Genomic DNA, 72,089 nt, shown 5'->3' on the forward strand with positions numbered 1-72,089 from the left:
TGCCCAGAAACACCTTGCCCATGGCAGCATTAAAAGCCTGTGTGCACATGGACAGGCACTGTATCCAACACTGCACTCCTAGCGTTCTCCCCCCTGAGTTGCCTGTGGTATGCAAATATGTCTGCATGCCCCGAGCTCACCTAAAAAATACCACTGGATCTCTGAGCAGAGGCTGTGCTGCTGTGGCAGCTGCCATCTTCATATCCAGTTCGTCAGCACTTTGTCTTGTATCCAGAATGCTGACTCTATTTTTCCTCTGTCTAAAGCAAATCAAAGACACACTTCTGTGAGGATGCCTTGCCACTAGGATGTGGAGAATGCAGATGCTGCTTTCTGCCCATTTCATGGATGCCATTTAAAGTGTGCAGAGCTCCAAAGAGTACAGAGAGCCTGCATATGTTAGTGCTTCATCTAGGATTTTGGAATGTACACTAGCAGAACTGTAGCTCAGTGTGCATTTGTGCTGGGAAGGTGCCTGATGATTTCACACTCTCTCTTTTCTCTGCTTGCTATTCAATTACTCCATGTGAAACACTTAACAGAAGGGACTGAGCCTATTTCTTAACAAGCTGAAGAATAATTTGGGGTGGGAAAACATCTTGATTATATTACGGCACAGGAAAGCTGAGGAGCTTCTTTAAAGTCTCACCAAGAGGTCCTGACAGCTGTAAATGGAACAGGCACCTTTTGGTGGTTCATCCTGCATTTCAACCATGAACTCTTTCCTGGGTCCTTGATAGTCCTGTAGGTATTTTGAACTGTGATATTTTTGCATAAGCTGAGCATTTTCTCTCTTCCTTTGCTCCTGGATGTGATACCTTTGCATGGCACTTGGTGTGTGATGGCAGTTGTGATCATTAATAAAGTCCCCTATTGTGCAAGATGGAAAGGCAAAAGGGATGGAGCATTTTTGCTTGGTACATATTGAGCACAGCTATTCATGTGATTTCTGGATCCTCAAGTGCCTCCGTTGCTTGTCAAGGTAATTAATTCTTGTAGTCCTGTACCCCCTTTCTCATCCTGGAAATTCTTGTTTCCCACTTCCCTTTTATGCTAAAGTGTTTTTTCCTTTAGGTAAGATGATGGACAGGTGCTTTTCCCTCTCGAGATGTTTAAGCCCTGTAGGTACCTTCTGGTCAGGCAGACATGATTCTCAGATGTTTTCCTAGACATATTCACCCAAACTCTGCCTGAAAAACACTGGGACCAAGTGGTAGACTATTTCTGAGGAGAGGCGAGGTTGTATTGAATTGATATCAGGAGATGTTAGAGCTGACTCTGACATGTTATTTTCCCCTCAGGGGAATATTAGGATTCAGGATACTGAATAGTGGCTGTGGTTTCACAGCTGTTGAGTTCTGGTGGGCTTCACACTATAGAGCTCTAGTGGCAAGAGACAAACATGACTTTGTTCTTAGCTCCCTACAAATTTAATTATTTTTAGGGAATTGGAAATTGATTGTGAACATACTTTGACATATATTCTTTGCTGATTTTTAAATTTCCATTCTATTAAATGGTTTGACAGTTAAAAAGTTAGCCATGGAAATCATAATCTACTGTAACTAAATACATAAAAATCCAATAATAAAATTACAGGGAAAACCCCTGAAGACATTTATAAAATAATATAGAAAAATGTAAATCATTCAAAGAAACACCAAAGCATGGTGTAATTCATAATTATGTTAGTCAAATAACCATGAATTGTTTTTAATAGAAAAAAAAGCCCAAATTATAACCTATGGACTAAGCAAGTATCAGAAAACACTATCTCCAGAGATCTCCATCACGTGCAGAAACACTGGAAGCAGTATCCTTCATGAACAAGGTTTCCTTCTCTAACTCTCTTCCAAGAGCAAGGAGCAAGTGTAAGTATAGCTTTTTCTCAGGGAATAAAATGTAGGTACAGAATTAATTGGAGAGAAGGGTTTAGACACAGGCATTTGGACTCAGTTGACCGAAATTGCTTGGTCTTAAGTAAAGCTTGTAAAAGACAACAAAAGACCTAAACAATGTATGATACTACCGGTGCACATAGTTTTAAATAGTTTCTGAAAATGGAATTTTTATTCAGATTTTTAGTAATCTCTTTTCTTGTTTTCTTGCTGTTATGAATAAGTGGGTTTTAAATTTATATTTTCTTTTTTCTCCCTGCAAAGCTGAATAGGTCATGTAGATTTTCCTTAATATTAAGTGGTATCGAATGAAGATGTAACTTAAGGAAAGAAGTTTGCTTACTATTATTTAAGCTTATCATTTACTAACTACAGGTTCAATTAGTTGGAAATTAAACTTGGAGTAATTTTTCTAACTGACCAATAACATATATTTCTTGAAAACACTGGCTGAGTTGCTTGAGTAGCATAATGAGCAAAGCATTTGAACAGAATAATAAAAAATTCAATCCGTTCAAATTTTGTTTTAAGCTGTCATGGTTTGAGATACCCCAAAATCCAGTTCTCTTGCTCCATCCCCCTCCCACATCTCAACCCAATGTGAGATGGGTTTTTCCAGACATAACACAACCAGACTCGGAGTGGGGGAAAGGAAATATATTACAATGACTGTACAAATAAATACTACAATACATTATATACAACCTTAGCTATCTCTACTATGACATAAGTATTTACAATGGATCAGATCTCTTCTCCCCTCCAAATAAAAGTCCAGGAGGGAAAGAAGGACAGATCCCTTCTTCAGAGCAGCAATATCTCTAAGGCAGCAGTCATCTGTCCTTTTCTCATGCAGCAGTTGATGGCTGGATCTCTGCCAGCACTCACAAGGGAGGCCTCCAAGCTCCGCTCAGCCCCTTGACGCAGGCAAAGGGGTCTTCCGTGGGCTGCGTTCACCCCAGACAAAGGTCGCTTCACCACGGTCATATCACGAAGCATAGGGGGTCTTCGTGACGGTCTGGTATCTCCAGGAGATTCAAGCTCCTTGCAGGGCCTCTGTGCCCTGTCTCAGGCTGCGAGCTTCTTTGTAGCTTGCAGCAAGGGAGGGCCCTCAAGGCCAACCTCCCACACTCCGTCCTGGCTGAGCTCTCAGGACGACCGAGCTTCTTAGCTCCTTTACCCATTTAGGACTTCTAATCAGTAAGAGTCCACCCCCTCCATTTTTGGAGGGATCTCCAAGGAAGTTTAGGGGAGTTTTGCAGTTCTTACCCCCAAGCTTTCTCTCTGTAGAAACTTAGTTCTGTTCTCTGCTGCCGGTTCTCTACCTCACCTTGAGCAGCTCTGAGTCTTCCTTAGCTGCATGCTGTTTCTGCTGCTTCTCTGGTTCAGGTCTTATCAGTTGGCTTTTAGCCATAACCTCTGGACGCTGCTGCCGCTTCTGCTCTGTCTCTGCTCACTCACGATGGAAAACATCCCCCAGCTCACAGCTACAGACACATAGTCCAGCTTAACACTGTTCCAAGTCTCTGTAGCCCCCAGCTGGGGCTGGGGGGGGGGCAGAGGCCCCCCCAGAGGGCTCCTGCCCTCTCCTCATGGCTTTCACAACATGGCCACTTCTTCTAACCTAAAACTACAACTCTTCTCTTCCGTTTGGTTGTGGTATGTTTACATTTTTGCAGGAGCGCTCATTGGACAGAATTTCAAAACTTCCAGGGGTTTCCACCCCTTGGGGTCTACCACTTTTCTTATCCTCTGGGGGAAAACAAAGTCCAAACCACCACATAAGCAGATAGGATTCTAATACTTTTCAGCAAAGTTTCAATGAAATGGTTAACTTTCTCAGAGGAGAAAAATATGTGCACCTTTACTGTATGATTATGATTAAACGTAAAAGTCCAGAATTATAAGAGAGTAATCTCATGGATATTTCTATTCATCAAAATCCTGGAGTGCTATAAATCTCAGGAGGAAACCTTTTCTCGCAAGAGTTATTAGAACAATTCTAAATCAGATGCTGGCCAAAATGAACCTCTAAACTTTTAGAAGTTCATAAAATAATAAGTACATATTTCTTAGGCTCTTTCTGGTTGTTTTGGAGGACAGCTTAATCTGTCCTCTCGTCAACATGGTTTTTTGCTCCCCAAGGGAATATTCTATGATATGTCTCCTTTGACATGTAATATAACTACAGTTCAGCATAACCTCTTGCAAGATAATAGTGTGAATTATACAGAAGAATTGTTTTGCAGTAAGAGTTTGATTATTTTAGGAAAAGTTAACTGTTAGGCCTAGAGACTACAACCTGTAAAATTCCTGAAGGTTGGCTGGAGAGAGTGTAGGATGCTTTTATGCAGTTTGAGTTTTGAGAAAGCAAAAGCAGAAACCTGAATGGAAAGCTGAAATGATTATTCGAGCATTATTGGGATGAAGAGCTGTTATAAGACCCATCTCAGTTTTACCTCTGTTTTGCTAAACTATATATAGATTAGGTACAGTCATGTCCATTAGTAATTTCTGTCTTCCTCTCATGTAAGAATAAAACTAGTTTAACAGAGTTTCCTGGGAAGAGCATGATGCATCCAAAACACACAAGACCTCATCCAGCTTCCTGTCTGTAGGTAATACTGCAGTCATTTTGGATTAGCGATAAACGGTCATGAAATTGGAAACAGGTTCTCCTAGCTTTACACAAGAATCTGCAAAAACATGAATACTTGTACCCAGAAAGTATGATTCCAATTCAAACATCATAAAATAATATACAGAGCATGCTTAACTGCATGCATGGCCATAAGAATGTATTAAATGACATTGCCAGATGCCAAAGACAAATATGGTTTCAGCATTCAAGTGTATTGGAACCTGAAGGAGACGATGGCTTTGCTTGCACTACTGTCAGGGCTGTATTTCTGTAAAATTATTTTCTTTCTATCACTTTTTGCCCTCAGTTTCTGTTATCATTCTGCTTCTTCCTGGCACATATGAGGCAATGTCTAAGAATGCTCTGGTACAGCCTGAGCACTGTTTAGCTGTGCTGGCTGGGTGACCTCTTCTCACTTGAAGCCCTTGAGTGTGCAAGGCCCCTCCTGAAGTGTAGAGTGGTAGAGGTGCTGGGGAAGTCCTTCTCAAATGTAGTGTCAAATGTATGAACATTTTTTCACAGGTTGTGTACCTGTGCCACCCACAGGCTTTTGGCTGAACAGGTTTCGTTTGTGCAGTTGTTATTTATCCAAGGTCAGAGATCTGAGAGAAGAGGAGGTGGATACAGCCATCTTCAGTCCCTAATACTGCTACTGTAGTTTCTTCAGAGTACTACTGGGATCACAACAACTGTGATTAGAAATGTTGATTTGAACACCAGCCCTGTGCAATTTGAGAGAAAAACACAGGTACAGTGAATAATTCATACTATTTATTATTCTAAGGACTTGGAGGGTGAAACAGTATTAAAATTTAGAATCCAAACTAAAGACATATGTCATGATTAAATGATGCAACTTGAGAGGGAATAATCTGAGAAAGTACTTACTCTGGGTATCTAATAAAAAAAATAATATTTGAATGTGGTAGGGCATTTGCCAGCATATAATTCTAAATCTGGAGCTCTTCTGAAGCTGTCCAGTGTGAAAAATCAACATCTTTTTGCTCATGCTTCCTGAAATGTTAAGGCTGCAAAAGCCGAAAAGGAAACCAAGCTTTTTTAACCATAAGATAAAATAATAATAAAAGAAGACCATGAGGAAGACTTGTAAAAATGAGAAAACTAACCAGCTTGCCATTTTCCGAAATACTTTCTCATATGTTTGTGATGAACTAGGGATTTCCCTAGGCTTTCAAAGTGGCCATGGAATTACAACATCGGTGCCAGATGATAACACTTGTCCCAGTAGGAACTGAATCAGAACAATATGAACCAATGACATTCAGTGACAACAAAAGATTCTCATACTTACCATTACAAATAAAGGTTAAAATCATATGGCTTTGAAATGCATTTTTTAATCACTATCAGTGATGTTGTTGCCTCTGTATGAGAATTGCAGACTTGCAATCACAATTGCTCCATATCCTGTACTTTGTCACACCAATGGAGTTTTTCACATTTTATGACAGTTTTGTGGTATTGGGGTGGTCACCAGTTGAAACTGTCAACTTACAGTGTCTTGCTCCCTTAAATGATCCACAATGACCCTTCATCATATTTCATATCATAGAATCACAGAATGGTTTCAGTTGGAAGGGACCTTAAAGATCATCTCATTCCAATTCCCCTTCCCCTAGACCAGGCTACTTAATGCCCCATCCATCCTGACCTTGAACACTTCTGGGGATGGGAAATCCACAATAATATGTTACTCCTAGAAGACAAGGGCAAATATCAGCTCTATCAGCAGCCAGAGCTGAATCTGAAAAGCCTTACAGTACAAGCTCTTGCCAGGGGTCTGCAACTCTGAGGTGCATGAGGCTTGAGCAGGCGTCCAGGTGCTGGTTATTCACATCCTCGGCAAGTGCTCCTGCGGGCTGGTAAATCATCAGCCGTTTGCTTTTCCTTCATAATCTGGAGTAAGAGATCTTTTACTTTGCAGCAAAATGTTGACATTTCTTGCTAAAAGCTTTCAATATGAAGGGAAATTTCAGTTGCCTGGAAATAGACTCATATTTTGTCAATGGACCCTCCTCCTTTATAGACGCAATTTGTCTTCGAAAGTTAGTTACTGCAAAAAACCCCAAAAGTTTGCATTGCAAAACATGCCCCTAGTGGTTTTCTTACAAAGCATGAGAAAAGAAATCATAACAAACCAAACCTGTTCCACCACACACTTGAACACTGTGAGATGGATTTTATATAATGTTTCAATAATCCATTTTCTTCTACAATATCTATTTTCACAGATGCAGGTGATATGGGAGGAATATGGATGACTTATGGATTTACTGGTAAAAGTCTAACTCTCAAATATACCTGTAATGGTACTTGCGAGAATTGTTCTACCGTTTTTATGTGTTTTCTTTTTTCACATGCAACAGCATTGCATAACGTTATTTCACAGTTACATTTTGGGTTTACTTTAATAATCTCAAAATACACGTGACCTTCTGGACAGTTTGCCCCAGATAATGCCTTTAGTTGTCTTCCTAATCTCAGATATTTATCTTTAAAATATTTTTTCTCCAACAGGCATGCTGAAGCTTTGTGAAGTTAATAAAAAAGTAATTTTATCCCGTGTTTCTGTTTTAGGTATCTTGGTGTTTCTACCTTGTCTCTTATCTACAAGCAAAGCAGTTCAGTTTTGCAAGAATAACAGAGACCTTTCTCTAGGATTTCATTACTCAGATTTTCAGATTCTACTCTCAGAGAAATTAGGTTGAATGAGTTATCATATAATCATAGTTTCTGGTTCCAATGACATCTGAATATCAACTGTACATTGAATTGCAGCGGTATGACTTGAGGGATTAATTTTACCTGAGACCTTTCTTTTTTTTTCAACCTAGAAAAGAAAAATATAAGTCCAACACAACCAGGAACAACAAAAATCCCAGTCTCTATTTGCAGGTAAGCTCTGAGGGGGCTAGTTTGCATTAGCAAAGTTAAATAAATAAACAGAGGAACTGCTGGCTCAGTTCAATAAGCCATACTTAGACTTGCACAAAACCACTGTTGAAGGGCTGTTTTTGCAGAACCGCCGTACTCTGCAGGTCAGAAGGACAAACCAGGTCCATAAGGGAAAGCATTTTAGGTTTAAAAAAAAAGAAGAAAAATTGTGCTGATTTGGGCATGCGTAATCTCTATGGCACCACAAACACAAAATGTAGTAGCTCAGGCAGCATGTTTTTTGTCAGACTGCTGGTCTGCTTTTCTTTAGGGGATCTGGAGACATAAGGAGCTGTGTAAAAGGAATTCCTCATATCTAAAGCTTTCCATTCTTCCTTGCAGCTCTGCTGCTGATGTGGTTTATACTGCACTGGTGTCAAGGGGAGTGTAAATGGATGGACTCTGAAATCCAAAGGGTGGAATTGGGATGGGTTGGGAGTTGCTCTGCAGTACCAGGTACTGTCCCTCAGTAGAAATTGCCCAAGTTGCTTATCCAGTGTGAATTCCAAATCCTTAATCAGTGACACCCAAATTAATGAGAAATGGGCTCAGCCTGAGTCTTGGTCTAACGGTGATTAGTGAGAGATCAAGAGAGCAAGGTCAGTGAGACTTTTGTGGGCTTCTCTCATTATTTCTACATATTGAGCCTTAGTAGCATTTTTCTCAAAGATCAGAGATGTGCCAGGAGGTAAGGATGACCAAAACTGAGGGTTGCTCATACGAGATTTTTTAGGGTTTGATGTGTCTACAGCATTCCTTCCTCACAGGAGCTATGAATAAAAGAAGTTAATAAAGTACTTCTGTCTTCCAGTTTAAAAAGGAGAGAGAAAGATATTTCTTCATTATGCAATTTTTCCCCACTTCCTGAGGGACTGGTGTGATTAACAGTGATTTCTTTTGCTTTCCATTTGTAATTGCTGGAGCAGCTCTGGGGGTGGAATTTTAACCCTTCCATTTCTCAATAGCCTTTACAGTGACCTTAACATTTCTCATGAGAAAAAAGGGAATTTGTTTAATCTCTTTGTATGGGGCTAGCCATGGTTTATTGAAAATGACCTGCAGTTTTTGTGCCAATGAATAAAATGTCACAAGTAATTTTGGCAGAACTAAAGAGTAAACTAATCGAAGGACTTGTCAGTGAAAATCAGAAAAATTTCATCTGTTTTTAATATCTACCAGGGTTCAAATTCAGCTTTTATTTCACATCTAATGATGTTAACTCTGAAGTATAAACACCTCTTTCTAGAACTACTTATGGTACAATTTTTTAGAAAATTGCATTAGACAATCTGATCAATAATCAAATTGATCAAGATTAAAATCTAAAGACAAATTTTCTTGCTAAGTACTGCTTTGAAAGGAATGTTAGGCTTTTGAAAGGAACTGGTTTTTCTTAAAAGAGTTTATTTTTAGGGGACATCTAGGTAAAAAAAGATTAGCAAAACGATTGTGCAACTGGAGATGATTAATTATGGATTTATGAATCCCCAGGCCACATGTGCCATGGAGTTGCAGCAGTTCCTTATTCTTAAAGATGGCTGCTCATAACTTAAGAATGTGTAAATACAGAAAACTCCACAACTAAATACTGTTGGTAGGAGCCAAGGGCTCTGCACATTAACAATGAGTTATTGTTGCTGGTTTTGTTTATGGATAATGCTCTCAAAGAAACAAGACACAGCAGCTCTACAAAGGAATGAACTTATTGCTATGAAGAAAATTTGCACAGAGGCTGCATCTGTTTACTGGTAAATGACATCATTCTGGTATCTACACACTCCCCAGTACCTTTTGCTTTATAAAATCCCAAGGGACTGTGGCCCTTTATTTCTCTTGCAACTTTCAAAAAGGGCCTGGTTAACGTAGAATTGCAGATTTTCATTTAACATGAGGTTCCTGGCAGTTTATACCCTTTATTCTTTTTATGTGTGTCATGAAAATAAAGCTGCTATCTCCATCAAGATTTCTGAAGAACAAAGTGTGAGGACAAATTCTTTTTGGCATTAGACCAAGGCAATGTGACTAACTTTTCAGGGACTGCATGATGTAAGTGAGAGCAGTTTGGCTTTTGCTGTTTAGTGTATATATACATATAATAGAGATGAATAGAAAAGTCAACAAGGGAATATTTTAGGTTGAGTGTCAGGGATTGTTTCTTTACTGTGAAATCTTTCATGATAGAAAATAGTCTCTGGAGGAAAATGGTGGGAGCTCCTTTACTCAAGTCATTAAAAACTGGACAAACCTCTCGGAACACAGCATGGAGCAGTCTTGTGTTGGCAGAGATATGAGTTAAGCACCTCCAAGCTCTTTTCCACCCCCAGTTTCCATGAAAGATAGATGGATAGTTTGATAACCCTCAAGGCAGTTTCAGCAGCATACTGCTAATGTAGCTCTTATACTTGCCAGACCAGGTTTTCAAAAGACATTTGGACAAACTGTGGCTGAAGTGGTTCATAAATGACTGCGTCATGCCAGCAAAACTCTCTTCGCTTCAAGGAGGTGGTTGCAGAAGCAAGAAGTCAGTATGTCGACTGCTGTCCTCACCAGGATTATTGTTTTTTCTCTTGGGCAGCTAAATCCATGCGAAAGACTTTCCTGTGCACTACTGGAAGAGAGGTGACCAGGTACATATTAAACATCACCCAGACTGAGTCTGCCTGTCACATTCCCTTACAGTTGCTCTAAAAAGTACCTGGCTCAGAGAATTCCTTTACAGAATGTTAGAATAGTCAGTGTGCCTTGGCCCCACCAACATCACCTCCATAGTGGAGAGGATTTATTTGCTCGTAGGGGGAATGAGGAAATAGTAGAATTAACAGAGAAAGAATTGGAAATGAATTTGTACCTGACCACAGAGGTAAGGAAGCTTAGAAATTACATAAGAGCATGCAGATGGAAACATTGGCTGTTACTGGCATGGGAACCTTTATAGAGAATTTAAACCATGTAATAATTGTTTTCATTTTTGGTTCGTCTTTCACAAATCCTTTAAAAGTAATTCATGAGTACTGATGAGAACCAGTGGTCTGTGTTCACAAACAGCCATGAAAGGAAACAGTTAGGGATGGACAGTTGTTCTGTGCAGTGATTTTTATTTATCAGAAGATGTCTAGGTTTTCTTTTATGTCTTCCTACTTCAGGTTTTGGAAAATGACAACTCTAAGTCATGTATAAGCAGTATATCTTACAGAAAAATTCTGGGAAGCTGATATTTGTTTTCAGTGTCTGCTTCTGTCGGAGGCATCATCCCAGCTGAGAAGCTCCAGCAGCAGGCAAGGAGAGAGTGTGACGTCTGCCTCCCTGCCCATAAAGGCTCTTCATTGCTACAGGACAATAATTAGTGGTTTATACTGTGTGATTTTTTGGCTGTTGTTCTTATTAAGTATTTAACGAGGTCTAACTTACTTTCAAAGATTTGTATGACACACTTTGTTTGAAGAATCCCTTTGGAATCTCTGAGCACACTGCAGAGCTGCTGTTAAACTCTGTCCTTGTCACTAATTCTGAGTCCAGGGGCATGTCTTTGTTTTATGTGTGTACAGCACATGGCAATATTATGTTTGTAAGCACAGAGGGAAATAACAGGCAGTCATTCCCAGGTGTTCTGTGGAATGTCATTATTTCTAAAGTAGATCTTGAGAGGTGTGTGACACACCCGTACAATAATTATCCATCAGAACCCCAACAGACGCTGCTTGAGCACAGATGTTTCTCATGGTGCTATTTGCTTTGTTATCTCTTTCAGGTGGAGAATCTGGTGATGTTATTATCTTTCTCTTTTTCTCCTGTTCCTAAGCCGATCTGGAGGTCAGGATACACATCCTTGCTAAGGGTGGCTAAAATACCAGGCAAAGACAAAATATGTTTTATTATTTAAACTGTGTTTGGCATTGGCAATTGAAAAACTGTAAATTAAGTTATTTAAGGAAACAGAATGCTGGAATTGTACTGGGGTGGAACTACATACAGCCAGAAAGGCTCAGGTGAAGAGTGTGAGGTGTGGGAGAAAACAAACTATTTTCTGCAAGATTAGTCTTAGAGTAAGATTTCTCAATTTTTTCTTTTGTTTTTAAATGAGAAGTATAGATAATGGTAACTAATTTAAAATTAAACCAAAAGGGGGAAGAAAAGTTGCAAGGGGCCCACCTTTATTAGAAATGTTCTCAAAGCCTTTAATTAATTGGATTCAAGAGTTAGAGTCATAATTCAGTTTCAGCAGGGTTTCCAAGAAGACCACTGCTGCTCAGTACTATCACTCAGATACTTTCAGAGGAGCTGACAGACATCTGCTCATCTTATTTCATTTAACTTGTAGGGCTACTTTTTAGGTAAAATAGAAAGAAATTTGAATGATGAAGCAAAGGTCTTAATGAATAAATATTATTACAGAAATGCTCCATAGCCATCATGCATAAGATCTGACAGAACATAAATTGTACTGAAAAATCTTGTTAGGTAACCTACCAAAAACTGACTATGTCCTAATATGTCATTTGTCTTATTGTAGTCATTTAAATCCCATGAACTAATATGGGGGGCGAGGGGGGAGAACCTTAGCTTAAACTATTTTTAGCTGCCAGTGACAAAGAACTTTTTCCAGTGTATTGGGGTAAAGAAATGGAAGAGGAGAAGGGAAGCTTGGTATAACTCCAAAAATTTATTTTTTTTTCTTATTTTTTAATGGTAGAAGCCATGGGCTGTGGAACTAGTTGGGAGTAAGAAAACAAATTTGCCGCCCTGACTGTCCTGGCAATTTTGTTTTCTGGCAGAGAAGCTGGGAAAGCTTTCCAGCTAAGGAATCACAGGGGAATTGCTCTGCCTGTAAACAGGCCTGGAAAGGACTAGCACATATGAGGAAGGGGGCATCCTTGGAGGGACTGGTACAGCCAAGTACCACTGCTCCGTGAGGTTATACTGGGAAAGTGAAAAAATATATAGGGTAAACCGAGTCCTCTTTGTAAGGAGTTCTTCAAGCCTCTTTCTTGGAGGAGAAATATGCTATATTAAAAGAATCATCTAAGGCAGCAAAATGAAGTACTTTGAGCCTGGTTTATGAGCCATGTCTCTTTCCCTCTGTCTCTCTCTCCATACATATCTATGTGTAACCTATTTTAAGTACGCAGTGTTTGAGCTCTAACGCCCTTTGCAAGTGTTACACTTGGCGTGTTAGAACTTCTAGTATGCCAGGTAAAGCCTGGGTCCTTTGGAAAGAGGAGATACCTGTCAATCTGGTTTACAGCAGGGGTTATGTATCAATTGTAAGTTTTTAATCATATCTCAGAATTATGGAATAGTGCCCTTGGGTGTTCAGTCTGTTGTTTTCATCATCTCACTGGTTCTGTTTGAGCACTGGGAAGCAGACAATTTGGGGCTTATTGCTCACTCCTTTGCAGAAAGTGTTGGGACTTAAGAGAAATGAACAGAGCTGGATGGGTTGCAAATGGCTACAGATTTTAGATGGGCTGTGAGGTTTGAATAAGATCACAATAAGCAGACAGCAGTCCTGGTGGGCCTGAATTCACTCACAGAAGGGCCCCAAGTGAGGCAGGTTTCTAGAGGTGAAAGAATGATCTTCAAAATCTTTCCTTAGCTAAAATTTCCTTGGTCATCCAAACTTTGCCCTTGCACGTGTCCTTGAATGCGTAGTTTTTTGTGAGCCACTCAGTGTTCAGCATCCGTGGAATCAGCTGAATGATCCACACTCTGCTGTCCTGCTGCCTCGGCTGTGGTGCTTGGAACTCAGCTGGTGTGTGGTGCTGCTGAGCCTTGGGCAACACACACCAGGGCACCAGCCCTTCAGGGAAGAGTGTGTGTAGAACTGCCCTCCTTATACTGTATTTGCCAGTACGTGTGACCTCTTAATGGAGAGGGGTCTTCTCCCGTGCTTTCTCCTTTTACAAGGACACACTGTTGGGCAAGAGGGATTTTCCCCCTTTCTATAGAAGCTTGAACATAATCATATGAGAGTTGTTGGACCAGAGGGACTTGCTCGCCTGGACTGGAGAAAGCTTAAGTTTTGATCTCTGCTTTAAGAGTGCCTTGTAAAAGTTCTCCAATGACTGCTTAATAGAGGGTGCATAGGCAGTAGATCTGGAATGCGGATCTTCCCAATGCCCGGTGACCAATAAAGGATTCAAATTCATTGAAATGGGAAGAAAAAGTGCTTTGAAAATTGTGAGGCTTTCATGCATTGTGGTAAGAGGTGCCAATTAATCAGCTAGTGAGACTGAGAATAATCTAAAAATAATCTAAAATAAAAAAAATTGAAAAGAAAAAAAGAGTCTTTAGGCTATTGAGCCGGGAATGAAAGCTTGTAAACAGGTCTTATTGCTGAGTTAAAGTTACTGATTGTAGGAATCACTGAGTCTAACATTTATTTTCTTTTACCTGACTATGTCCTCCTTCTTTTGGAGAGGATGTGCAGAGTGAAGAATTAGTCAAGTTTCATAATCTGGTATTTTAATAATAGCTGACCGAACAGTTGGGGGCTGTTGGCCCCTGCAAAAGGAGGAAAATGATACTGCTGCAAGGAGAAAAGAGATACTGCACTGAAGAGAAGTGTTCTCAGCTGGACAGCCAACTTGATACCAGCAGACCACAGCCTCTTCCAGACTGTGCAGCTGAGGATATCATTACAGTGCAAGGCTGTAATGCACCATCATGACACTGAAATTTCTGTTAAATTATTAAGAAAACATAAATGTCAAAGAGATAAAGAGATTTTTTTTTTTAAGCTAGAACAGCTACTTAAAAGTGGAAGTGCATATTTCAGAAGCACAGGAGTACCTTAAATATTTGCATTGGTATATTCTGACAGCGCTTCTCATTACTGCTGATCTAGTATTCCTTCCTCTTTATTGCTGTTGAAAAGATTATTCTTAGGAAATAAAGACATACTTTGGGATTTCTGCTGGCAAAAATAAATACACGATGTCCTCATGAAGTAATAAGTGAATAGGATCCTATTGTAAATATTTTGCAAGAGGGAGATGGGGTAGGGGCTGAGGCACAAGGAACAAAACAGTTTCCTGAGGTCAGCCAAGAGAGAGGTAGTAGGAGGTCTGACAAGGGCTCCCTGCCCTGTGAGACCAGACCCAGAAGGTATGAAACTTTACTCAGAATTTAGTTTGAATTTGTACTTGACGTAGCAACTATAAGTGAGGCTGATACATCATGAGCTAGCTTTAACAAACTTGCATTCTATGACAACATAAATAAATATGTAAATGTACAACCTGTAATTATAATGGCCTTATGTCCCCCCGACTCTAAAATAATTTAGTACAATAAAAAGTTACCAAATACCTAGTGATAGATTTCTTCCATACTACAGTGTGTTTATAAAGAGACTTCTGATAATAATGAGTTTAATGAAAATAAGAAACCTACTAATATTTTTTCTAGGTTTTTTTCCTGCTTTTAAAACTTGTATTTTTAAATCAGCATTAAACTACCTTTAATTCTTAGTTACATCACTTTACATTAATGATTTGCAACACAAAGAAAGCTTTTAGTGTTAATAGCTGCAAAAAAAAAAGCACTTTATGAAAACAAATACTTTATAAAGTGGTTCTTTTCTAAGACAAGCTATTTTTCAAAAAATAGCAGTTCAGTTTTCTGCAATGTAGCTATCTAAATTTTGGAGGGAATCAGGGACTTTGATTTTCATGGTAAATATTTTATAAAAAGTAGTTTTAGGGTAACCTTAAAGCACCCACTAAAATTCATCTGTTCAGACCTGTTTCTGAACAGGCAAAATGTGAGCAAACTTAGACTCTGGGTTTTGAAAAAACCCCACAGAGTTATGCTTAGAAAGACTGATGAGCTGCTGAGTTTTGCCAGAAAGGATCTTAGGTGGGCAAGGGGAAAGTGCTGCTTTGGAAAGTTTTCTTTAGAGCTATTAATGGATCTTTAGCTACATTGCACCAGAGAAGGGGGAAAACGAAAGCAGGACAAGATACTACATGGTAAGAATGTCAGGCAGGCACTCTTTAACTGAATAGTGTTTTCAGCACATCTGTAAGGGCAGATTTTTCAGTGTCCCAGCCTAAATTTATGATAATGGCAGATACTAAAATACTAAAGGTACTAAAAATAAGTGTCGTATCAGAGGGATGAATCTGTATGCCATGCTTATACTGAAAGATTGTTGGGAGCTCTTCTAATCCCTGTAAGAAAATCTTATTTTGTTAAATAGCATTGAGGAAATTCCTCTGTGGGGCTACCATACTGTATAAACTATATTTTAATTTTTTTTATATATGTATAAAAATATATATAACTCTGGTCCCACCTGTACTGGTGTTGCTGTAAAATCAAGGTGAATTCTTTGGGGAAAATTTATTCTTCAGATACTGCAAAATAGTGTCTAAAAGATATAAACTTGTCTGGCATGTTACACAAATATTCTAGATACACGTCTCTAAAACTCGTCGATCAAGAACCTCTGAATATAGAGCTGCAGGTGTGTTTTCTGCTTTTCAGCAAGTTTGTTCAACTAAGGTCCACCTCCTCATCCCAGGAGTTTGTAAGGTTACAGAATTAACAGCAAAATACATTTTCTTCACAGGCTGCCCAAGGTATGTGTGTGTGTTATACTTTGATTTAGCAAAAAGAGTATGGATGAGGAAGGCAGTTGAGAACAGAGTTAAGGGCAGAGAGTAGAAAGTGTAACTAAGATAAGAAGGAGTGTTTGGGGGTTTTTAGATACAGAGACCATAACAAAATGTCTAAGAGTTAAAGTTCAAGGATTGCAAGGTATATAATGTCGATTTTCTTTTTTGCAGGCCCCCTAGGAAATTTTTAGAACATTTATCATCTTGGTTATGACTTAAATACATGGACCACACCCATGCTAATTTTATTATTATTATTATTTTGTAAATATTTTCTGTCTCATTAAATACCCTGAAAAATTATGTTGTCACTGCAATATAATGGCAGTTTTTTTCCTCTGAAGCTTTTTCATAGACCAAAATGTACTAGCTTTTACTTAGGCCTGACAGGAAAAAGGAGATAATTCTAATTTAAATAATTAAAAAAATACAAACAAAAAACCAAACTAACCAAACAAAAAAAAACAACAAACAAATGAAAACCTTTTTTTAGATTTACCGCAAAATGACACTTGGTTCACTCAGCTGTTTCTCATGTGAAGTGTCAGCAGGGGGCCTGTTTTTTAATACTGTTTGGCAAGTACCCAAGTTTTCCTAAGGGATGGCATCCAGCTTTTGGAGATCAAGAGATCTCAGATCACAGGAGATAAATGGTATTCTCGTCCCTGCAGAGGCTGTCGAGAGGGGAAGTGACAAGGTTACTCAGTGGGTTACAAATTGAACTGGAGGTGCTGGATAGAGACAGTAAAGTTTAGTCAGACTAAATTATCATAATTGTACCTTCTGAAAGTAAAATCTTTTTGGCAATGAAACTAAAAAATATCCCTAGAAAATCCTTCTTAGACTGACTCTGTTCAGTTTCTCTCTGCTTTGGATTCTCTGTTTTTTGTTTTTTTTTCTTTTTCCTCTATGGAAATACAGCACTACTGAATTACTCTCAGCCAGTAAATACCAAATCATCTGTGGGAGTTGGGAGACCCAGCAGAGCCCCGAATGAGGTGCACTGATAATGACTTCAGCAGAGCAAGAAAGGACAAGAATGATACCATCTAATAAGGAACAAAGCAGCATCAAGGTTTCAAGCATGGTTATTGCAAACCTCTTTGGGATTCTAACTCATTTTTTTGTAAAATGAATCTGTGTCAGTGTTTGATGTTTTTAGTTGAGAGGTTTCAATTCTCCTCCTCAGTCAGTGGAAGCATTTATACCAGAAATGTCAAGAAATCTTATTCCACTACCTGGGGTGGAGGGGGGAACCTATAAAAGAGTAAAGTAGATAAAGAATTCCATGCATCCGCTTCCATTTTTCTCATTCCCCAAGGCCATCTCTTTTCCTTCTCTTGATGCTGGGAATAATTCTTTTTACTGTACTTTTGAGCAGCCTCATCTAATGTATTGTATCATGCTAATAAATTAGTTTTCTTGTAGTTCTAATTTCAAGTGTGTTTGAAACACTACCTGAAAACTGGTAATAAATGACCAGAGTTCATAATCGTAGAAAATGAGAAATCCAATTCTCATCTTGTTTAAGTGCTGAGATACCATGGTGAAGTAAGTGAAATAGATAATGATTATATATAATTTTGTAATGAGTAAAACAAAAAAGTTTCAGTTTGAATCTACTTTCACTTGGGAGAATCAGGTAAGACTCTTGGAAGAACTTGGAAGAGTGGAGGTACTTCAGTGCTAGTTGAAAATAGGACAGGTGCTTTTGAGGTATCTCCAGTGAGTGAAGCATAAATATCACCACTATTCACAGTGAAAAACTATATTAAAACTTTCACTTTTATTCTGGAAAGGTTTGTAAGAACAGCCAATATTTCTTTTCTGTTACTTTCTGAAACTGGACAAGTCTATACCCCTCTTTACCATGGGGTGCTTTTGCTTGGCATGAGAAAACGCAGGCAAATGAAAGCAATCTTGACATCCCTGTGAAAGCTTTCTATTCATTTCCCTTTTGAGGGGAGAGGAGCATCTAAGAGCAGTTTACCCAGATCAGATCACTTAGCCACTATCCTGTCTTTGAGGCCAGAGTAGATGTTTATAGGAAAAAATAAGAGTAGAGCCTGAACATTGCCAATTATATAAAGGATGACTAATATTCCCCTGTGGGTTAAAGTCAAGCTTCTGTGTAAGGAAAAGAAGCAACAGCTCTATCCTCACTAGTCAATCTAGAAAGATTTTCATGTTTTTTCCAAGCACGTCTCTGAAACAATTTTGATATGAAAGAGATTGCATTTTTTTTTTCTTAGAATATCAAGTACCACACTGGCTTGGTGATGCTGGTCATTGGAATTTTACTTGTTTTGTTTTGGAGTTTTTTTTAAGCTACTGAGCTGATATTTTCATGACACTATATATGATGGCTCCAAGGTTTCTGTTCCTGACTGGTAACCACTATTTCAGAGTCCATTTTTTTGTGAACAAAGTTAAGATAGTTTTTTTCTCTGTGTATTGTGCTGTATTCTACATTTATCCATATTACATTAATTAATCATCTTATTCCCCGCTCATTTATGCTCATGAGTTGGCCCTACATAGTTGGAGCTTATCTTTATTATCTTGGATAGAAGTCCTATATCATATCATTTCCCATAATAAGCGAAAAATATATTTGGGAACAGAGAGACCTATTTGTTCTGGAAGAGGAATTTGAGTTTGTCTTCAGTATAGCTGCTGGGTTTTGAACTGTCATATATGGTTTTAATTTTTTATTTAGTTGTTGGAAGAGGAGAAAGGGATTCTGGGTTGGACCCAGACTGCTAGAGTTGGATCTCCATGTGAGATCCGTCTGCTGTTGGCTCAAAATCTTTGATCAGAGCAATTTGGGTACTGCTGTACCTGTTAATTTGCTCGCACATCCTCTGCCTCATGCTGCATTTGTTGGTTCTCTGCATCAAACTTCTCTTTCTGTTCTGTTCCTCTTCTCAGGTTGAAGAAAGGAAGCACTGACATGTGGCCTGTTTCTAACACTGTTTCAATTCACTTCTTACAGGACTTTTGGACAAATATACTTGGAATGATTGTATTTGTGTCATTTTTGTGTCTTTGTGATATTGTTGGTGAAATTCTCAGCAAGTGAATGAAAGGGAGTAGGAAAAGTAAGAAATACCTGCACTCAAATCGATATTTTAGTTTCCTCACCAGTCTTAAGCATTGCTCTTTTCAGGTTGCTGGACTTACCTTCTCAGGCTTTTTTTTTCTGATTTGAGTTACTTTTATATTTCTGCATTTAATCTCCTCTAGACCTAGATGATCCACAGGCAAAGATTTGCCCTTCTTTCTAAACTCAACCTCTCTATTTGCAAGGAATGTACCCTTCTCCTGAGGAAATTGCTCCATGCCACACATTCAGTCAGCTGCAACTTACCAAAGAGAAAGAGGATATGGAAAACAGTGGTCTTGCTGAATCTAACACCTCTGTTTGATTTTACTGGGATCTGGTATTCCCCCAGTATTAAAGTGCCAGGATTCAAAATAAATACTCGTGAGGGGATGAAAGCAGAAGTAAATAATCCACCGATTCTAAATTTGTTTAATGCCCACACTGGAAAGGCAGAGCACCAAGGGAAGTTAAGTGCTAGAGACATGGAGGCAGGAGGAGAGTTGGGCACAGTTCAGGAATTGCAGCACACTGAAAGCTGGAGTGTCAGGTCTCTGTTCCTTGGGTTGCCTTGTGAAGTGGAGATGAGCAGCACCACTAAGGATGCATGGAGTCCTCACTGCAGAAAGAATCTCGGAGGCTGTCAGACATGACTGCTTTTTGGGAAGCAAGAAAGGGAAATGGGTTATTTCGCAATCACACAGGTCTGCTAGATGTTATGAACTGTCATAGCATGAGTGACAATTTATCTGACTTGCTTTAGATGCTGTTACCAGTGTGGACATAATCAAAACTCTAGTCCATTTTTAAGAGAGATGGCACAGGCATCATTCCATTTCTTTCGACATCTCCTATACATGTTGTAATTCATAAAAGGCAGTGACCTGGCCTCAAGGTGTGGTTCCACACATTTGGCTGGGTATTTACACTATATTTTGTTAGGAGACACATGCAAGCCTATTAGATTATGTTGAAACATGGCCTGGTGACTTGTATAAAGTGTGCATTTTTTCTTGTTTAGCTAAACACTTTCAAGAGTAAGGAACAAAGATGGAAAACTATTAGAGGGTTTTACGTATTTTAATGTTACAAATGGGAACTACAGGATTAAAACAAAGACATCAAAATACCATATGCTGGGTTTTGTCTGTTACAGAATTGGTTCAGCTGCATGTAACTTTAGGTTCTTATTACTGCAGAGGTGAAAAATGCACTCTTTGTGGGCCTTGTAATCAAATCCAAAACCTTGGAGCCTGAGCCACCATGCACTTAAATGCTCTGGGATCTTGTTCTTGGAGGTAAAAATAAATCCGCATAGAAAATGCGGTAATTCTTCCATATGTTTGGACATGCTCATTCCCCTCCTGTTCACGAATGTTCCTTAATGTTTTCTCCACTAGTGGGTTTCCTTTAGTCTTGTTCATATACCTGATGGATGATCAGCGTCCTGGAACCTCTATTCTCTTGGGCTCCCGGCCTAACCTTGAAGCCTTCAGGTGTCACATACATTCAGTGCCTTGGAATTTTTTTCCATCCATTTTAATCTTCTGTCATCAATCTGTTAACGATTGCTGCATGTTTTGTTTCATGTCAGGAAACATCTGGAATAGTCATACATATTTAGTGCTTTTTGTTGAAAGGATCTTTTTTATTTGGTTTCATATGTCATTTTTCTTCTTTCATATACCTTGCTTAGCTACCTATTTTCACTTAAATATATTGGGTCATGAATTTGTAAAGTGGATCCTTGGTCTGCCATCAAATAACATGTATGAGGCATTGCTTATTTATGCAGATTTTTAATAGTAAATATTCTCTATTATTTAAGAGTTGTTTGCTGTAACTCTTCAAAACCAATAAACAAACAAAAAATATAAGATCTTTTATAAATGACCAACAATTGTGACTAGATACAAACTTAACAGCTCAAATACTAAAAAATAAAAAAAAACCTGCCAGATCAAAAGCTGACTGAAGGTAGAAATCCAGAGTTTATTTAATAGCATGGCACCCATAGTAATTTTAATTAAAAAATAATTATATTGCAAATCTTTTGTATAACAGCCTGTTGGATAGAGTGCTTTGTTGGGAAAAAAAATAAAATAATAATAAAAAAAGAAGTGGATTCAGGGTTCATCTCTGTTCTCTGGTCTTCAAGCTATGTTTTGGAGAAAAATGCTTCAAGCACTAGACTAAAATATAGTAATCAAAGGGTGGTAAATGGACTGAAAGGGGTAAGGCATTACTCTTTTCCTTGAAGTAATGCTGCACAAAACAAGAAGTAGTGCAAGAATCTGAAGAAGGGCCAAAAAGGGAACAAAAATGAAATAAGCCCTGGACTAGGGCATTCTTCTGGAAAAGAAACTCCTGATTCCGACATTTGCTCTGAGGGAAGGAGAGGGGCATATGAACAGCTTCTGACTCTCATGTCATCATGGTCTTGAGAGATGGGAATATCCCTGAGTCCCACAATTAGATGGAATCCCTGTGAGTCAAAGGCACAGTATCTTTACACTGTGTCAGTTGCCTGTGCCGCTGACATCATGTATATACATCTTGAGCAGCAATGCCAACCTTGTTTTAATAATTGGCTGAGAGCTCAGTTTGTTTTATATCTGCCATTTGGTGGGTTATACAGTTGTTTTTTCCCCATGGCTCTTTTGAGGAGACATGATTTTGTAATTTGAACCACAGGCAAATTAACTATCACTCTTGGCTAGTACATTTATGGGCTTCGCTTTCAACCTGATTTTAAAACTTGCTCATCTGTCTTGCTGGCTCCTATGTTTTAGGAAGATCTAATATCCCTGTAAGCATTAAGATTTGGCCATGTTTTCTGTTTCAATGTAACAGCTCCTCAGAGCCATAGCAAGTTTTATTTCTGTTGCACATCTGCAGTAAGAACCAGGCAATTGAAATCTAATCATGGGCCCCTACAGGGCCCATGTCTTGGAGATATTGATCATCTCCTACAACTTTTCATCTGCTTTCAATCCCCATCGCAGTTGGCAGGAGTTGAGGCTCCCGGCACCTTGCAGGATCAGGCTCACAGAGGTTGCTTTTGGAGAAGGTTGTGTGCCTATATATTCAGCTGGCTGACTGATCTCTCATCAGATCACTCCATATGTTATTGCACATCCCACATATTTCTGCTGTCAGCTGAAGGTAGAACAGTGTCTGCATTGTCTGGGCTCGAGCTGAACAGTTACTAAGTGAAAGCAAGTTGGAGTAATAGATTTAAGCTTTTTTTAAAATTAAATTTGATCTTTTTTTTCTTCAAGGTATGTTACATGTGAGACTTCATTTTAGAATATTGCCTATGTTGAGAAGGGTCATCTTTTCCAGGAACTTCGGTGTTCTAGCAATTTTCCTCTTTAGTAATTTAATGACTAAAGCAGCTTAATAATTAAAGAAATGGAGAGATTAAGTTCCAGATGGGGCTTCCATCCAGTTCAGAGTTGACAATCAGGTAGCAATGAAGCAGGTAAGTGACTTGAGAACTCCAGCTTTCTGGGATGGTGGACGCAGTTCATATATGTCATAAGGTTCCTAAAGCATCTTTAAACACAATTATGAAAAGTAAGTGTGACTGGAAATAGGAACTACACCTGACCCAGTGAGAGGTGAGGAAGAAGAAAACCTCACTTGAGCACAGCCTTTTTAGTGGAGGACTAAGGAAAAGGTTTCTTGAACCAGGACCTCAAATTCAACCACTTTTGAGGATTTGAACTGTCCCTTTTATCTGCTTCACATAGAACTTATGAATAAGGCAAATTATTGACATTAATGCAGGAGTACTTTTACAGGAGATGAAAGTGGATAACTTCATGGATCCTTTTTCCTTACATTCTGTGAATAAAAGATTTTCTGAAGGAAGACAATACTAAAGCAAACCCCAAGTTCTACTTTCTACAGAATTCTAACACTTTAGGTATAAATTGCCATATAGTGGGAAAAAAAAAAGATAATTTGAGCCACAGAAAGACCTTATTTTAGGAATCAGAGGCACCTGTTAATCCCATTGAAGTCAAAGGGAAACTGCACAGAACCTCAAAAAAGCAAACCCAAGCTGTCTTAAATTAGCCAATAAAATCTGAAGGAATTATTAAAATATTGATCTTAACACTTAATGAGTATACCCTTTTTTCTCCTCTACTTGCACATAGCTATTTGAGTATACTTAGCATATACTTTATACTCCAGACCTCCATTCTCAAATGGCCCAGGACTCTTATTTGCCTTCCCAGTCAGAGCTTTGGTCTTGAGTTTTTCTGTTTTACTGGAGTCACACTTAGGCCACATTTAGCCAAAGTGCAGTGTATTGACAGGTGAAAACTGGCAATTTGAAAGTATTATGTCTTTTCCAGAGTCTGAATCTATCCTTATCCTAGGCAATTATTTTAGCAGTGTGGTTTCAATTTTCTGAGGAGCAACACTGCCAAAGATTTTGGTCAGTGCAGGGCCAAATATCCTGCCTAAAAAAGGTGAAGCTAAATCAGCAGCACGTTGAAATCAAGAGATGTGAAACATCAAACACAAAAAGGGCAGTAATGTATCTGCAAAAATTCTTAGTTACATAGTTCAGTATTTGAAGAGAAGCAATTAGGTTGGCAAAACTATTTCTGTTTTCCTAGGGCAGAGCTCCTTAGGTGCTAAAGTTGCTCGGTCCACAGCAGTCGTGGGCAGAGCTGTCAGTAGGAAGGAAGGGAAGGACGCTGTTCACCCTGTAGTGCCAGAAAGCTATAGTCCCAAGCTGCTGTGCCTTGGGCAGTTGACTACCACCTTGGCTTCCCCAAGATCCTGCTCCTTTTTCCCAGTCCCCTGGAGCACAGCAGCTTACTGTCTGTATTCTTCTAGTAGCTACATATGAGGAAATACAGGTTTCAATAAAGGTATTAAGCTAAAGTATCTTAGTTGAGTGACTTAAAGTGTGAGACCTCTTGTAGCTACATCTCTCTAGATTTTCTTGTTTAGGTGAAAACATCTGTGTCTGTGCAGATTCAATATAATACATTTTTAGTTTAAAAGTACCATAATTTTTCTGTATAATATGTACAGTTACCTGCAGCATATGTTGTCACTAACTAGCCCTTATAAAGACCTTTGCAGCTGGTCAGCATTTTTCCGAATCAGTTAAAGAACTGATAAATATTTACTAATTTTCTGATGCTGCTACTTTTCCCTCAAAGCAAAAATTATTCACTTTAGAAACCTCCTAAACCCAATCTGTGTACATGAGTTTCACTGATGTGGAAACTAGTGTGTGGAAGGAGTGGAAAGGGCGAATGGCGCATGTCTAGCTCCATGTTAGAAAGTTAGGGCATTGCCAGGATATGCATCTGAAGCCAAGGATACTCCTGGATCCAGTGATATTGGGGCTGCCATGTTCTAGCTATTCCCACTATTTCTTTTGGTATAATTTTGCAGGGTATATAACCAAAGACAGCACAAATCAGTGTTATGTCCTGTACTTCCGTTCACCCAGGTCACTGCTGGGCTATCAAATATTCAAGTATATGTTGAAAATTGTTTCCTTAATATTAGATTTTTTATTGATGGAAAACACAGTTTCTTACTCAGACTATTCCTGTGAATAATGGCATGAACACAGTGTCACCCTGTGCCTCCTGATGTGCTGATTCCCTTCCCCAGACAGTTGTGAGGGTGTGAGGTACACAGTTACCTTATGGAGCTGAGCATTTTTTTGTCCATGCAGCTTTTCAGTACCATCCATCCAAGGGCAGAGATAAAAGACTACATTCTGAACTACTCATACGGATTGTCTTTAGATGTGAGATGTTACTGTAGATAAGTCTCATGAACATGGAGAGAATTTACATGCAAGTCATGTTGAATTATTCACTTTGACTCACAGCTTGCATTCAACCAACCAAGTTAGATGAAAATGCTGGTTCTTTGGGAGCAGGCAGTGCTAAGTATGACCATGAACCAGGTCTTTTCACAGTAATTGTATGATTGGTTCTCTCTCTGAAACAGTTATTCTAGACTCTCTGAGGAAAAATTTATTTGTGCTTTTATTTAAAGAAAATATTTGAAAACCTAGGTACAGCTTGGTCTTGCTTTTCCTGACTGGAAGAACTATTCTTTCTTTTAAACATTTTAAACTGCTGCAAGAAAGCCACGATCATATTTGATCCGTCAGTGAAATGAGTTTTCATTGTTAATAAAACCTGATCTCTTGGACTGGATGTTTAAGAAATTATTGTGGATCAAATGTACCCATCGATGTGCAAGTGGGAGTTGGCGTTAAACTTCTGCATTTATCAGAACAGATACACAACCTAAACACGTCGAGAAAGTTGACTCCCTTCAAGAAACATGCAGCCTGTCTCACAGTGGGCCTGTTGCTGCCCCTGCTGTCGTCTGCCATGAATCTCCTGTTGCCTTTTCAGTTTGGAGTCACTGGCTGTGAGTGTGTAGCTGCCTTCGGTGGGAAGCTTGGGTACGTTTGAGCAGCTGGCTGGAGAGTCATATGTAGCTTACTGCTGACTAGTGCAGCCTTTTGCTGAAAGATGACTTTATTGGCAGGAATATGGGCACTTCAAGGATTAGATATGAATTTTTTGGATATCCCTTTATCCATTTACGTTCTTGTCTGTCTTGTTTTAGGCTGTATTCATGTGTCTCACTGATGTCCCTGGGAGTCCTCAGTGAGATATATCAATAACATCACAATAAAATATATCTGAGATAAATCTAGTTAATTAAAAATTATGATTTTCATTACATTGTGTTTATATAAATCAGATACAGAACAGAAGCAGAAACAAAATTATAGAGGTGGTGACATTTCTTTTAAGGTTTCTGGTATGGTGCTTGTCATCAGATAAGGAGGAACAAAAGTTTAGCATAGCTAGGTAGACATTTTTAAGATTTGAAAGACAATTCCAGAAAAATACGCAGGAGGAAAAAAGAGATGATAGCTTATATAAAGAGTCTGCCCAGTATTGCATCCAAAGAGATGGTATAGCAGAGAGTTGTATCTGGGAAGTACAAGAACTGTATTGATTTTACAAAGTTATGTAGTACTTAACCTGGTTAAATTCATGGTTTCAACCATGCAAGTGCATACAGCTGAAAAGAGGCAGTTTGGAGAGGTGAAAATGTAATAATTTCCTCCAGCAGGAAACACATTGGAAATTAAACTCGTTTGTCTATATGATGTTACCCATTGAGATACTCTGGAGTGTTCTGTATGGACAGACATTTCAGATGTCCTTCGGCAACACAGATATACGGGACGCTTTTGTTTGGGCAATGGAATCCCAGCATAGAAGGTTTTGGGTTTGAGTCCTGACTCTTACATGTGTGAAAGTTAGGCTTAAAGATGCTCCTAACTTTTTGTTCATTTTATTAGAAAGATAGGAGGGTTTTTTATTGGGGAAAAAAAAAGGCTAAGTAATTACGTGCTATGATTAATCTGCACCAGGGAAGGAACTTCATCCCACGCAACACCTAAGGACAGCTGCTCTCCATCCAGCCTTCCTGGGAACACTAGTCTTGGAGAAAGTACCTTGATTGCATGGGAGGAAAAAATACAGAATTAGGAATTTGGCTGGATCATAATGGGGGTGCAGATCTACTAAATGCAGGTGTGCTTCTTTCTGTCATGGGAACCTTTGGTGATGCTTGTACCCTTGATCTTGGTCCCTTTAATGCAGCTGCCCAGGAGACACATGTATTAGGTTGTTTTCCATGTTACTGTCTAGTTGATCTGACTGTGAAAAGATGATGCTGGACATGGGCACAATGAGACAGTTTTTTGTGCCTTAAATGAATCAAATAATATAAAGAGGAGAAATATGACTTGCAGAAAATTCCTGCTCTTGGAATGATAAATGTAAGTAACTGAGTGTGCATGTGAATGTAGCGTGTTTACTGTGTGTTTGTTTGGGGTTTTTAACAATTTAATCCTGTTAGTAAAATGGAATTGGAGCCTAAACAATGGTAATGACATGACAAGTCATCTTCTGCTAATACTGAAATACAGATCTGCTTTCCTCTATGCTTATGAAATTTAGTCTTGCACTACAAGGCTTGTTCATACTTGTTTTTTAAAGAAATCCTGACTGTGGTTGTTCATCATACTCATATTTTTGTTTAAGATGTTTGCGATGTGAATTGAAGATGCTTTTCTTTTTTGGAAATCCTTTATTTGCCTACTTTTCAACTCCTTTTTTTTTAAAACAAACACTCATTTACTTCAACTCCACTATTTAAAAGCAAAAAAATCCACAAAAAAAAGCTACCCCACAAACTCAGAAAGGCTGATTAAAAGCTGGTTCATTCTGCTTGTATGTGTGATCTTATCAGATCAGCCTTTTCCTTTCCAGATGTCACAGTTTTATGTGGTGTAAATGATACTCTCATTACCCAGATGGTCTAAGAAGGGAGCAGCTTCTGGGAGGTAAATACTATTTAATTCTCTACATCCAGGGTCTATAAAAAAAAGAAACTGGTCAGTAAAGTGTCTGAATATTGCAATGTTCATGTGGGAATAGAAGCCTTGAACCAACTGACTGCACACTTGACCAGATGTGACCTCATCTTCATAGACAACAACCAGAACACCAATAAAATTATTCAAAATAAGACTCAAGAGTGGCAATCACAGGACTGTTATTCTCATCATAAAAAGCTCAACTGTGCACAAACAGTAAGGGTCAGGTTTAGTTTTCATTTACACTGGAATATAACAGGTTTGAAGGGAGGAGGTTTTTTGTGGGTTTTTGTTTTGTTTTCCCCAAAGAAGTAGCCGGAAGTGAATTTAGTCCTAATTTTCTGTACAGATATAACACATTTTTGGGAAGCAGATAGGTAATTCAGTACATATTAATAGAACCAATAACTGGGCACAAAGAGCTTAATTAATTTTGTTCTTGGGTGATGGTATACAGCATAGGAATCTCACTGAAATAATCTGAGGGCAAAGCTGACCCATATAAAGTGAGCAGGGCCTCCCTCCTAAATGCCAGAAGCTATTCGACAACTTTCAGAATGTCTCTTTGGAAATTATTCTAAGTCAGCAAATAACCAAACAGAGAAGTATTTCAAATTACCTTGGTTTTGTAAATGGTATGTTAGTTTTTCTGGAAACAGATCTGTGTGCATCAAAGTTTGCTATCTAGCTGAATTAAGTTAAAAATAGACTAAGCTAAGGTAAGCAGATGCCATCCCAGTGGTATTCTTGAAATAGCACCCAAGTAATCTAATTTTGGGGGTGATTGCTCCCAGTGCAGTTCCCTAGACCCTTTGATATAAAGCTCTGCCAGACTTCCCTGCCTCAGAGTTGTAGGTGATGGAAAGTGCTTGTCCTCCCAGGTGAGTCCCCAGTCCCATGAAATCCTCCAAGGTTGTGGATCTAGGGAGAAGACCCCTTTACTGCTGCTTCTCTGTTTTCCTGACTGGCAAGATTTGTGCCTGTTGTAGGGAAAGGCAGGTAGGTCAACCCCAGCTAAGTGCCTGTCCTTGAGAAACATGGGACTGGGTGCTAAAGAACATTTCTGCTTTTTCTAGCCTATCCTAGGCAGGAAAGAGACACACACAGAGCTTAGTGTGGCCCCCAAATGCCGCCTTTTCTGTCCTTTGCTGCAGCTCCTCTGTACACTGTATTTTCAGTTTTTGCTTTCTAAGGACTCTAATAACAGAGGTAGAAGTGGGGATAGTAGTAGTGAGTGGGTAGTTAGTGCTTGTCAAAGGTGAACTTGCGATGTAGAAAGAATAATAAACATCAAGTAAAGATTATGCCTTAAAAATATTGGTTACTTTTTCAGAAGTGATTTTAAAGTGTAGTATATTCTGCAAGAATTGCATTTTTCCAGTTCTCATTAAAAAAAAAAATAATCTCTGTTTAAGGTGAAGTATCAAAGAAAAGAAGTAAGATTTTTGAGATTTGGGGTGGGTTCTTTGAATATTGAAAGTCATTAAATAGACATTGAGGTCTTACTGACACCGAATTCTAATGCTTCTCGTCTTTGATTTTCTGGTAATCTACCGGCCAGCTGACCTCTCAAATGTCTAGCCTCTGGAATATTTTCTTGCTCCCCATATGTGTTTTTTTAAGTGTGAAAGTGTGAGAAAAATTGCCAAGAAATGAACAACAGAAACATGAAGCTGAAATTTTATTTAGGTTGCTAATCAGAACAAGGGCCTTTAACACTGTTAAGGAAATAGAAGCGCCAGCAAAGTGTAACTCAAAGATACATTTACGTTTGAAAGGAAACAGTTAATGTTAAAGCATAACTGAACAAAAATCCGTTAAAAGCTGTGGAAAAGACTGTTATTGATGCTAATATAGGTTGATAGCCAAGGCCTGGAACTAATAAGAGGGTCTATCAAGGCAAGGCTTCTAAATTACTGAGGAGACAGAAGAGGAACAGAGAGAAGAAAGTACTTTAAAATCAGCTGATCTACTTTAACACCAATCTAGGTACAGATGGTAGGAATGAAAATGTTTACTAAAGAGTTCTGAATAAGTGCAAGTGAATTTGGTCAGGTTAAATCACAACTGGAAGAGGCTCAGTCCTCAGTGAAAAGTCAGGGCATTAGCAGACACTCCAAACTGGTTGTTGTGGTTATCCTGTGTGGTGCAGAGCCAAGACCTGGACTCTGTGATCCTTGTGGGTCCCTGCCAGCTCTGGATATTCTATGTTTGTTTGGGTAAAATGTCTTTGGGTGGTGAAGGAGCTGGGACAACTTGGAGAGTGCTGGGAGGTCTGAAATTTCAGGAATAGTATCGTGCAGTGATAGAAGTAATTGTCACTCACCTCGTTGAGCTCTGACTGTCTTCTAAGAGGCAAGTGAGATGTAGTGTCATCTATGCAGCTGCAGCTGGTCCATCAGCTCCAGGTAAAGAGAAAAAGGTACTGTCAAAAAAATAGAAAAGTACAAAGAGGATATCTGAAACTCTACTAAATTCACTTCAGAAAGTTTTTAGCTTCAGATTCACTTTGACATTCACCATCACATTTCTCTCAGTTTTTACCAGATAGCAGAACAGTGATGCTCCCACTGCCTGCCAGGAAGATCTCTGAATCAAATCCTAAGTATTGCCTTTGCTCTGACAATGTGGCTGTTGTCAGTGTTCTCTGGTGAAGACCATATTCTACCCAAAGGATCATCTTTCTCCTTGTAATCCAATGATGGAATTGTAACCTTCAAGGGAAGATATCATTTTTCCACAATGGGAAACTAGAAAATCTGCCTCAAGACAATTGTTTAACTTATTGATGGAGATATTTATTTCATGTATGTATTTGTTTTTGCCTTATTGTAGTATCTAAGTATACTTCTTCAGTATTATTTAACCACAATGCTTTTATCAACTTTTTTTGTAATTACATAAGCTTTGAAATGGGATAGAGGTAATATAGATTAAAAATTCCAAAATTAAGATTTTTGTGTATTACTTTTAATTCTAACTGAATCTGCCTGCTATGATATTGGGAGTTCAAGGAGATCTCATTGGAACTGGTAAGCATGAGAGGTCAGTTGGCAAAATGTCAGAAGCACTTTAATTTTTTATTACTTAGGCAACCTCTGTCTAGTCTGCAAATACCCAGAGCACCAGGCCACATGAATGCTAGATTCTGGGAATATTTTTAGTGGAGGAGAGAGAGTCAGAACTTGAGTACAAAAATAGAACTGCAGGGCAGTGCATATAGAGGCCCATGTTGCAGCTGAAAGTAAGCCAAAGAAATGCTTAGACTTGCTTCTTCCTTCAGAGAAGCACTAGTACATGTGAGAGAGATGGTCAGAGACAGTGAGCATGCAGGGTAGCATTTGGGGCAGAACAACTGATAGGAAGACTCTTGGAAGAATAAGCAAACACTCTCATCTCTTCCTGATGGATCTGTGCAGAGCTGAGGGGAGACAGGATTTTGTGCACATTTATTGTAACTGAAGTGGGATCACATCAAAGCACAGTCTGATGCCATTGCCAGATTCACCTCCTAATGCAAACAGCAGGAAACTCCACAGATATAGTAGCTGTATGCTTGGGTCAGCTGGAGCAGTTTTTCAATTTGTATAGTTCAAAATTAAGTACAAGTGAGGAAAGTACTGCTCACACAGGAACTGTGTATTTTCCTTAGCTGTTGGGGAATCTTACTGTAGATCACTGTGTTTTGAATTCCATTCTCAAAAATCTACCAGTTGTCATGCTGCAGAGCTAATATTCCTCTTTCCAGCTTGATGTTCCCTAGCCTCTTTTTTTTTCTCTTTTTTTTTTTCTGATCAACCTACTGAATGTGGTGGGCTTTTTTTCTTATGTTTCTTTATGCTTTAGAGCTAATAGTTATTTAAAATAGTAATTTATTTTTTCCAACTATAAATACACCACAGCACCAGGAAGTGCTAAGTCATAGCAAAAAAGCATATTGCAGCTGGAACTGATATTTGGTGCATTAATTAGATCCTTCCTCTAATCTTATTAAAACAGAACTGAACCATAAAAAAAGAACACTGCACTAACTCAACTAAACATACATCAGTTATTCATCAAGGAGAGACTCTTGAAACTCCTATTTTCAATTCTAGGCTCCAACAGTAATAGTAAATGCAACAGAGAGCTTAGTGTGGTTAGATAGTGCTATTTATTGCTGGTGGGCTCATGCAGGAGGGCACTGAATAAGCTCTTAAAATATTAACTGGAGCAACACTAGAGGCCCTGCTGCTCCTAAACAAGCATTTAACAAAGCTGCTTGGGTAAAAGGGATAAGACAGAGAGATAGAGGAAAAATTGTCTCCAAATGAGAAGAGAATGAGAAACAAAAAACAGTCCGTTGATTGAAAAAGAGGAGAGAAGCAATGGAAGACAAAAATAAGGAAAATCAGTTATAGTCACTAAAGGACAGAAGAGGTTTCAGGGCCGAGGAAATGCAGTTTGGGAATACAAGGCTTGGTTACAACACAGTGGTGTAACCCAGCTGTATTTGAAGGTTTGCTTATGGCAGGACTAATCCTAGTAAATGGATGTGTTTGTTAGCACTGCATGTGTGTGACTCTTCAGTGGGAGGCAGGAACTGAGATCCAAACTGTCACCTGGCAAACACCTGCTTGCCTAGCACCTGATTCAGGAGATACTTGTTTTAATTTTAATAATTTATTTAATAAATTAGTATTTTAAGTTTAATAATTTCATTTTTAGCCTAATTTCCGAAGAAGATAAAACTTTGGTCACTTTGGGCTTTTTGGGGTTTGGTTGGGGGTTTTTTGTTTGTTTGGGTTTTTTTGGGGTTTTTTTGGTGTGTGTTTTCTTTTGGTTTGTGGTGTTTTTTTTTGGTTACTCCCACGAAAACAAATATGTAAGAATGCTATCCCTTCTAGACTTGTAAACCAATTATCCACATTTGGCAGAGAATTAGGGATCTAGAGATTTTATTACCCAAAATAAAAGATAGCAGGGACCAAATACAGCAAAGATATTGTATTAATGCCCCCACTGAGGGGAAAAAAGCAGGAATCATTCATCTAGACATCACAGAATGAGAGGCTATCCACAGAAAAAAAGTCTTTGTGTAAGTTATGGCCTGTTAGACAACAGAGAATCCATTCTGGATTTCTTCATGTCTAATGAGCCAAGTCAACCTTCCCAGACCGCAATCACAAAACCAGCAGATTGCAAAACAGACTCTAAGGCAAAGCTCCCAAAAGCCTACACCTTATTAGTTACACCTCATTTCATGCCTGAACTTAATTGTGGTGGATGTCTCAGTGCCTACTTTGTGTGTGTAACTCTGAGCCCCCAAACAGGATTTTCGTACAGGTCAGATCTCTGAAAGGCTCTGATCAATAAATATGTTTAAAAATACCCCAGGTCTTTTTCTCTAGAAAACTCAATTGCCGAAGGTTCTGTTCAGGTTTCACCTCTAAGTCTTAAATTCTCCATTTCAAGATACAAGAATTAAAGGAGTGAACTCCCTTTCCATTAAGCCATGGAGTAAGGGACTCTCCTGGGAAGCGAGAAATGTACAGATGTGGAGGAAAACTAATCCCAGTTTACCATTTCCTACACACATCTGATCACTGGGTTGCTTGGTAAATGAGGGTCAAGATTCTTTAGTCTTAAGAATCAAGTGGACTTGCACTTTGAAGAGAGACTTCACACTAGGGCTCTGGGTAGAAGGACCACCCTCAGAACTGCTGTCAGGCCCTTATAGATAATTTCCTGCTGAGTTCCAGACTGAGACTCTGTCAGTGTAATATATGACCTTGTTCCTATTGTGTGTGGTACCTGCCTGTTTTCTTGACAAGTGATGGAAAAAGGATTTAGGTGCCAGGTGTGCAAGTGTTTGGAGTGTTGTTCTGGTCACTTGTGATACCTGTGGAGCACAGGCTGCAGTCATTTCAGGTGAAATGTAAATGGGCAGCTGTATTTTACATATTTTTTGTTCTTCAGCAAGTCAGAGGATAAAAACCATAAGGTAAAATGAGGTCAAATTAATAGATGCGCTTTAAGCAAATTCAGCTTATCCTGATAAAACTGCTCTGTAGAGACAGATAGAAAAAAAAATAAAGAGTCATCCAAGGGATTAAAGAAGAGATTGACTTTATAAACCTTAGTTTATAAACTGCCAACTGTTAACATGAGAGTTGCCTGTAGTTGTAGAAGGATTTTCTATAGCTGCTGTTGGAGAGCCAACAGAAGATGATATAATCAAAGCGTAAGGACCTGATCCCTAAGGAAAAAGAAGAAAAAGTAAAATATATTTTGTTTGTATAAGCGGGACCTGGGATATGTCTTCATCATTAATGTTACACAGATGGTGACACCCTAGGAAAGAAGACCCTTGAACCATGTCTGTCCTAAAGTACCTTTAAACTCAGTAAAAGCCATTATTACTTACTGGGTGTGCCATACTTCTATATTATTGGCTGCCAAGTTCCATTATGACTAATTGATTTACTATGTACAGATGTAGTGAAATTTTTCATGTCATTAGACCAGATGTTTCTGAACCAGAGGTCAGTTGTGGGACTTGGTGTATCAGTCTGGTTTTCTGTAGCAGTATAATAAATCAGCTCTGCTGAAGTCCCAGGCACTGGGAAATTAAATAAAATGTTTTTAATTTTGCAGACAAGGGAAATCTCTGTCAGTTGTACTGTTTGTTGCATTTTTCCTTCAGAGAAATTGTGCATCAGCACAGGTGTTCACCTTGAATTTTAGAGTTGCTCGGGTGCCTTTGAAATGGAGAAAAAGGTAAATTGGAGTCTGTGGCATTGCCACCAGAAGCACTTCTCTGTAGACTTAGAGCTGAGTAAATTCAGGCATGATTTTAAGTCACCTCTTGTACTGGTTTCAGAGGCAAAATGTCCTCAGTCTTGTTGGAACACCCTGATCTTGTGAGCTGAAAGAGAAGAGAGTCAGTGTAAGTGCTGTTTCTAACGATGCTGATTCTAGGTGAGCAAATGAATGGAAAAGTAGTTTTAAGTCCCTGGAGTGACATGCATTTTCAAGTGACAAAAAAAATATTGTCTGTTCCACTTGTTAATGAAAATCATTTAATCAAGTCTTCTTCAGGCTTTTTGAATGAGGATTGTGCCTCTGATGTTAATATTCCGAGAAGGTTCTGAGACTTGTCATCAATATCAAAGGACTAAGGTCTAATAAGACTTTAAAGATTTAGAAGAAGAAGGTAAACTGCCTATGAACTGGCTGTTTCAGAAACAGGAAAATGTAAAGCTCTAAGGTGTATTTGCTGGTCCCTTGTGCTGACCGTTTTTGTACTCACAGAAGTCAATTGGTCCCTTTTCTACATGAACTAACATTAAAAGCAAGTCAACATCAAATGAATTAAAGTTGGTTCTTTTATAAACCATATGGTCTAGTTAAATCAGAAAATGAAGGCTTGATGAAGAAATCACTTGGTGAAAGTCTGTACAGGAAGTTATGTGTTAACTGTTATGCAGAAAATCAGACTAGATAATCAAAATGGTATTTCTGGCCTCAAAATGTAGAAATCTGTCCAAAGAACACCTTTTGCCCATGTCTGAGGTGGCTCCTTTGAACTCCCTCAGACTGAGAACAGATCTTAGCTGTATTTTAAATCAAATGAGAATAGCTCTTTATATATATCTGACAAAAACAAATTTCTGTGTTTAAGAGCAAATAAACACATCCATTTAATTCAAAGACAGGGTTTCTTAAATTTTGTGAGGCAATACTTAGTCTTTTTTAAACTTCCTTATGTGGAATATAGTGCTCTTACATGTGACATAAAACTTCCCTCTCTGTTTTTTTCCCTTTGTGTGTGTGTACAGTAACATAGATTAAACAGGATTTAAGGATAAAAAAGGCTACATTAAAAAAAAAAAAAGATTATGACGTTTATAGATAAATGCTAAAGCGAATACTTAAATATGCCCATTTATGACATTTTTGTTCACTACCACCAGGCTACTTGTCCAAGACAACAGTCATCATAAACAAGATCACAAGATTTCAGTTACCATTTGATTAATTCATTTTCCTTCTGGGACCATAACCAGTTAGCCTTAAATAAAGCTACTCAGGAATGGGCCTGCTTTATGTATACACATGAATCAAATGGAAGCTGGATTGCTACATTTGTGATCTCGATAGCTTATTGTTGGTGACCAAAACAAGGAAAAATAAAATCAGGAGACAGTAAAGGCAGTACATTTCTTAAATATTTAGTTGAACACTTATCTAAAACAAAATTCTCAGGACTTGTAAATATCCTTGAAGCATGTTTGATCTTTGTTGCAGATACTAACTGAAGCAAGATAATTGCCCTTCTTTAAAAAGCAATGCCCTTTTTTTTGAAAATGTACTTTTGCATTTCTTTTAAAGATATGCATATTACCTTTGAACAGAACCTTGAACATTGAAATATGTAATTGACTCTTTCTTTGTACTTTGTCCGTAAAAAAAAAATCTGTAGATTTTAGCTCACAACCAAGAGCTAACAAATAAGCCAGCAGGCAAATACTGCTATTGTAGAATTGAGGAGCTCACTGGTCACCTTAATCTTTTTTGGGTGATTGTAAACTATCTATGAAAAACGAGTATGGATGACACAAAAGTTATTAAATCCACGTTCCTTTTATCTGGCTCTTTCCATTTGGGATTAGAGCTCAAAGAGCCATGGAAATACTTTCTAATGAGATTTTGAAATTCTTGTATCAGTACTACAGGGAGCTCTTCTGTCTGGGGATTTGCTGGGGTATAGCTCTTTCTTGACTTCAGATAATTCTTTAGAAACATTAAGGATTCTAATTTCAGTTCAAGCAACAGTATTGTAAAATTGAACAGTGCTTTTATCTGACTGTGGTAGCATGTGGTTCTTCCAAAGTAAATTTTTTTTGCAATAATCAGAATTTAATACCACATCATTAGGAATTTCATCAGACTAAATTTTGTTATCAGCTTTCAGTTTTATGTCCAAAGATGTAATGTGATGATACTAAGTTAAATAGTAGTGTTGCCACTGAAGTTGGTATTGACAGTAACTATTCTCTGGTGTGTGTGTACTGCTCAAATTACCGTGGTATTACTCTGCTCTCCATTGCTGGCAAAATCCTGGCAAGAATACTCTTGAACAGACTAATACCCGCTATAGCAGAAGGAATTCTACCTGAAAGCCAGTGTGGTTTCAGAACCAACAGGAGCACCACAGACATGGTATTTGTTCTCAGACAACTACAAGAGAAGTGTAGGGAACAGAACAAAGGTCTCTATGTAACCTTTGTTGATCTCACCAAGGTCAGATTATGTGACCAATACATCTGTTCTAGAACAAGAAGCAATCACAAGTATAGAGGCCATATTGATGAGAACACAGCTGCGCTGGGCAGGGCACATCTCAAGGATGAAGGACCAACCACCGCCTCCCTAAGATCTTGCTTTATGGTGAACTTGCCACCGGCTGCTGCAAGAGAGGAGCTCCGAAGAGAAGATACAAGGACTCCCTGAAACAACATCTCAGCCTTGGCCATATTGATCAACATAACTGATCTACTCTGGCCTCCAATTGGGAGGTCTGGAAACACCATCTATAACGCTGCTGATGCTTTTGAGAAAGCACGCAGGATCACTCTCAAGGAGAAAGGACAACACAGAAAGAATTGTGCCCTGCAGAATATACCACCTAAGGAGTCTTCCTGCTGTGCCTTTTGCAACCGGACATGTCTATCTCGTATTGCCCTTTTTAGCCACCAATGCCCTTGTAACAAATGTGGGTAGAGCCCTTCCCAAATCTTCATTCGTGAAGCCTGGCCATGATGATGATGATTTGCAAACATAACCATCTGAAACACCAGCAGTTCAAGGGATTTAGAATATGTGTTCAATTAGTTGCTAAATTTAACGAGTGGCTATTAGACCTCCTGCAGTACTTTTAGAACTGCTGTGCTTTCTCTGAATTTGTGGCTATTCCTACCTGTCCTTATTGTCACTTCTGCTGTTATTCAAGACCAGCCTGTCTGTGATGCCTTTATGAGGGAGGAATACCTAATGATGGTAAATGCAACCAGATTTTGGGCAAAGAGTTTGTGTGTTGCAGCTGCAGGTGTCACTAAACCTCTGGATATTTGGTTTAGTATATACCTGATATTATACTGGGAAAATTATTAATATATAATCTCAAAACAGAATTTCCTTATTTTGCTATGCTGTTTCTATTTTTTTTTTAACATGTGTGAACTTGTGTAGTAGAATAATCCACCTCTGGGCTGGTAATCTAAAGCTGTTTGAAAGGTAACATAAATTGTCAATTTAGGAATACACTTCCTGAAGCCAGAAGACTTGAACTATTTTCAACAGAAGTAACAACACCAGAGCCTTGCTGCGTGCACAGTCAGGTCAACACTGTGATCCTGTGAGGTTGTAATTTCACCCTGGCTTTTGTACCTCTCTGATAACTAGGAGAGGTTGTTACAATCACAGGTACATTAACAGAGGGAGAGTTTTATGGAAACAGATATTTTTGCTGTTGCTTTAACACAGTAAGTAGCTGTGAGCTCTCAGTCAGTATGGCAGCATTTAATATATGTACATGTATACATCCAGGGCAGTTACTTGTGTGGTTAGTAACCAATACAGTCTGATGGAAAAGGACAGAGATTATTCAATTTAAGCACAACACCAACACATACTGTCCCATTTCCTTGAGGCTCCATGGTTAGTCAGCACCGAGGGGTCCATTTTGGGAAAAATCCACTATTTTTTAATTGCAAAACCCTTTAATTACAGCAAACATAGGTCAGCCTCTGCCAAATCCTCCCGAGATTTTAATCAGTCTGATATTTTGTAATGAGATTTATATATGTTGCTGTATTGGGTGCAGGTGCCCAGGTGCCAGAGTAGAGGGATGGCAGGGTGGGCTCTGTGAAGGATGGCTGGGGCTACCCTGTGCCAGGCAGAGCAGGTTCCCACCACAGGACAACCCTCAGCCCCTCAGCTGAGCTGATGGTGCCTCAAGCATGTTTAAGCAAGAACAAAAATGCCAGACAAGCTGAGGAGAGGGGAAAAAAGAGTAAGAAACAGCTGAGTGAACTCATGAAGGACGGGAGGAGGAGGAGGAGAAGTTGCCTCAGGTTCCTGAGCAGAGTTTCCTCCAGCCCCAGTTTTCAGGAAATTTTTACTCTTAGAAATTCAATGAGGAAATAAAGTATAAAGGTCATAATACAGAGCTAAATTAGTAATCACCTTCGTACAGTGTAAGCTTATGGGAGTTTATGTTTGTAAGTTTGAAATCGGCCACACTACATAAGTCCTTCATGTTTAGTAAGTGGGTATCTCTAGAGGTGAAAAGAAGAGTTATACATTGATCATGAGAACTCCGAATTTTTTCAGATTGATAAATAATGGGAATGTGAACTATTTTATTTACTGCTTTTACTAAAGTTGCCTTGCAATGTATAACATAACAGGTTTTACAACTCCTCCTCAATTTTCATCTCCATCTCCTTTCTCTTGTTTAGCTACTGACATGGTTCATGTATATAACAAAAGGAAAGCTCGGTCCCATTAGACAAACCAAGTGGGGAAGAAAACCACCCCTCTGTGACTGTAGCATCTGCAGTAATGGTTCTGCTAATTTTGTTAGTCCCTGTGGTACCCCACACTCCCTTCCACAGCCCCTTTTGTGTGGTGACAGGTTCGCATGTCCTCAGACCCAACCATGTTCTGTCTCAGAGGTGGTTTTCTCAAGTCTCCTAAATATCACCTGCTTTTAGGAAAAAGGAAACTGGTTCAGAATTTCCTGCATGGTTTCGATGTTCTCACATAGTATTTGTCATAGCACATAGGTACTGTCCATTTCTCTTTGGGTTACCTCTAAAGATCTTCTAAGTAGTGCAATCAAGGGCAATTACTCCATCATTGGCTTGTGTTTATAACATATTAGAGCTTTCTGGGCTTAAGCACTGCAATCCATCCTGATTGCTACCAAGTAATCCTTTGCAGACTTGTAAATCAAAACTGTGGCTGATTTTCAGCAGCATGATTGCCGTGTTTTTTAAACTTTGGTAATTAAAACTTTACGAACATGCAATTAAAAAGCAGAGAATATTTTCACTGCATTGAAAATGAAAATAAGCCATAGGAGCCTCAGCAAAAATGAGTTTCCTTTATATTTACTTTTCTTAAGAAAATAAATTACATTTGGTGGTTTCAGGCTTTCCAAACCATTTACCATGTTTGTCTTTGAAACTCTCTCTTCTGGTTGATTTAGCAGCATGAACTTAACAAATCAGACAGCTTGGCTAGACCTTCTAACTGTGCTGCAGTTTCAGGTGCAACCCTTGTCACTGGTTTTGTGTGCTTCATGAAAGTACGTGTTTTAAATAGAAAACTTAGTGTCCTGATGTGTAACATACTGCTTATAAAAGGTTTCTGGGATTAGACCCAAGCGAACATTACTCATATATGTGAAGGCAAGGTTTCTAGAAGTCTACAATGGATAAGAAGTCTACAGTTCAGGATAAGAATAATTAAACACGAATGGAATGGGATTAATAAGGTTTGTTAACTTTTAGAATATATCCCTCTGGTGGCTTTCTACAAACAATATAAAAAAAAAAGTGAGGGTTCCTAATGAAACTATTAGACTGAGCTTGTATTTTAGGTCACTTGACAAACCCTACAAATCATGACTGCTCTGGTTTAAATTTCAAATCAGGTCATTTGTAGAATGCCAACAGTTACTAATTTTTAGTGATGACAAATAATTACTTTCACTTTAATTTTTCACAGAACTCTACAGCAAAAATTAGCTCACTTTGAAGTGCTCCATCCAAGGTTAATAAAGTTGTCAACGTAATGCATAGAAAAATAAACATGCATTAAGCAGCATAGTTCCTCTTTTACTTCAGTTTCCACTTAAGTAATCATATTTCTGAAAATAGAATCTGAAATCAGAAGAAAACAAGAGGACATATTGAAGAGGTGTGGTTGTCTGGAATGTACAGTATATATAACAGTCTTGTATGTTCTGTGATCAGTGTTTAATTCTTATCATAATGAAAATTCCTGTGTATAGTGGAATCCATATTCCTCTAAAAACCCAAATTAAGTAAAATGAATTTAGTTTTTTATGACTTTACCAGATGAATAATTTGGTGTCATGCAGGAAGTATGTGTACCAAAAAATATTTGGATTACAAAAAAATGGAAATCATATCAGAGCAGGAGGCATACTTTGACATTTATTAACATGCAAATTAAAGACATCATTGCACAGAAGGGACAGTGCCTGAATGCCAAGTGGCAGTTTCCCAGCGTATGTTATGGGATAGCAGTAATAATTATCTGCTTGTTCATGAGAACCAACCAGTCTGGTACTACATAGATTGGTAGTTCTTTGGAAAATGTGTGTTGTATTATTGCAAAGTGCATTATCCTAGATATGCCCTTTGATAGGTATTAAAAAAGGGGCTTAATTTCCTAATTTCTCTTGCTTGATTTTGCATATTTAACATCTATATAATGCTTTTCATCGTAATTTCAAAGTTTTCTTAACTGTTACAAAATAGAGAAGAATGAGGGAGTAAAGCAAACATTATGAACACCCTACACAGGTCGCTGGCAAATATTAAACTTTAGGTTACTATATTACCTTGAGCAATAAAATGCTATAACTGATGGGTGTTTGGTTTTGGTTTTTTTTTAAAGTGTACCTACCACTAGAGGGGAATGGAAGCACATGTTTTGCCCCTAGAAGAGAGATGTCCTGATTGCAGTCTTGGATCTTGGAAGAGCCGGTTCTTTTACAGTTCTATCTCTTCCTTCTCTTTCCAGTCCATGTGTTCTCCCCAACTTTGATCACCACTTCTGTCCCAGAGTCTCTTCCATTCCTCTCTTGCTCCTTCCCACAAATTGTCCTCTTGTGTGTCCTTTTGTGTCAGCTATTCTTTCCTTCCATTTCTTCCATTCTGTCCTTAAAGCCTGGTGCTACTTTCCTACCTGGTGCTCCCAGAGTCATTCTGTTTTGCAGGACTTGCCCTTCCCTTCTTGCCCTTCCTTTCTTGCCCTTCCCTTCTTTCATTTTCCACTCTATATGAAGCTTAGCATGACTTGTCTTCTCATACAGGAACTTAAATAAGAAGTCTAAAATGGAGAGATATGGAAAAAGCCTAAATTTTTTCAGGGTAATAGATTTTTTAATTTTTTATTTTTTTTTTATTTTTTTAAAAAAAATTAATGAACTGTGTCTGACATATCACCTAGAGGAAGATAGATATCTAAAAAATTCAGCCCAAAGACTTATGTTTGCTAAACTGATAAGCAAAACCTGAATTTATTTAGTTCTGTAAATAAGAGTTAGAATTTTCACAACCTAAATATGCCGTTTGCTGCTGTGGGAAAGAAGTTGCTGGATAAATAATGAAGACAAGTAAGTAAGATTGAAAAGGAATTTATTAAGGTTTCCTTTGAATTATTAAGTTCAACATTTATTAAGACAGAAACGATGTTAAAAAAAGTGTGACAGGATCAGCAGTTATTAATAACCTAATGCAGGAATGGTGCCCCTATTTACAAATATTTAAATTAGTTTTCAGGACACACCTGTCAGGCTGAGATCACCATTTGGTCAAATTGCACAAATTTAGAAACTGAAACAAAATTTTTGTTGTACGTGTGTGTTTGATGATTAATAAGTTAGTGATACTGACTTCTGTGTTACCCTGAGCATATGCCAGAGAACCCACGGAAATCAATATTACAGTCCATCCATTCATTTCCTCCATAGAATTTCTCACAGTGATGTGGTGAGGGATGAGGAATGAAAGGGTTTTATAATGACTGTCTGTAAAAGGGATTAATTACTTCTATCGTGTATAAATAGACCTGTATTTTTCATAAATTTTCTTGACCAAAGTGATTGACCTAAAGCCACTTAATACCAATTAAGAGTGACGAGAAGGAAGTGAGTAATATTTTTCTGTGGCTGACATGGTCTGCTTTGCTTTATCCTGGAAAAATGTAATACTCTGAATAAACCTTAGACATTCTCACATCATGCCTATAAAATAGCTGATTAAGAGTGATTAATCCCAGTTTGAACAAGAATCAGAGAAGTTATATGATAAAAGAAAATGTTTTATAGCTGCTAAGACCTTTCTGAAGTAATTTCTCCAAAGAATAAAGTGCTGGGCTGCATAGATACATTGCAGTTAAGAAGAATTAATTTTTTCCAAGATCCTAGGTGAAATGAATGGAAAGAGAATCAGAATGCTTTTGTGAAATTAGAGTGTTGCAAAATATTTCTTAGATGTTAAAATGAAAATATATTCTAAATGTCTAAGCTGTGTAAATACTTCGAAAAATAAAAAGGTAACAAGTACCTTAAGTTAATCAGAGACATAATTTAAAATGGTCTCTAAGGTAAGACAAACATACTTATTTTTTATATGATTGATTACTCTTTAACAATTTAAAATATAAAGAAGGATGAATTCTGCATACTTTCGTGTCCATAAAAGGTTAGGTAACACACATTAATTAGAAATTGCCATCTATTCTGTCCTACTCCTGTGTATTTACGGGGCTGACATGAACAGGATTTTGTAACCTAACACTAGTGAGAAAGGCATCAGTTATAAAATGAGTTTTCAAATGTTTTATATATGCCTTAATAGATGGGCCATCGTTAAAGCAAATTAAGTAGGGCGATAGGTTCAACAGTTACATGTACTTGTATCTGCAAAAATTCAATTTTGCCTGCCCTCGGAGGTGTGTAATGCTTTTAGGTGCCAAAGCTTTCTAGGAAGGTCCCAGTAGTATCTCTGCTTCTGTTCCTAGACATTCACTCAGCCACCTAAGTTAAAGGCAGCTGCCTCTGATTCCTGCCTAAGTCATACGGGACTCTCTGTGTACAGCTCTGGTACTTCACACACCTCAGCTTCAGGGTTTCATCTGGCAGGCGTGCACAGAGCATGACTAAATTTTACACAAAGACTGTTTATATTTTGGCATTTCGGAACAGTCACATGGCAGGAGACCCGTTACAGTTCCCAGCTGAAATCTGATATCTCCCCTTTTAGGAGGGTGCCATAACCATTACAGTATGTGTGTTATAGAATTGCACTCAATTAGAGTCTTCTACCTAAAAAAATGAATGTTCAGTGAACAGTAGTGTGAATTTGCAGTACCATTGCTACTCCCTGCCACTCCCCACATGAGAATTAATTTACACATTTCAGTTTCAGTAAGGTGCCTTTTACAGAGGTGCTTGCACTACACACTCGTGTTATGCAGAGCCTTTGGAACATCTGATTTTGAACTGTTGTTTACTGACCAACATAATAAACTCTGCATCCCCTTACATTGCCCCTGGAGCTAGAGGAAAGCCAAGTGACATGGGTGAACTTGTTATTTCTCTGCCTTCAGGTTAGACAGTAGGAGGTTTTACACATGAAAAAGTTTTACATATGCAGAAACATGGGTGTGGAAGCTGGTAATTAAGAGGAAGAGAGGTAATAGCTTGTAAAACTGCCTTTTTGTTTGGAGTGGTCACCTCTGGTTTAAGCAAACCCTTTTGACTTTACACAGAAAAAGACTGAGAGTTTGCTGAGAGACATTTTCAAAAGCCAGTACTGTACAGTGGAGATGGTGAACTGTGTGAACATTTCTACCTACTTTCACTACAAAGTCAAGTAGGATAATTTGAGCATATTGAAATATATTATTTGAATCTTGAGAAATGATTTTATTTTCCCTGAATGACAGTGGAAAAATCTACATGATATAACCAAAATGGTAATTCCAATACAAAAAAATCTGATTACGTTGGGCAAAATCTAGAGCCCAGTAATTTTGCAAGTCATTAATTTATTTATGAATGTAAGTATAAGACCTATCTGTTAAACGTTCAGCCTTCTAATACATTTTGACTTTAAAGAGTTACATACTACTGTGAGAAATTAAAATGTTTGAATTATTTCCTTAAGTCTTTTAGTGCTTTTAGTGAAGCTGCTAAGAATTTTGGCATCTTTTAGAACAGGTAGGTTGCAATGTACCTTTTTTTTTTTTTTTACAGTGCTGTTATCCACACACACTCTCAGATATAATCAGTATCCTGAAGTTACAATGAAGATATAGAATATAATTGTATCATTGTGTGCAGTTTTGGGACCATTACCATGTGGTAGTTTTTAATTTTGCTCAGGTAGTTTGCTCACCTGTTATTCAGCCAGTCACAGTTTCACAGTCTCTTGCCTTCCTTCTCTTTCTTTCTCATACATTCATATATTTTCTTATAAATGCATGTATTTAAAGGAGCGGTCTACAGTGGATGCACAGTGTCCGTAGTGTCCTGCCCATCTCAGTGGGAGCTCAACATAATTCAAAGTATCAGCAGTTAAGGCTGCAGAAACTATTGTCAGCTTCCTGTTTTACTTGGGTCTGAACACTTCAGGCTCACATACTATGATATGGCAGGAATCCCTGATGACCCTCAGCTATGTGTTCAACAAGGTTAAGAGGTCTAATGTCTGTTTAAATCTCATATTTTATGATAGAGAGGATATATGGTCATCTTCTCATCTGTTTTTCATGTGTTTGCCCTTGTAGGAGTGGGTAACCATGGAGAAGTCAGAAATCTCTTTTTCCTGGAATTTTGATATTGCAGATACTGGTGGGGCCACACCTTGAGTCCTGTGTTCAGTTTTGGGCCCCTCACTTCAAAGAGGACATTGAGGTGCCAAGAAAAGCAAGGAATCTGGTTTAGAAACATGTCTTGTGAAGAGTGGCTGAGGAGCTGGGGTCATTTAGTCTGGAGAAAAGAAACCTTGGAGGGACCTCATTGCTCTCTACAACTACCTAAAAGGAGGAGGTAGTGAGGGAGGGGTCAGTGTTGTTTGCCATACCTCAAGTGAAAGGATGAGAGAATTGGCCTTAAATTGCACCAGGATAGATTCAGATTAGATATTAGAAAAAAAAAAGTTCACTGAAAGAGTGGTTGGGCATTGGAATAAGTTGCCCAGGGAGCTGGTGGTGTCATTGTCTCTGGAAGTGTTCAGGACACATCTGGATGTGGCACTTGGAGTTATGATTTAGGGGTGATTATGGTGGTATTGAGTTGATGGTTGGACTAGATGACCTTGAAGGTGTCTTCCAGCTTTGATGATTTTGTATTTGTAGCTCAGCATGCACTTTGCTTGATGATAGATTGTGCTTTTCTCTGACAATTGAGCTGGGGACATTGGCAAAAGGGGAAGATAGCTCCATAGGAGATGAAATAGGGAGTGGTAGCAGGCGTGGCAGCTGATAATACTAACCCCGGTGGCATATTCCAGTAAGCACTGGGAACTCTGCAGAGATGATGGTGACTGTCCTACACAGAAGACACTGGCTCAGAAAGTGAGTAATATTCAAGATTGTGTTTGGTGGGTCAGACTGGAAAGGTAGTAGAGTTATCTTGGTGCTTGGTGATGGTCAAAGAAGAGTGGGTAGCATTCTGTTAGACTTTGTGCTCCCCCAGCCCACAGGAGGAGGCCAGAAAGGACCTGGTGGCCTGTGGGATTTGGCAGAAAGTACAGAGACCTGTGAGTATTTGTAAAAGGACCCTCCTGAGGAGTTGTCCTTGTGTGCTTAAATTGGACTGAAGGATTTGGATATTTCCCAGTCTGGGTTAGGCAGGAGGGGAAAGGAGACCTTTATTTGTGTTACCTTATAGTCTGTGGAAAATAGATGGTTAAGTAAAAACTGTGGCCTTCTGTTCAAATTCAACTATTTCAGAGCCCTTGTCATTCTTTCTTCTATTGTCAGAATCAATGTGGGATGTGATGATTTAGGAAATGGCAGTGAATACTGTGGTTAAAATGTTTCTAGACTTCAGTACAGGCTCTGCAACAGATCATAAATGTCATGATCACGTATCAAGTATTTTAAAATAGAAGATTATTTTAGGAAATAATATCAGATCATATATTTGGAGATCGCTGCTTGCCCAGAAGAAAAAAAAAAACACGATTATGGCTGACCCCCCAAATTCCCATATGTAAATGTCATATGAATAATGTTCTTCGCATGGATAATATCAAGAATTATTCCTCCATTGTAATTTGCTGCCACACAGTAATGCCAAAATTTATTGTTTAAACTGTGACTATTTTTGCGGTGAAGCTGAGTTAGTCACTGTATGGCTCCTGATGTCTCTGCCTTGACATTCCCCCAAAACTGGAGATCTCCAGGCACCCTGGTGAGGAGGCTGGGCCCAGCATGGTCATGTTGCCCCACACAAGCTCCATCACCTTGGCATGGGTGGGCATGGAAAGCTGATATCAACATTACATTAGGCACTGTAACATGCTGAGGGGCATCAGGATTTGGAAAGACCTAGGGCACCAAGCAGGGCATGAGTGTTTCTCACCCTGAGTTTGACCTAAATATTTTTTGCTTGGGGAGTGTGCAGACAGGATGGCAAATGTGTACAGAAAATCTGAACAGACTGGTAGTGCTGTCCCCGTGTTCTTGTGTTACTGTTCTGCTCTGTGCATGGTGGTGATGAACCTGGCTGCATCCGAGTGGTTCCTGTTAGTGGGAATTCTGCAAATCTGGTGAGCATGGCCAACAAAGGCAAATTAAAGGGAGAGGAGAATTTTGCCCAGAGCTATGGAAGAGAAGAGATATTTCTTGTTGTTTTAGCTCTGTGGGAAATCACAGTGGTACATACAGCATGTTAATGTTAGGGTGTTTTATTGTATCACTCTCTCATGCTGTGTTCATTTGCAGGGACAACATGGCTTCCATAATATTTATTTTAAGGTCATTTTATTACCTTAATAATGCAGATTTAAATTGCAATTAAAGCCTGTATGATTTGTTTTAATAGCTTGCAGCTTCATTCAGCATATGTTTTGATATTATAAAACTGCTTCAGTAGACAATGAATTCATTTGTCCCTTTCACTTATTAAGATGCACATGTACTCCATCAGGTTTATTCTTCGTGAATTTTGTGAGTGTGGAACTAAATAATAAAGTCACACAGGGACACATGCCAGATTTGTGACTTGATGGATTATGACTGCCCTTGTGAAAGAAAGAACTGAGAAAGCAAGTAATCATAATTGTATTTAATACCAAAATAATAAAATTTTGCCTATTTAACCACATCTTAGGAGTTATTCCACTACTGAGTCATATGGTATTGTTAAAACAGGTTGCTGACTAGAATAAATTTTATATGGTATTATGGATTTCATGCTTTTTTTTCTTACTAGTCTTAGAGATGAAATTCCTCCCTTTCAATTAAATTTGATTATTCCTTTTTTCTGTTATTTGGCATTCTTTGTCTTCTGACATAATCGTTAGCACATTTTATACAAAGGAGCAGTTTTAGTTCCCTTTTGTTAATTTCCACTATTTTCTGACGATGAGCTTATGTTGTCCACATCATCTGCTACAAAGATTATTTTCACTTTCAGTTCCTTTAAACTGTTTCTCTTGTAACAGGACCCAGACCCAGGAGGTGTTGAACAATTCTGAGGAGGAATCAGGTATCTTCAACATTGTGTGACTGCAGAGTGTGCTCCAAGGCAGCTGAAACAATATTTGGTGAGGACTTAATAGACTTTTTTTGTGACACTTCAGTATCATACGCCAACCCAAAGCCCCCTTAATCAGTTTTGTTTTCCATCTATATATTACAGGGAAGAGAATTGGAAAAGCATTGAACTAATGGGTTTTTCTTTTCCTCTTCCTCTTCTTCTCTTCCTCTCTGTCCCTCTCTCCTACATTTTGGATTGTTTTTTAGAGTTTTTTGTTTGGTTTGGTTTTTATTTTCATGTTAGAGAAAGAATAAGGGAATCATGTCATGCCTATTTTGTTTTAGTAGTGACCATTCTAGCACAGTCTTTTGTGTTCCAATGTGAGCAGCATCAGTGGTAGCCACCAACTATTTTTCCTACTCTGCAATGTCTTACATATCAAAACGTCTCATGAGATAACAAGGTAATTACCATAACTTCCAAAACTGAGTGTATAGGTATTTGGAAAGGATATATACTTATTAATTGAAAATTCTAGATCAAATTATCTTGAATTTTGGGTTTGGTAAAATCAGAATCCAAGTTTGAATCCTACACCTTTTATCTCACATCTTTTATCTGTTGCTTATGCTGCCCCATAAATCCCTCTTTATAGTATATTACTAAGTAACTAAGAGCCTTTCTATGGCATTTTGTTTTCACGTCATAGTAGACAAATTGAGAAATTTTTAAATGTGTTCGAACTGGATATATGTAAAAAAAAGCATGATTAATGGAGTTTAATTTTCAAACGTTGCACTGCAGTCTTCTGAGAAAAATCAGGTACAAACACACATTTATTCTTCAAATCATTCTCAAAATGATCTTAAATATACTGTCCCTGCTTGCCAACCCACGCACGTGCTATCCTAACTATAGGTCCCAGGTCTGAAGCACTTTAAATGAGGTTTAAAGTTAATACGTTTAATACTTTCCTGAGTCAGAGCCTAAACTGTTATGTCTCACAGATATTCAGTGCTGTTCATCTGTATAACTGTTTAAGTAGCATAAGCATTGGAGGGAAAAATAAACCCTCAAATCCAGAGACTTGTGTCACTTTACTTATTTCACTATCTAGAGGTGTCATAGTGATATAAACTTGTGTGAGGGCTTTTTTTTTCTTTTTTTTTTCTTTTCAGGAGCAAAAGTGAGTAAACAGGTTGAGCTACTGGCTTTCAGTCAGCATGGTTCCTGTGCTAATGAAAATTTGGAACACCACTGCAAACTGGAGCGTTTGGCAGAAGCAGGAATTTCTCTGTGCTGTTTATGAGGTATATAAAAAGGTCAGTGTTACTTTATAGATTTTTAGCCTTAGCAGTATTTTTTTTTATGATTTACTCTTTCTTGTTTTGTAACAGCCATGATTTTTTGTTCTGGACATGGAATGTAACTTTTTTGATTGCTTGGCATGTTGTGGGAAAATAAATTGTGTTTCTAAATTCCAGACACACTTTGACTGTATTATTAAGAAAACATTGCTCCTGGAATAATAAATTGTGGGGTTATTTTAATCAGTTGTACTACACTTTCTAAATCTGCAAAAAAATCAGAAGAATAAAAGAATGATCAAGGCTGGATTTCTTTTGTTTTAACAGGCGGGTCATCAGTTCGCCTATTGGCAAAACTCCATTCATTGTAATGGCCAACCTACACGAATTTGCAGAAGTTGCAGATTTGGACAATAATTTCTGAAGTGTTTCAGAATCCTTGACTTCTCATCTGGCACTGCCAACAGTACCAATTCCAAGATCATTTTTGTGATGCTAACCTGCCCCTCCAAAAATATAGGGTAATAAATACATTTTTAGGCCAGTGAACAAATGGCATTTGCCAGTATGAGCCAGCATAAGATAGTGAAGTAAGAGTCTGTATGTGCTGGAAATACACTGAGGCCTATATCAAATACAAGTAGTTTGTTCCTCAAGTGAAATACAGGTGTTTTAAACTCAGTATTCAGTTGAGAAGGGGGTGATTCTCCCATTTGAAAAAAATTGAAATCTCAGATTTCGGGCTCCTATTTATTCTTTATCTTCTTAGTGATACTTCAGAAGGGAAAAAAAAATCATTCCTGAGGTGCCATTTTGCCCTACCAGGTGTTTAGATTTTGGGAGGCATTGATACATTCTGAAATGCAAAGCCATGTCAAGTATAGACAATGAGCTGCAAAGTGTTGGTAGTTGCATTCTTTTCTGTTCTGATTCCCCCCAAGAAACCTATCTACTCTCCTTTTACTAGCAACTTTTTTTTTCTGGGTACAGAACCAAATGTTAAGCCGCACAATTAAAACCTATTGATTTAAGCAACATCTTATTATTTTAATAGTCAAGTGACTGTGCTCCCCCTGTGTGGCCCACAGTACATAGGTATAACACTGTTCTAGCAGCTGTGAAAACAGTCTGCCTTCCCTGTGTTTAGATACCTATCTGTGGCTAGGGAGCAACAGAGGAAGTCAAAACTCCAAGAATATAATGAGGGTAGAGAATGTACAGTCGGCGCATTTCTCCCAAATCTTGCTAAGTAAAGCAGTTTGAAGACTTGTCCTTTTGTCCTGCCAAGTTTTACCAATCTGAACTTTCTCAAACATTATGTGTGCTTAGTTTCACTCTTTTAAAGAGAGGCCCCTCCAGTGCTGTGAGAGTGTGGCTGGGGACTTAAATATTCCTCCCACAGAGGTTGGTGTGATTTAGCCCATACAGAGGCACAGGTCACAGGGTTAAATACAAAGAACACTGCTGGTTCTTCAAGAAATGTATTGAGTTCTAATATCTGCTTTTGAATTTATTTGAAATGCACAGTGGGTAGAGAAAACAGTTTTCAGACTTGAATTAGGAAATGGGCTAAAGTTACATACCTGATTCAGTACATATACATAGTGGCAGGTTATCAAGCTAATAAAGATTTGAAAAACATAAAGTGCAAATTCTCTTTACAGTGCTAATATACCCCTTCCAGAACAACTGTTTCTAGAAAAAGCCTTTCTTATTGCTTTCCTTCAACAATATATTTTGGCTTTTTGAGATAAATGATCAGTCTAGAAAAACTACAGAGCCTAGCACAACTTGATAACCAAATTTAGAGATGTATTTGAAAGGGCGTTCCTTATTTCTTCCAAGATTTTGCTACCTTTTGTAAATCAGGCATTGGAGAAATGCCTTAAAATTATCCTCTGATCATCAGGCTAAAAATTGTGGCACTGACATCCTCGTGGGATTTCAGTCGTCTGACATGGATGTCAGCAGAACACACAGCCTTCCCTTTAGAGAGGAGCTGTTGTCAGTACCTGCCTGAAAATGAATGAACAGATCATCCAGAAATTTTGGCATCTGTCATCCTCTGAGGCTGTTACAGCATATGTGCATTTACCATTCTAGTCTTCAAAAGTAGCTACTGCTGTTCTGTAATTCACAGCCTATTTATTGCAAGGAGATGTTTTGTATTCTCTTTTCATTTATTTTAATTTGTTTTCTTTATGTCCTTAAAAGCAGTGCAAAGGTCTATAAAACAAGCAAAACTTAGATAAACACCTCAGCAGGCTGGTAAACTGTTTTAGGAACCCAGTTTTCTTCCATAAATTATATGTAGCTATTCAAACTACAGAGTTTTGGTATGATCTATATTATTTTCTTCCTCTAGAGGTAAATGCCTTTCAAATCACTATCACCTTTGCAGTTGGACCTATCACATATACAGTTAATCATTGGAGGTTCCTTCTGACTGAACGGTTTTATTCTATCTTCTGTCTCTGGAGGTGGCATTCCTTCTCTTGACTCTGACTTTTCTACTCTCAGGTTATGGGTTTGATTGTCTGTCACTTTAGTCTTTCTATCATCATTGTAATGACATTACTATAATAATATTTTGAAACTCTCATTGGGATAAAGCCCTACTGTGGAAAAGGGAAAAACAGGGAAGGAGTCAATGATCAATAACTAAGTAGACAAAATAAATTGGAATTTGTTTGATCATGCGTGTCAGATGAGAATGTGTATGGAATTATAATTCTGCCAGTTTTATCTATTGGCCTCTTCACTGGTGCTACCAACTCACCAAACCTGCTTCTACTTTGCTACTCTCTTAGTGTTGTTTTTCTTTATTAGATAATGTAAATATTTTAGAAGATATTTTCCTATATTTAAAGAAGTATCTCTTTTCCAAATAGCTTGATCACTCCGTTGCCTTTTAATATAATTTGAAATTCTCATTGCAACTTTATAGTTTGGTAATTATTATTTTAAAGATTTTCCAGGCTCTACCATCTTTTGGCTTTGTTTAAAAACAGTCAAACACAGGCAAAACACACAGAAAATAACCCAAGTCCTTTTGCTCCAAGAAATAGACCAGTTGAGGGAAGTATCTTATGACTATGTCAGCCAGAGAATGGATAACCAGAAGATTTTGTGTCACCTTGCTGATGAGTTAATTAAAACAAGTGATTTTCAAACCATAGGGTTATTACTAGTCCAGTCTCACTGTATATTTTTTGTGCTTGTTCACTGATTTTTAGAGTTTAGGTATTACTTTTCAATATGTGTGTATTTCTTGTGTCCTTATCAGCATAAGCGGACATGAATGTACTTTAAAGGTGACTGCCTGATATCTTGAGAACACAGTGAGATAAATAATGTGATGGTATTTGCTTCATGCAGTAAAAATTATAGCAGCACAATATCTTGGAGGACATAAGGTAAGTAACTGCAGAATGACCTAATGAGTAGCCTGAGCTGGTACTTGGAGGGGTGGCACAACACAGAACGGATCATCTTAGCACCATTCTAGAAAAGATGCAAGGGGCTGAATCAATTATTTTGTGACTGGGTCTTAAAAATCAGTCTGTTTATGGATATGGAATGACCTGCGTTGTTATCAGCATAAATTGTGAAATTGTTTATCCATCTATCAGAAAAGGCTTCTTCAGTTATTTTGAACACACAGGCCTGCAAAGGTTTTTAAGATTTATCATCTCATCTTCCCCCAAATTTCTACCTTGTTCTTGTCCTTGTATGCTACCATGAAAACTGCTCTGTTAGCACATAGCGTAACATACAAATGGCACGTAACACACACTTTCAGCAGATGAAGCAATCAGCAACATCTCTACTCCCTGCAACTGTGCTAGCCAAGGCTCCGTTTGTCTCATTGTGTCCAAGTCAGTATTCCCTCATACCCTTGGAATTCTTGTTTTAAAAACACAGAAGCTGATTTTAGAAACACTAAAGCCAATGGGAACTGCAAGAGTGCCTCACCTCTGGGAATCCAGCCCACATCCCTTTTGTTTTGAGTGTAGGATCAATCCTGAATGAGAAACCTTTTGTATTTTGGAAACTAAAAGTGAGCTGAAGCAAACTTCTTCATACTTGGCAAAAATAGAATTGTTCTTGATGGAGACCAAGCATAGAAAGTTCTAGTCTGAGAGGATTATGTTTGTCAAAGTTATGACAAGTCTGAACAGACAGTTTTGTATAGAAATCCCTCTCATTTTACTTTCCACAGTGACAGTAGAATACATTTATGAAAAAAAAATAAAATGTGAGAAGTTAGATTTATATTCACCAAACAATTGCTAGTAAGCAAAAACCAAAACCAGATCAGCATAATGATGTTTTTGTCAAGCGTAACAATTTTGGTTTGGCCCAAATACACAGAGACAGATTTGGACTTTCTGTCACAAGTTGCCAAACATTTGTTTTCATTTAGATCTGTGTATTTGTCCATATTGACAAAGGGGATTTGACTCCAAGAAGAACAGAGGTATGATCCAAATCCCAACACAAATCCTTCTATTGACTTCCCTGGGAGTTGGATCAGCACCTTAGTGAGAATGTTCAGAAGAGAGTGTCCAGAGTTAAACTATCAGTTCTTCATCCAATTCTCGTTGAAAACAATTAAATCTTTCCATTAACTTCAATTACTCTTGGATCTAGCATTAAAACACAAATTTTGTCTAATGGGACATATGGAGGCTATACTATTAAGTGTATTTTGAACACATGAGGGCATGAGAATTTAAGGACAGAGGGCTGAAAGCCAGTATTAACTGAATACAAACTATTAGAGGTCAGAAAAAAGCAAAATTAGTTACTTTTAAAAGAGCATGATTCTTGCAATAAATGAGAAGTCTTCATTCTCTTTAAACCATTTTTGGGGTATAAAGAGGACTGAACTGTGGCTGCCTCTTTGTTGGTTCTGGTTCAGAAAAGCATTCAGACAGCAGTTAAGCAATGCAACTTAAGTGTCTGCATAAGTCCTTTCTTAAGGAGGGGAGGAATTAAACACATGCTTTAGTGATTTCCTGACCTGGGGCTTTTATTTTCCTTCTGTGAATATTAGTGAAAGTACCTTTTTGTTCATAAGAACACTATGGAAAAGCGCATTTTGAGCACCTTGCTCAGATTTGCTTAATCTAATCAAGGAAGAGAAAGTCACATGGTGTGTATTAGGTAACCAGTTGCACAATTTGTGGGTCACCATTAAATCATTTCAGATAGTAAAAATTGTAATAATTTACAGTGTGCTCTCAGATAATTCATAAACATAATACACAACTGTTCTCTACTTCTGGATGTTCTTTTAGTGAGGAGCATTGCAAGATAGGGAATATTTTTTACTGGGAAATACAAACACCTGAAAGAAACTTCAGATGGACTGTTTTCTTATAAGGCAGAAGCCCTCATAATTTCCTCCAAATGTGGAAAGAGCTTCTGTAATCTGCACTGCTCAGAATTTTTCTGATTGAATAGAAATACATCCAGACTAAACAGACTTGCAAACAGTTGTGCTTAAAATACACCTGTGGAAATTACAAAAGAGCCTCACAGATACCTACAGGTACCTTTCAAACAATATTGCCAATTTGATTTATGCAAGCTCAGATGAATATGGCATTTGTGTGAAAATAGTGCATATTTATGAAATGTCTTTGAGAACAATAAGAAAGCATTTTTTTTAACGTTTTATATGATTATGTGTGTATTCCATATGTTTTACTTAGACAAATTTTTAAGCAAAGATTTCTGGGTCAAGTTACCTCATTTATTGTTTGTAAACTAAGCTATCTAATCTGGCTCAGTGTCTTTTCATGATATGGTGTAAGTCAAATAAACTCATCTGTTGCTTAGGCTTACCATCATTAAGAGTTTTCAACTCAGCAGTTAAACACAAGTTCTGGTCAGGGCAGGGCCAAAATGGAGCAGAGACACTACGGAAGAGTGCTTTGGGCCCTAGAACTCAGTGCCATGAGATTACTCATTTTTCATTCTTCTAAAGGAAATTCTTAGCTCAGTTTATTTCAACTAACTGTAGCTGATGCCAACCTGGCATCCAGAATCCATAAACACCCTGAAAATGGGGTAACTCCAGGAGCTGCTAACTGGCCCAAGCATGTCTCTGCATGTGGCACAGAAAAGTTCTCTGGCAGTAGGTAGAATAGACTGAGGACACAGAGAAGCATAAAGATGTTGGTTTCCTTTTTTCTTTTGCTTCCACCTAGAATCCTGCCTGTGAAATACCCAAACTGCTTCAGCCTCTTTCTACCCACATGTGAGCAGAGAAAAATATTTCCTTATTCCCTGTTCAGCAGAAGTTGGTACGTCCAGTGTTTTGAAAAGAGGATCTTATAGGTAGCTTGAAACAGTGGGCAGGGTATCTCCTTTTACTGTGAGGGAGTCTTCACTGTACTTGAATTTTACTGTCTTCAGTAGTGGGATGGCAACTCCTGGGACCGACTGTGGTTACTGAATCAAGTATATTTGCTGAAGAGCCTAGTAAACCCCATGGTACACAGGATCTACTGAAGAGCATTCAATAGTTTTTCTTCTCAGTCCAGTATTTTTTTTTCCAAGGTCTGCAGTTTCATGTTAGTCTGTTGCAGCTACAGGTGGTATTAGTCGGTATTTCTCTGAAGTTCTGACTGAGGTCAGAAAGACTAATCTCCAGTTAATCCCTGTCAAGGCTGAGGTGTTTTTTGAAGACTTACAGCCAGCCAGTAGAAAATAGCAAGCATTGGGACACAGTGGACTTCAGGTTCCTGATCCTGGGCCATTCTTTTCAACTGCTGAGAAACCAGAGATTTACATCCCTGCCTGTTGGGGAACAGAGTTGCATATGGAGGCCACACGTTTTACTTTACATTTCTCTTTGGACCTTTTAACATGTACCCTCTTAAACAGTGTCAATAGGTTTGATACCATAGTCTATATGGAGTCTGGAATGAGACCCAGCTATGTTTGGCCCTTTGCCACAGAAGTCTGGTACTGCTGCTTTATAAAATGCATAAAAAATTACTTGCATGCAAGTCTGGCCTTGGGCTAGACTCCCTCAGGAGCAAAGGAGATTGCAAATCTCAGCACACTGTAGGTACCTGAGCAGCATGCTTTTCCCTCTGGATTGAGTATGAGAGAGAGTGCCTGCACTGAAACAGCATGCCCACATTCTAGTGGGTGCAGAAAGAGACCATAAGGGACAAACTAGCTAGAAAATTATAGTGAAATGGGGCCAGTGGAGGGAAATTTAATCTACAATAATTCTGGAAGGTGTAAGACAGGATCTTGTTGCTTTAAAGTGCAAGACAGGCAGATTTCCTCCTGGAAGCAGGAGGAAAAGTGGTATGGTGTTGTGGTATGCCTTCACTCAAGTGCCTTAATCGGACCCTAAAAAATGTAAAATGGTGTTATCCAGTGGATAGAATAAGGACCAGGTTGAACTAACTCCTTCTAGACTTGAAAATTGAAACAGATTCCATCCAAAAATATTCATCTGGGGCAGAAATAAAACTTATTCTTGGGACATATGTTTCATGACTGCAGTGACTAAGTGAAGGTCATCTACAGTAGACTGTATCATCATTCTAATTACAGAGGATGACTAATCATTTATCTTCCATTTTCAATTTGAAAGTTTGGGTTTGATGCTAGATTTTCCTGATGTCATGGAGTTCAGGGGACCAGCATTTAGCTCATTTTTTTGCACATAACATAGTGTAACTGCAGTATAATTTAACAGCAATGTCATCGTACAGTTGTCTGAAAGATACTGAAATATGTGCTATCTAATGTATTTGGTTTAGCAGGCCATGATAGATTTGATATTCTCTCTCTTAGCCCTCTGTAATCTGAGAGCAAAATACCTAAAATAGGCATAGAAATAAGGAATATGAATATTTAGACACAGTTATCTCTAAGGGACAAATCCTTAGAGCATGGTTGCGTATTTATACCAGCTATAGACATCACCTACTGTATGCCCATTCTAATTTGTAAATTTTTGAAGTACATAAATAGGTAATTTGCTTTCAGGCATACCTTGCCTTCATGTGCTCTGTTTATTTTGCAGCAGTGACTGGATGTTTTGTGCGCCTAGCTGTGCAGTGGTCTCTGAAATTTATCTCCATTTAATTTCTTTTTCTAATTGTCTTTATTAAGATCATGAGAGTTTTTCTTGTTCTCTGCATTTCTTAGATTCAGTGTGCTAACTGTGCAGTACCCTGTGCAGAGGAAAATTCTCTTCCTTGAAACATGAAGTAAGCACCAGAAATGACCTCTGTCACTTACATGCTTATGAGATAAAACAAGGGAAAAGCAAGTTTTTCCTTCATTTAGGAGAGGAAGCTGTAGCTTTGACTCCATCTTCAGTCTTCTAGAGAATGTACCAGTGTTTGTGATTTTACATTTTCAATTTTCATTAGTGACTGGATATATGTATGAGGGTTGCCTTTTCTTTAGTAAACGTAGAGAGGGGTTTGTATAGTTGTTTTGTTTTAATTGCATATTTGACCTTGGATTAAAGGAAAACTGAAGAAAAAGAAAAAACTTTGAAGAATGCTGCAGTTTCAGCTCTATCTATTACTCTGTCAACATATTGCAAGCAGGAAAAAGTGAAACATCAAGAGCTGAAACTATACAAAGAATAGAGGCCCAGGTCTTTGCAGGTATGTGACCGGTAAATCTCATGGATTTTATTAAGTGCTTGGCTTATACTCATTAAGCAATAAAGCTGAAGACACGGATGAAAGTTATGAAATTCACTGGACATTCTTTTGTATTGTTTTTTTCCCCCCCCTTCTCTGCATTCTGTGGGGTCTAACTATGGCTGGTATTTTCAATGGAAAATGTTGCAAGTATGTCCATGCATTTTTAAACTTTAGGTGCCTGTCCCTTTTGAATGCATCTACTGTACATTTGTGGATTTTTTTCTGTATTGATTGTGTGTGATGGTGCTAATTTGAAATCTAGGATTCCACCAACTCACTAAGATCTGAATGCTGTTAATGGAAACCACTCCCTTACAGAAGGTCAACAAATAAAATATGTGTTTTAATGAAGGTGTTAATATTCAATAGGGGACCCCTGGTGGTCTAGTGGTTAGGATGCAGCACTCTCACCGCTGCGGCCTGGGTTTGATTCCCGGTCAGGGAAACTCCTCCGGGCAGATAGAGCTCGTCAGCCCTGTAAGGCCATCCATCTAAGAGAAGGTCACTCTAAACAAACCTATGTCCTGAGGACCTCACTGCCACTGTCCAAGCTTGCTCGGCCCCAGCAGATGAACCTTAGGATTAAAGGGTGGGCTCAGCTCAGCGCACACTGTGTCTCACCTAAAAAATCCACTGCGCAGGCTTGAAGGGTAAAGACCTTTCCCAAATCTTCGTTCGTGAAGACTGGCCATACATTAAATATTCAATAACAGAAAAAAAAAAGCCATTTAAAATCTTTACTTTAAGAAGCAAATTATGTCAAATGGAGTTAATGAAACAGAAAATGAAGAATACAATGAGCAAGATTCACAAGTTTTTTTTGAAAGTCTTCATGTAGCCACTGCAGATATACATACGTGTGATTAGTTATTGAGATTGACGTAAATAGCTGATGTGGATGTGATGATGAAAGCAATGCAGATCAAGAACAAGTCACAATCTCATTATGGAAGTAATGTATTCTGTGTAATGTTCAAGCACATCCGTGACCCCAAAGAATGAAAGCTGGTTGAAGTCATTAGGCAGAAGCCAGAATCTTGATAATGGCAGCACTACTTTGCTTCCCAGGATAATTACTAAACTGACCAAAGTATTTTGTGGATTTGATGGTCTGCTGAAGATATAAACATACAGGGGTTTCTGCAAATCATCAGTGAAGTGTTATCCAGCTTCTGCAGTACTCAATGACCAACATTGCCAGGAACGCTCATATCAAAGTAATTACGAGAATCATGAAAACACCACGAGCAGGGACCACACGAATGGCTCTCCCTGCAACATGGGACTCCACAAAGCTGAGCTCAGTGCAAGTCTGTGAACAACCTTATGAATTCTTTTGGGTTTTTCTTCTTGTTTCTTATAAAACGGTGTCTTGATCAACATCAGCTCTCCATAGCATTTTCCATAATGAACTTCTGACCTTAAAGTTATTATTAGCTTTGAACTTTTCATATTGCTAAGATGTTTGCTGTCTTCTCTTTGAGGCCTCACAGAGACAGACAGTTGTCCCAGCAGGTGTTGCACGACTTCTGTGTATTGCTGTGTTGTCCGCCAGACACAGTTTGGTGGATAGGGAGCTCACAGTGAGGGCTGTGCGCATTTTCCTTAAATGTGCTTAAAAGGTGGAGGACAGAAAGTGACTTTGTGACTGAGGATAAGTGCACTGTGAAAGTCCAACTTGCTTTCTTAGGTTGCTCTGCAATGTGAGATCATTAGCAATGAAGCAATTTTGAAGAAATCCCTGGTTATGGTGATTAACAGACCAAGTTTTGTCTTCCCAAGCCAAATGCATCTTTTCTGAGGACAGGAGAACAAAGAAGGAGGGAAAAGTGACACTTTTAGAACTTTTTCCTAACCTTGTTATGAAGGTTTATTCAATTTCACTTGCAGAAAAAATCTTGGCCTGTGCTAGAGGTGGAACTGAGGAACTGATGCTGCTGGCAAGCCAAGAGATGATTCTTGAGTAATGTCACCTATAGTGACAGGTAAACAAAATGTAATTTTATTTTATTATGGAGTACTACAATGTAGATAGAAAGTTAAGGAAAAACAACTCTCCCTGATCATGAGGACATGGATCTCCACCCCTTTTCCCCTCAGTGTTCTTTCACCCTGATTTACTTTTGTGAGATTTTTTTCTTAGAAATGATAACTCTGTGAGGAAGAAATAACACAAACGACTAGGACTTTTCCTAGCAGGGGAGGAAATGTGCGTATTTCGCATTGTGGTCTGTTACTGATGGTTTCATTGGAAATTTTTGTTGGAAAAGCTATATAGGGGAAATAAAAGTGCCAACAAACAGCTTGCCTGATACTTTAACTGTAAAGCATAAAGACAACAAGTCTCTGACTGGTAAAAAGTGTTTCTGAACTCTCACAAGGTGTGTTTTGTTTGTAATCTTAGGGTTTAGAATTACCAAATCATCAAATCTGGTACTTCACATCCCTCACCCCAACAAAATAGACTTTTAGTCTGGGATGAATTTTTTATGAACAGTTTACAATCCATATCAAAATAAGGATTTATAAAGGAAGTGCTGACACAAAATTAGAACAGGATCCAGTAAAAACATCCTATGACTTCTGGAGTGCAGAAATGTGCATAAGGTCACAACCTTCATCTGCAGTTCCCCCAACACAAAAAAAAAAATAAAATTGTCTTAGTGGGATGTATATGGATTTTTGTGGTACTAAAGCCAAACAAAAGAGAGAATGATTGAATTTGACCTCTAATGACAGCAATGCAAATGTGTTCTTCTGTGTGGTTTACAACCTTTTCTTGTATAATAAGTGTCATGATATTATATTCTGGAGTGTAAGAAACTGTTTTCTGATAAAGAAGGTTAGGGAGAGAAATAAGATTTTTCTCAATTAAGTTATAGTGAATGACAGATGAGGGAGAAAAACTGATTTATTTAATGTTATGCACTTGAAAAAACAGAAATTGGGATGTGTCTCCTTGCTCTTTTTTCAAGAAAACACAATCTGTAGCAGTGGTACTCTGTGGCAGGAAATTATCTGAAATAATGAAGTGGTCAAGCATGCTAAAACTGATACTCTTCTCATCAGCATCCAAAATATGAAACTTGCCAAAAAATTCTAATTGCAGTGTACTCTGTCCAAATTATTTTATTATTTGCCAAGAAGGGCTTTGAAATATTTGGCAGAGTCTATGACCAGGAGAAAATGAAACAAAAGAGAAAGAAGTGGAGCACAATAAACACCCTCACCACCTTGAAAAATAGCAGGTTTGAGGGGTTAGCCCTTTCAGAAGAGCTGATAACTATATAACTCATACTAAGTAACTAATCAGAAATAATTTATCAGGAATAAAAAAAATAGACTCAGTTAAAAAGCCTTCCAAACTTAAAGGTGTTTCTTGTTAGAGCAGCTGCTTGAATACTGTGATAGTCACAAGGTGTGTTGATATTAAACATCAAATAAAGTATCTTTCCACTCATTTAGCTTGGTACATAGCTGTGATCCATGAAATAATGTACAGAAATGTCACTGACTAAGCCAATTCTAAATTAAGCAATCATGATATAACTAAAGTAGAGTTTCAAAAGAGTTCCACAAACTTGTATCACAGCCCCAGGCAACAAGAACCACGATCCTTGTCTCATTTTAAGAACAGTGAGTTAAATTGATTTTTCATCTGGGACTGGTTCACAAAAAAAGTAAAATCCAATAGTTTGTTTTCCATTTCAGGGATACTCTCTTCACTGTAACTGTTCTTTTTAATATAATGCAGTATGCTGAAAATAATGTTCAGGTTTTCATACCTGTTAAGCCCTTGATGTATTTTAGGGGATATCTTTGCCCACACCATGGCAAATCAAAGGTGTTCTTTTGATAAGGTGATTTTGACTCCAGACACCATTACTGCCTGTGATTCTTGCTTACCAAACAAAATTCATAGGAAGTTTGAGCTGTACAGATGCATTTCAGTCCTCCAAGTGGATCCCTCTGCCTGAGCTCTGCGCCCTTGGCCACAGCCCTACCGTATCTCCCATGTACTCCAACACCTTTTCCTTTGTCAGGGGAAGCACAACATGTTTTTGGATCTGGTACACGTGCCAGTGAGGACAGTCCTGCAGGAGGAGGGAGCAGTGCTGACTGCGGCCAGCTCCCTCCACCTTTGCAGCCCCTGGGGGAGGCAGGAGGGCCAGAAACTGATTAGAGGACCTGGGTCAGAGATTTTTAAACTCTGAATTTGGCAGGCAAATGGAGACGGAATGGATTTTGAAGTATTGTATTTTAAGATGCATTTATTCATAACTGCGAAAGCTGCAGACATATTGTGTTACTGCAGCAGGATCTTAAGCAGATGTTTAGATTTTACAGAAAAGGCCATATGGAGAAATTTTCAGTTTTCCTTTAATTTTAAAAAAAAGTCATTCTTACCTTTGGTTTTACACACTAACACCTACAGGGTGACAATCTACTTCATTATGTCAGGTTACTTGAATATAAAGATTTCTTTTAATTTTTTTATATTCTGAGTAAGCTCAGTAAATCAAGGTAAGTGTATTGTCTCCTGCCATGACACTGGAGCCAACGTGTGTTGTCTGAAAGGAAGCTTGAAAGGAAACTGTAGAGGAAACAGAGTAGGATTTCTCAGAGTTTTCTATAATGTAATCATTCTGATTATAACTGAACAGAAGGATTGTGTAACTGTTCAGTTTATTTGTTTCATAGTTGCTTGGACTATCTCTAGTTTTCATTATACATTGATACAGCAGACTTGGCAAAGACAAAGATATTGATATGTGGGAAAACTATATTATAGGGAAGGAATAATGTTATCTCAGTTTTCCATTCATATGATTTATTAGTTTTCTTTTAAATAGGAAGGCCATACCAGCAATGGCATTTTCCCTTCAAAACATTAGAAAAGGTTCAGTGGGTCAGTGATCTCTGCTAATCTCCATATTGCAATGTGTTTTCCAAAGCATATGCCCGGGGAGCATGTACCTGCATGCTTTAGTTCAGCTCAGGAGTGTTCTTCTGAAGATAATCTACCAGTTGTCCACACTTACCTTGCTTTGATATGCATTGGCAAGTGATCTTGGAGCAGATGAACTGGATTCCTTTCAGATGAAACTATACTGGAAGATACACTCCAGCACTGCAGCTAATACACTCCAGCTGCTACAGGGCTTTCAGGCCACAGAACCTGACTGGTCCAAAGTTTAACAAATAACCAGCCAAACAAAAATCAGCAAGACCCGTAGTCTTGCCCCTTAAGTGCTTAGTGTGTGGACTTTGTGTACTCAGCGGCAAATTTTTACCTTTGAAAAGCCTTTCTGTTCGTCTGTAGAGCACAGTAGTATAGTTGTATGTGCTCATCCTTAGTAAAGATTGTTTTTAGAGAGTTCTAGTTTCAAACTTGAGATTACATATTTGTACCCAGAGTTTGGGATCTGTATTACCATTTTTTCTAATGTGATTTTGAATGATTAAGAAACTTGCAGTTGTCTTAAAGAAGAAAATCAATCTTAAGGAAAATCCTTCAAGTTTATCTATCTCAGTTTTGCTACTAGTTTGCAAGGTGCAAGAAAGAAACTTGCAGAAAAATATAAAATCAAATTTATTTTGTTCTCTATTAAATATTTAAGCGATATTTTTAGGAGATTCTGATTTGAGGTATATATGTACACCTTGAGGAGATATAGTTCAGAAACAAAAACTCCAGACACTGGAATAGCATTTTCAAAAATATTGGGAAATTCTAAGTAAGAATCTAAGTATCTCCCTTGGTCTTATACCTACCCTAAACAGAACAGACATTCCTTTCTTACATGGGTCAGTTAAGGTTTCTTCATCTGGCTATTAAAGGAGTTCTGCCAGCTTCTGAGAGTTCTTTGCTGAAATACTGTTTCAGGTGAAGAGACATATAGGCATTCATCACTCGTATGTAGAGATCATTTGGGTTCTTCTAAACTTCTGATGTTGACTCTTTATGCATTTGACTGACATTTTTGTGAAAAGCATTGGGGAAATGGATCTGAATTAGTGGAACAAGTGGTGGGTATTCACAAAAATGTTGAAGGTCGTCACTCGATCTTTGTAGAGGAATTTTAGACTCTCTCTACTTGATCATCATAAACAGATTAATTCTGCTTGCTATGTCTTCCATTGTGAGAAAATACATAGGTAGTAAAGCCACCAAGAAGAAACTATTTGACAAGCTATTTTCCTGGGTTTAACAAATATTCGAGGAGTAACATTCCTGTTTCTTTGACTTTCTCCTCTACAGTCAAACATTGTCAGCCACTTTGAGAATTGTACATACAAGAAGAAATCCTAAATAGTTAAGTTTAATGTAGTAAAAAAGGCTGATATGCATGAAGCTGAGATACCTTGTGCACAAGGACTAGTCAATGCATAATGGCGTAGGAAAGTAACACAAACTTGTAAAAATGTTAGGATAAGTACACTGTATGGAGGAAGCACTTTGCTGCTGCTGCCTGATGTGATTTGATTCCAGTAGCCACGTATATGTGATAGTTGGTTGGTGCATTCAACTCTGCTGTTTTCCTACTAGCCTTAGGTTTGTTTTATTGCTTCTGTTTTCACTTTATTTATTATGCTTTTAGATGGTGTCCTGGGTTACACAAAGTATCCACATTTCTCTTTTCCCCAAATATGCCTACTAATTTTGACTATGGGGAGGGACTTAAGATAAGGGTGGTACTCTTTCTCTTCTAGAGGAAGAATGTATCCACAAGTGTTAAAAAGACGGGAATGATGACTCAGACAATCCAGGTGTTGAGGGCATGCACACCTGCCACCTCAGGCTATGAGCTGGATGTTGTTTCTTTGTCCTTACACAAACGACTCCCCTTGGGGGAGTAATCAGGACCATTCACACACATGGCTTGAAGATATTGATCTCTGCTGATGGCTGTAGTCGATCCTCCTGTGCAGGCAGCAATAACATCTTAGAAGGTGTTAAAGACTCTTGAAATGTCCCATGATCCAGTGTTAATCATCCAGGGAAGAACTCCCCACCCATGGGAGGTACTGGAGGCGTTTCCACCTACCCTGAGCCCAGTGAAAGGCCACACTCCACTCAGCAGGTTGAGGGTCTCCCTCACTCCATGGGACTTCTACCACCCGGGCCACTACCACCACCTCCTCAGCGGATCAGGACTACAGCCATCAGCAGAGTTGCAGCAACCAGGTCTCATCGCTGGACCCAGAAGGTGTCTTGTGGGTCCTTCCAGTTGCCTCAGGGGTCTGCAGCCCTGCTCCAACTGCCTGTGCTGGCACTGCAGCCTCACGCCAGCACTGACCCTCCAAACCACTCCTGACAGGCTTTACCGGGTGGGGGGAGGTCGGATGCCATCTTGTTTTGGTCCAGTGGGTGGGAGCTTGGGAATTTTCTCCTCAGTGGTTAGCTTAATACAGTTTTATCAGTAATGTTGTTTAGCATTCTTCTTGGTAAAGAGTTATTTTTTTCATTTACATCTGGGACGTATTTGGTCTCTCTCTCTCTGTGTTGGAGAGAACCAGGGCTATTGAATCACAGGAAAGAGACTTCCGTTCAAGGTTTCCACTCCTCCAAATTGTCTCAAACTGAGACAGATGGCTTTTTAGATGTGCACAGCACTTGGTAAAGCATAGAATTAGACAACCTTGTTGCCTCAAAGATCTTGCGGTCTAGGTCTCATCTTGCACTGAACTGTTATCTGATGCACGGTCCCATTGAATTTACTGAGATGACACACAGGAACTGGAATCCGCAACAGGCAGATCCTACTGTAAGGTCTGGTCTTAAAATACTGAAGACTTGATGCTGATGCAGAAGTTGTAGGTGAGCATAAAAGCAAAATGTGTGTCCTTACACATTGACCTCTGTCATACATGTAATCTCTGCCACTCATACAAAGGAATCTCTTTTCTCTGTTTAAAATGGTTGTTAATCTTTCTGAAATAAAATATGGCACCTATTTCCATGCCTCCATGAACCACATAGGCCTTCTTTTGCTGGAGTCAAGTAATGAGAGAATATTGAGGATTGTAACTTAAATGGCTTGAGAACTGAGATCTCCTAAAAGTATTTTTTTAATTTCTCCTCATTCTGGCACCAAGGCAAATGTGTAGGGAAGTCCAACAAAAATATGAAATATACAAATATTATTTAATATAAGTCATACAGGTCCCAAATTCCCAACAAAATGCATCAGATATAATAGTTAGCACTTTATATCCTTATGATGGAAAATAGCAAGAGTTCTAAAGCTGAAATTATCCTAAATAATGATTATGCAAGTTCTTTGGATCTCTGTCTGCAGAGGAGCTCATAGAGTCTCATCGCTTCTGAAAGTAAGTACGTTGTATTTTAGCAGTATAAATATGAAATTAGGGATCTCACAGCAGGTATCTCAGACTGACAATTTTTTTTTCTCTAAAATTCGCCAGCTACAAATTTGGAATATTGTTATAACTTTTGTTCAGATTCTGTTCTAATATGGTTAAAAAATCTGCACTTCTAGTCATGGGAATAATTTGGTTTTAGTGAGTGTTTGGCTTGAGTTGTTACTGATGGAGTTTTATATAAAAAATATAAAGCATGTAGTTTATTATAAATGTAAAGTTCAAATGATTTAAAACCTGTGTCTAAAACATGATTTAAGACCTTTTGATTCCTTGCCAATTCTGGAATGGTTTGGCAGTTAGTCAAGTTTCTGATTAAAATTTGAGCAATTCATGTTGTTTTAGCCTATACCTCTATGTTCCAGTGAGCATGGAAGGACCACTACAAGTCACAACTGTCAGTAGATGTCTTGTCCTCAGCCCTTCTGAAGGAAGCAGATGGAATAAGAGAAGGCATCCCACAATTCGCGTCTGGGGAAGGTTGTTCTTTTCAAGCTGTAAAACAAGAGCACAGTCTTGACCCAGCTGTTTGTACTGGGGTAGCTGCTAGAATTCACTACCACACCTTCTGTGTTCATTTATCTGGCTTCCTTCTCAAAGAGAGTTCATCCCAAGTCCTGCCTCCCTGTGTGGGAGATTAGCTCTCCCAGGCGTGAAATTTAAGATTTGTGTCACAACAAGAACATTTGATTAACTGAACATGACAAAAGAAATAGGTGTGATGCTGAATACTGGGCACTACAGAACCAAATATCTGGATCCTGGATTGTAGTCGTATGTTACATATGCATGTCTTTTAGTATATATTTATGAATATACAACTGTAGCAGTATATATATATTTCAGGTGTATTATATGCATTTAGCCTGTTCTTGGTTATCTTCTATTACTTCATAGTGTTTGTATTTTCAAAAAAGTAAGGAATTTAGTTTCCTGCACTGATCCCATCACCTAGGATTGCTTATGAAACTGTTGATTTCACACATAAGAAACCAAAAGAATGAAACTCATGTTATTAGGATAAAAACATGTTTGTTTTCTGGGAATTGTGGTACATTTTTTTTTGTAGGGGGACAAAAAGACAAAGACCTTATAATTACAGAACTTGAGCCTATTTCTACCAATTGACCTTTCTAGGGGGTGACTTTATTCATATTTGTCTAAAATGGGCTTGTTTGCGTTTAGTACTGGATATCATGAGAAACGGCATGCTGAAAACCTTAACTTCAGATTTGTCCATTATAACACTTTGGATTGACCTGAGAAGCTTGGCAAATATCTCATGAAAACAGGTGCCATGAATGTTACTGATACATTTGGGCTGATAGGTAACTGCCGAGTTTCTTGTTTTCTCGTGTTAAGTTCCCTGTACCAGTGAGAGTTTTAAATGGCAGAATTTTAGGACCTTTTTGTATGTGAATGTTACACATATTGAGGAGAAATTTCATGTAGCTGCAGAATTCATCCCTACATCAGTGAAAATATGCAGTTTGGGTCTAGAATGTCAGATCAGCTTGAACCTAACTTTAGGCAAAACAAAGCAATGTTTCAAGAAAGTCAAAGGAAAGAGAAAGGACACAATGGACATGCCAGTTTCTTGTGAAAAGAGTAAAAATAATTAATTCTTAGATAGCATTTAAAATACTTCTATTACATTTTAGTAAATGGGTCCTTGGCTGGGACCAGCCTACATTAGATTCATTTTAACACCCTATGAAGCTTATCACCTGATTTTGAAAGGGCAATATTTATCCTATTTTAAGATAGCTTTTGTTTGCTTAACATCTCTGAAGATATGATTATGTAATACTACTGTATGCCAGAGCTGGGGAATCATTCCCAATCCTTTCCTTACATCTTTTTCTTGTGCCTAGATTCTTATTTGGAAGAAAAATATCCCCACATTTATAAATGTATAGCCCTGACTGCATGTAGTCTCCATTTTTATCCTGCAAAGGGTAAGTAGAAATCCTTTGGATGTGTGTTATGCATGTTGATGCTTTGGACTATTGCTTAGCACTTCAGAATAGTTCCTCACTTGTTTTCTCTAGCCAACTACTTGTAGATCTTTGCAGATTTTAGAGCTAAAAAAAGCCTACAAAACTGTAAACATGTTCAGTCATGTGAGAATCTATCAATCTAGTACATCTTGGAAATGAAAACCATATTTTGAAGGAAAATGATAAATGAGAAAACATTATGAAGCTAAACCTAAGATTGCACTTGAGGCTTGCTTAGTCCTTTCTTGGCAAGCACTTAGATCTTTTCTTCTGTTGTTCCATATCTGTGGTGTCAGCTGTGTGGGCAATATGAATCCTTCTTTCCCATGTTGCATGTTCTTCCTATAGGTTGCCATTCTTTGTAGAGAAAATCAGTAGAACTAAGAGGGATGAGGTGGAGTTACTAACTTGCCTTCTGATGGCAAGGTAGAACTTCCATATGTGTCTGCCCAGTTTGAGAAATGACTGCTTGGGAATGGAAGCGTGGATAAGAAATGCTGAAGAAAAGTTTGCATGTCATAGAGAACATTTTAGGCCATTGCCTCTGGAAAACACAAGTTACACCATGTATCATCTTGTCTCTCCTTCTCACTTGCTCTTTCTTTCTCCTTGAATCTCTCCACTTTAGTTTCTTTGCTCATTTTATTATTAGGCACATTTATGGGAAACAGGATTTATGGTCTCCTTTTGCTAATAAATGTTAAGGAATATGACTTAAGCTGGAGAATACACAGCAGGAGATGATGAGCTCTTAATAAACAAATATCCTGTTTTCATGCAAATATTCTTAGTAACGCAAACAAAACAAAGCAGAGGAAGAAATGCAGCCAAAGTGTTATACAAGCTGTGTAGTAATTAAATAGGAGGGATTTCAGAATTTTCCAGAGGGTAAGAAGAGTTTCAAGTTATCCTTCAGACTTTTCCAACTCATTCCTTGAGATGGTTTCATCCCATAATGCTGGATGGAAGGTTGGAAAAGGAGAATTGGAAGAATGACAAAGTAACCTGAGAACTTTTCAAAATTCTCAGTGCCTGTCTCGTTCCATATCTTCTGCTCAGTGAGAGACTCTGACCTTAGAACTTGGCAGACTATATTGCTTGAGGATTCTGGAGTTTTTAAGATGTTTTTAAGATCATGTTGTTATCCTTTTTCTGGTGAAAATACTGTCTTCCTCCACAACCATAAAAAGGATCTTATCTGTAAAAGGTATTAGTCCTGGTTAATTGGCATTAGCACTGTACTTGAAATTTATCCATATTAACCTGATGGAATGAAACGTAAAAGCTTTACTGATGGTGTAATAGTGGCATGAAGTCTGGGGAGTGATTAATGAGAAAGGAAAATCTAGATCATATGGTCATCTGGATGCAGCAAACAGTATGTTTGAATATGGCCAAATACTTCTTATATCCACTAGCCAAGGGGACAGCTCTAATTACAGGAGAGGGGTCTCCAACTTGGAAAGAGCGAATAAAGAATTGGGAATTGAAATGGATAATACCTGATTGCTACCTTCTGGACTACTGCTGTGGCCAAAAGAGCTGATATGATCCATACACAAATAAGTAAAGGAATCTCAAGGTCTTGATGCAGTGGCTGTTGGGCTTTAGTGTGCCCAAATATCAAGAATTCAGGTGGGATGGTCAAAAGCTGATCAGAAGGCAAATGTCAGGATCAAGGAGGAGTTAGGAAAAATGTATGTATTTATACTGTTTTGCCTGACTATGAGAAGCTTAATGCCTACTTCAGGCTTTGCTGATGCATATTTCTAAGCTGAACGTAAAAATTGGGGTCACCAGTCTAGCAGAGAAAGTCATCAAAAGATCCAATGGCTGCAGGTTGAGATAAATTTATATTAGTAAGAAAATGCACATTTTTAGTTACCGTTGGAGCAATTGTCTGAGTTGTTGCAGCGTCTGCCACACTGCCAATTTTTACATCACAACCTAAAATGTTCATGTTCATCCAAAGTGTATTTTTTGTTCTTTGCATCAGCTGCACCGCAGAATAAAATTAGTGTTAGTTTTTGCACACTTTGGATCAAGTAAGCTTTGACAAAGACTTTGGGCCCAAATTAATTTCTTAACTTTTGTGGCTACTTTTGTACCTTGCTCATGGCTTAAACCAAAGCCTAGCTCATGAAAATGCTTGAATTGCAGAAACAGTCATTTATATAGCCAAAATTTGCAGCTGGCTCCAAACCTCCTATTGTGTTGAAACAATATCTGGCTTCAGCTATCTTTAAATTTCGGTGAAGTCTGGATTTGAACTTCACAGCTTCAGAGCTTCTGTTTTTTGTGTTTTGTTTTTGTTTTTTTTTTTCTTTGCTATACTCGTGGGATTGCAGGCATATACCGTGTGTACTGATGTATAAATGCCACATAGTTACTGAGTTTGGCAAGGGATAAGATTTCCTGTCTGCTGAAATGATGCAATACACTTACCAGTTTATTTCCAAAACATCCATACCATCCTTGGAAAGAGTAAAGGACAGATATAACTCACTGATGATTTTATATGATTACAACATCATCTTCTTACTTTTACTGACTTCATTTGTACTCGGAGAGGGAACTATCTCTAAAAATAATAGTTTCTTGGAAGTTTATGTTTACAACTAAACTAACTTTGTTTCAGACATGGTGAGAACATCACCTAGAAGAGCTTAGTGATGTGGTCCAGGTAGTTGTAAGTGTAGTAGGACTGTTTAGAGGCTTGAAGTTGAGGTACAAACTCAACTAGTCTGAAGCATGGTGATTGCAAACAATTGGAAAGTGGAGGAACAACCATCCTGACAGACACATGCACAGGTTCTTCTCCCTCATTTGGGGACTCTCTCCTCTGGAATTTGTCATATTTCTAATATTAAGAATAAATCATTGCTTGACTTCCCTTCGTCTCAAGAAAACAGCTGGGCCAACAAGTCCAGGTCCCTAAAATTGAAAGCCAAGTATATGGTAGATGTTTAGTTACATGGTTTAAAAAACATCTCCTCAGTAGCCCCCTTTGCTGTGGGTGCCAGAGCCTCACAATGAGCTTTAGACCTCATGGCAGGAGATAGAATTTCACAACTACATGATATCTTCTATTTACTTGATGTCCTCTTGTCATTTAAGTGACACTTAGCCATTGTTTGCTTGATTAACTTACTGATAAGCATTTTAGGTGAGTTCCTGAAGTGAAAATTGACCCCTCAGAAAAATTTCTTGATGTTACATGATCATGTACCAATGGTCATTAAAAACTTTTGGGAAACCTTATTTTGGCAGTTTTGAATTTATCAAAGTAAACTGACCCCTAAAGCTTCAAGACAGGGTGATTTAGGAAAAAGTTCCTTTTTGCAATCTATGCCATAATCATTCAATACATTTTCTTTAAATTCTGATTAAGAATCCTCATACTAGCAAACTTCTTTGCTTTAATTTTTTAAAACTATCAAATGTATTTAATTTCATTCTACCTAATTTCTTTTCTCGTAGAAAAGATACATGATATATTTCATGATATAG

This window comes from Chiroxiphia lanceolata, chromosome 4 (assembly GCF_009829145.1).
Source record: "Chiroxiphia lanceolata isolate bChiLan1 chromosome 4, bChiLan1.pri, whole genome shotgun sequence".
Taxonomy (NCBI): Eukaryota; Metazoa; Chordata; class Aves; order Passeriformes; family Pipridae; genus Chiroxiphia; species Chiroxiphia lanceolata.